General features: G+C 39.5%; 2 protein-coding genes and 1 pseudogene across 4 annotated transcripts; 1 reads left to right on the top strand and 2 right to left on the bottom strand.

The window, feature by feature from the left end:
* Nucleotides 1–13547: 13547 nt before the first annotated feature.
* LOC146655437 (uncharacterized) lies at nucleotides 13548–19430 on the bottom strand. 3 transcript variants are annotated; one of them, XR_014914295.1, is made up of 5 exons: nucleotides 19116–19430; nucleotides 16812–16863; nucleotides 15130–15285; nucleotides 14807–14901; nucleotides 14541–14662 (listed from the first exon to the last, which is right to left on the bottom strand). XR_014914295.1 is itself a non-coding variant. In XM_085427644.1 (4 exons), the coding sequence occupies exons 2-4, from the start codon at nucleotides 16847–16849 to the stop codon at nucleotides 14423–14425; spliced, it is 363 nt and encodes a 120-aa protein (XP_085283770.1). In that variant the 5' UTR covers nucleotides 16850–16863; nucleotides 19116–19430; the 3' UTR covers nucleotides 13548–14422. The 3 variants fall into 3 exon arrangements, 1 of the variants encoding a protein (XP_085283770.1); XR_014914296.1 differs by having other exon boundaries at nucleotides 14628–14662; nucleotides 14817–14901; XM_085427644.1 differs by lacking the exon at nucleotides 15130–15285 and having other exon boundaries at nucleotides 13548–14662; nucleotides 14817–14901.
* Nucleotides 19431–19531: 101 nt separating this feature from the next.
* On the bottom strand, nucleotides 19532–58864 carry oprm1 (opioid receptor, mu 1). Its single transcript, XM_085427460.1, has 5 exons — nucleotides 58370–58864; nucleotides 24230–24582; nucleotides 20959–21134; nucleotides 19949–20127; nucleotides 19532–19739 (listed from the first exon to the last, which is right to left on the bottom strand). The coding sequence occupies exons 1-5, from the start codon at nucleotides 58609–58611 to the stop codon at nucleotides 19532–19534; spliced, it is 1158 nt and encodes a 385-aa protein (XP_085283586.1). The 5' UTR covers nucleotides 58612–58864.
* LOC146655436 (uncharacterized) lies at nucleotides 38025–39768 on the top strand (annotated as a pseudogene).
* Nucleotides 58865–60948: the final 2084 nt, after the last annotated feature.

Here is a 60948-nt window from a genome sequence, read left to right as displayed (position 1 = left end):
TATTTTATTCCTGGGGAATGTTAGTGTTTAGTCACAATGGTATTGGACACTTTAACTTTTTCACCTGACAATAAATGGATACATTTTATGAATACATAACAGGCTGTAATTTATCCCAAGGGCAGTGTGAATGTCATTAGGGTCCCAACTAAAGAAACAGAAAGGAAATAAACGTCGAGACTTCTGGTATCTGTCGCATTCAGATCATTTTCTGGGAGCCATGAAGGTCTTGTAAAAACTATTACTACATCTACTATAACATTTTACTGTCTGGCTGAACATTGTAAAATGCTTCTTTGGGGAAAACAATTTCAATCCAACATTTCTACAGAAACTATGAGCACATGACTCCTCGGCTTCATTAATTTTAATAGTTTTTGTGCATCTCATAGACTGTGTTCATCTCTAAGGCGTGATAACAGAAAGATGTGCGTTGAGGTTACCCGAAGGTAATTTTAATTTTTGCAAACACATTCTCCTGAGAGTTATATTTATTTTTATTACCAAACTTATTTTCAGTCCCAACCCTTTTAAGATAACATACTGCACTTTGGATGATTACCTGAATTTTTCATGTTCTTTATATTTTCAGTTTGGTTGGTTGTTTATAGAGCTGAGTCATCTCTTTATTACTGTTCTGACACTGCCGTGGTCATCTGGGTAGCTGCAAAAATTGGTGTTTGCTGGTTTTACCCAAGAATGTTTCTGCTTTTGATCCCAGGAGCCGTATATGCAGCAATGAGTTGGAATTCGGCAACATTTAGAAATAACTAGAAATCTGGAAGAAATCACTGGAAAAACAGAATAGTGCCATCAAAGTTACATTCCTATGATGTGTCAGATCAGATCAGTATTTAGATACACAAAAGCGTTTTCCATGTTTTAGGACCATTTCATTAAGGTTTATTTTTACATTTGATTAAACTACAGAAGACAACATACCACATTGAATTATGTCCCATGAGGACTGCTCTTCACTATCAACAGTCTAGCTCACTCGTTCTGTAGAAAAATATCTGATGAAAATAACGTTGCATGATGGATTATAGCAATAAAACAGGAAGGTGCATTTATCAAACTGAACCCCAGGGATGATATTCTCTTTTTTTTTTTTTGTCTGTCCTGTTTGGCTCTTTTGCCATCAGAATTATTGTCTAAAGGTGAAGAAAGATGCCCAACGGATTTACTTTACCAAATGGACCGTCCCAGCCTTGCCGTAATGGTCTATTTGATTCACCCTTTATTGTTTATTTTATTTTATTTTTACTTGTTAAATATGGGACAGACTGGGGAAAAGAAAGGGGAGAAAGAAAGAGGGAAAGAAAAACAGCGGGGAAGAGGGATGGGGATAAAGGGCAAAAAACAAAAAAACAACAAAATAAGCAGACAAAAAATACATATATCAATCACCTGGATCACCTGTTGAGAAAGAAAAAAGAGAAAACAAGCAGAAGAAAGAGAAAAAAAAGAGCAACATAATAAACAACATCACGATGATCTATGTGAATATAACAGTAAATACTAAATATTAAACATTATTTTGCAGCACGTAAGATCGACAGCGCACAGTGTGCTTTGAGGTAGGAGCCAAAAAGGGTGTAGTTTGTGTTTGTGAGCACCCGTGTGTACACCTGTGAGCATGAGCGCGCTTGTATTTAAAAGGTTCCTTTATGTAATGATCTGTTAGAGGGTGTAGGGAGCCACAGCCCCGTCCACCAGGGCATGAAGCAGGTATGGAGGAGATCAAGACTCCAGACATCCAGAGGCCCTCAGAACACAAGAGACGAAGGAAGACCAACAGAGGGGCAGCCGCGCCACTGTCCCAGAAAGAGCTGAGGAGAACCCCAGGCTCCAGGCCCCGACAAGCAGCCACCAAGGAGTGAGCCGGTGTGTACCCGGATGCCCATCCCTAGACACAAAGAACCACCAACGCACCGATGTCCGAGGGCGTCTGCCACTGGCAGGGGAAGTGGTGGGGGGAGATAGGCCTCCAGAGAGGTGACATCTGATACCCGACCTGACATATGGACACAGACAAACAGGCACACACAGATACAAACAACCATTCCCACCCTCATGCTCTCATAATTACTCAACACTCACCCAACGTGGAGACAGACATAGAGAGACACTGTACACACAATCACACTCCCCAAGCGTACTCTAAGCCCCAGGTCTAGGTACCCTTGCCCCCGGAGGGGGAAACTGCACCAAGACCCAGGTAGTGTTACCCTTTTCCCTGGGGTGGAGAGAAGCAGACCGCCCCGGCTCGGCAGTAGCAGGGAGGCCCCACATTCCAGACCCCAATCGGACGGCCAACTCCTCCTCCTAGCCCCCCTGCTCCAGCAGGCCGCAGAGAACAGGGGTGAGAGAAGACTCCAAACCTCCCTCCACCCGCTCATTGTAGTGTTGATGCATGTGTGTTCTAAGTGCATTTAAAACCCAGGAGGGCATGGAGCTACCTGCCAGAGAGCAGCAGGTAAGCGCATAGCCCCTCCTGATAGCCCTCAGTGTCTACATGTATTTAAAATTGGGAGGTGGGCAACGATGCCAGGGGTGAGGTTGTACACCCTGATGGTCTTTTGGAGTCCGTGTGGCGTGCCCACCCCCAAGATCCTATAATGAGAGTGTGAGTGATGTGAATGTCTAAGTTGTGAGATAAAATTGAGGCACAGGCAGCTAGAAGGGGACAGAGGGGGGGATGCCTCCCCTGCACCCTGGTGACACACCTTTACCCCAAGGCCCTGCATGTGTGGGTGATTGTGGTGGAGCGGGAAGAGGGAGGCAGCTGGAGATGGGGAGGGAAGGAAGGAAGGGGCAAGTGACCCCTCTCTGGGGCCAGCTCCCCCGCTGAACCCCAGGGATGATATTCTCAACAGCACATCCTGGCAGAAACCACTGGTACGGAAAACAAAGCCGGGTGACACCTTAGCTGTGGTGGAGATGGGATGTTGTTGACATTGCTTGTGGCTTTGCATATAACAGAGAAGCATGCAGAGTTTAGCAAAGCTGAAGGATAAAAACTCTCCAGCCTCTTGAGACTCTAATCCCTCGGTATGAACTGAATGCAAAATAAGTGCAGCGGACTGTTAAAAGGGTTTGGCGACAATGTGAATAAAGGCATGATTATTATGCTCAGTCTTCTGGTGTCCGCTTGAAGGTGCAACAGTGAGATAGAAGGTGTAGAAAAATAGGTGCCGCCAATAAAGCCTGTTAAATTATTCCAGTCTGTAGCACTCTGTTGTTCAGTATTCAACAGTTTTCATAACCTGCACTGCATTTTAAGTGGACAACATACAACTGAATATAATATAATATTTATATAAAAAAAACTTTGTCTGAAAAAAGAGCAGAATTTAACAGAAATAGTAAAGAGGTTTAAGAATTAGGGTTTTTTCAGTTTTTTTTTTTTTTTTAAAGAAATTCCTTGGTAATCTTTGTTGATTGACTGACAGAGTGGTGTAGTGGTTAGCACTGTCACCTCACAATAGCAAGGTCCTGGGTTTAAATCCATTCTGTGGTCTTTCAGTGTGGAGTTTGCATGTTGGAGAAGTGGAAGAAGATAGGTGGATAACAGATCTGTGTTACCAGAGGATAAACTTAGACTGCAATTAGTATGAGAAATAAACAAGCTAAATCTACTAACAATAAACAAGCCTCAAAGCCCAGTGCCATAATTATAATAAACTGGGATCTGAAAAAATGAACTGACAAGCAAAGCAATCATTCATTTGACTTGTCTGATCTTGATGTGTAAGAAAATGCAACAAAGCTTTTTCTAGTCCAAGTCACTCACTTTTATCTCTTCATGTGTGAATTTCAGAAGTGCTGGAATGATTTTTTTGTTGGAGGGTCTGGTTAGAGAGCAAACCTGCGCAATTTATGCAGAATTTTTATGTATCCACCAGGAAGACCTTGATGTTAGAAAGTGTGTCAAGTAGTGTTGAAAGTTTCTTTGTAGCTGGTATTACAACATCTGCTGAAAAGCCCTTAATAAAAGTCCCAAAGTGTGTAACTGTCTTGCAATGTGTGGAAGAAAATGTCATGCAAGTTTTAAATAATGGGTGCTGTAAATATATGAAAAGAAATTATATGAGTACAGACAGATTATATATGTGTTTCCAGTAGTTTTATGGGTTTTTTTGGCTTTCCAATCAAAAACAAAAAATATGTAAATTTTTATCCCACTCTGAGAAAGTTACACCTATGGCAAAATAACAGCTGCTGGGATGTGATAATCAAACTTTGATAGCCAATCTTTTAGTGAGCTGGGACCTGGAAAGTGCAAAGCAAAGCACTAGCGGAGAACAGGGTAATGAAATCAGGTGGATTGATGGGAATATTACCTGACTGGATGGTTCCCGTGCCCCACAGTCTCATTGAGTAACAGCATAGTAAGAAATGGAGTCAGCGATATTTCCATTGATTTAAACCCGGGCTCATTCCCAACCACCGTGCACTGGAGATAGACAGGGAAGCACAAGAAAACTACACCCTGTTGGGTACTCAGAGTCGTGGTTGGTTGGAGGACTGACAAACGGAGGCAACTTATTGGTCAGATGACAAACTGCCCACTTTTTGCTGGATGGCTGGTTTATTGGCAACTAGAGCCATAAGGTGGTGGCAGTTTTGTGGGACTCAGTGGTCTGTCACGCTGATTTGCTTAGATAAGCTCGACCAGCTGGCTGTTTTTTTGCTGGCTTGCTCTGTGTCTTTCCTCCATGACTTTCATTTCCTCGCCACACCTGAGATTCTGACTGTGGCATCTGGCTCTCACCCTCCCTATGTGCTGTGAGCCATTGCAGTAAAATGCTATGTTCCTCTCCATCAAATGAGGAGAGCCAGCTAGCCATTTATCTAAGAGTGTGAAATAGCCTGAGGAAAGCACTGCTCTATGAAAGCGCAGAGGAGCGCAGGGGTATCAAGGCCTGAAGGACTTAAATTGGATTCGACACAGCCCCGAACACACAAACTCACTCCTTTTTGACCCTCCTTGTTTGAGATTTCATAACAGATTTATGTTTTTTTCTGCTATGAAACAAATGAAAAATAAAGTCATTAGTCTTTCTATTTCTTACATGCTTCAATCATGCAGGAGTTTGTTATTAGAAAGCAGCACATGGTTTTCCCAACAGGTAAGCAGGTAAGACTGCATGACTCTGAAACAACTAGAAGCCATATTTAAGTAAGTAAAAAATAGTTTATTTCACTAATGAAGCCAAGACTATTGGAGATGATGCGATGCAAGTCTTTAGTCTAAACAAATTGAAGTTTATTAATGAGACCATAAATCTGTGAAGGCTTATTAAAGAGTAAATGTTTGTTTTGCATTTATTTTGTCTTTCATAAATCTTCTATTTCTCATAATAACAACTCATAAAAATGTCCCCTTGTTTATGTTTCTTGCTCACTATTAATACAAAAGCAACCATTTACATGGGTGGATTACACATGAGACATATTTCTTTTGGATAATCCACAAACATAAACGTTTAGCATTCAAGAGAAAGAGAAAGCTTTCTGTTTGTTTTACTAAATTGAAATGTTCGCGTGCATCACAAATATCTTATCAAATTTGTCCAGTTTTGAAAAAAGATTATCAGAAAGAGTGCATTTGCATACATAACTTATCAGCTCTCCCCTGCATGCACAAGCGCATATTAGGTTTCCAGACTGGAGCATGAAATAGGTCACGGTATTGTGTTTTTGTATTATTTTATACAACACAGACCCTTGATTTTGTCCCCAAGACAAAGGTTTAACCTTTTAAATATCAAGTTATTAAACTTGGATTTTGGGGGATTAGGTTTGTTTTGGTTGATTGGCTTTCCATATGGAAAAGGGCAGATTCACAACATCGGGTCTGGGTGAGGTCTCGGTCTCTGCAGGAAGACGGGACAATCACTGTCACTTCGTAATAATTTCTATGACAGGATAAATCATGCTGCCAAGTCCAATAAGGCAATGTCTGGCTCCTGAGCAGCCGCTTACATGACAAGATGGGGTTTGAAGCATCTATGCAGCAAATACATGCTGTGAATACTTCCATGCACTTCTGAAACCATGATGATGTGTACAACCCTCGTGCACATTGCACAGACATGCTAAGACTGAATGGAGTCTATATTGATAAAAATTATAAGTTTTGAGCATAGCTGTATTTTAGACAAAAAAGTGATGTGGCAATCTGGGACATCTTTCCAATATGTTTGGAAATAGCCTCTCTAAATCATTTCTTTTTCTTTTTTTTATGCAGCTATCCAGACAATCAGTCCCAGAGTGAGCAAAATGAAATGCTGCTGAAACAGTTTTCAGTCCTTTTAAAATGCCCTGTTTTACTTTCCCTTGACACTTGGTAACACATATTACGCCATACTGCACCATATGTCAAGCGTGTGCCCTCTTGCTGAGTGAGAGCACTGCAAACGAAATGCACCTGGCCATAATCAGGCCCAACAGCTGAGAAAACTATCATTTCAAATGTACAAGGGAGACACAATAGATTTTAGATGGTTTTCATTTGCATGTGAATCCTTGAACATTGAATAACATTTAAGAGAATTACAAGCAGAATTGCTAAAAAGAAAAAAAAGATAAAAAAAAACTTTAACAGCACTTTTTATTGTATTGGGGAAAAAAAGAACAAATACATGACCACAACACGTGCTCGCTGAGTGTTATTAATATGTCAAGCTTACAGGGCACTTGTGGTGTTATTACAGCAGACTGAAGGAACATACCAAAGAAAAAAAAATGCACCACATAGTTTTTAGCCACTGCTGCAGTGCACAGGTGCTCATAGGGGACTCATTACCCATTCCTCACATACAGGTACAAATTTGGCAGCGGTTCCAGACTTTTGAAAAAAGATGCCGCATGATGACACCCACGTTTGCTTCCTGACTACATGTGCTTTCCTGACTCATTCACATTTTCTACAACCAGCCAATCCTCTGCCTTCTGCTTCCACTGGCACGTGCATGCCCAGCATCCGCGAGTGGTCCTGGCGTTAGTGTTTTCAGGCATGTTAGTGAATGTAAATTTCTTCTGAATGTGTGGATGTATAGCCTTATGTTGAAATCTTGTCATTTTTAAAAGTTAACATCACTCTGAGGTGATGCAGCACCCAAAGGCTGACATGTGAAATTTCCAAATGTCGCAGCAATATGTTTATAGATTATCTGGTGATAAATTATAGTGGTAGGAGGTAATGCGTGATTAATGGGAGAAAACACTCCAGCTGATGAATGTGAGTTAAAAATGTATTTTGTATAGTTCATTTTTCCTCATGATCTGTTTCTGTTGTCAGTATTTGTATTTGTCTCTGGGTTCACAGACCAGCTGCACTGTGTTTAATTTGAGTGTGGAAAACATTCTTGTTTTTGAATACAAGGAAGACTGGAATGTAGATAATGTTTTATTTAAATGCAAGAATAAAGGTAGTTCAGTTAGATTTAATGACACTTTAATCCATAGACAACAACCAGATAACTGCAATATTACATGTACAGTGTTACAGAGAGCCATCCATAAATCATAAATTCTTGTTTTTAACATTAAATCACAAGACATGTCACTTTAAGACCAGAATACATTTTTTATAATTCTCATAAATAACAAAATAAAGAAGAGAGAGTTTCATGGCAGCACATGTACAGCTCAAGGACGGTAATGACTCAGTTCTAGGTGCACTCGGAGTCAGATGTTGCATCTTGCACATGTTAAATGTACCTTGCTGACCTTCAGGGTGGATAGTGTAATGTTTTTCTTCATTTAAATGGAATTAGAGTATCATCATCTTATTGTAGCTGCACACATGCAGTTAGAAAGCGTAAAGGTGAAAGACGTTTCACCTCGCTATTTTTTGTTTTTCGAGTTGTTCAGGCAAGAGTCAATTTAAAATTGCAGGATAGGTTATTGGTTTTGGCGAATGGTGTGCTCTCCAGAGAGGCTCTCTAGTTATTACTGAATCAATGGATCCTTGATTTTTAGCAGAAGTAGATCAAAGCAGGCTTCTTGTTTGTAGCAGCAACCTTCAGTTTTGTGGACTGAAACCATTTCACCTACAGTTAGCTGGTTAAAGTAAGCTAAAGAATATTGAAAACAGGGTCTTAAATATGAACTTTACTGCTACATATATGATCAAATACTACTGAGCTTCTAGTGCTTGAATTCTGAGACCAGCCTGAGTCTTTTTAGCTCTATAAGTGGGTTGAGGCTTTTAAGTTGGTAGCAGATTACAAATGTTGTGCTATTTTAGGTAATATTAGTTTGGTTTGCTTCCTCTTATGTTTCGTTTTTCCAAGCCTGTTTGTCTTCTTCTGACTGCTCCTGTAAAATGATTTCAACAATTACTTCATACAAACACAAACAAATGCATGAAAGACAACTTTTAAATACAACAATGCCATGCATAAAGCTTCAGCATTGGAGATATTTAAACAGATTGCCTGGCTCGCTGATATTTAATTATTTGCAACACTAGACTAAACCTAAACTTTTCTAGCATGTATGCTTTTTCAGCATAACAAATTTTCTTGTTATACAATATGCAGAAGGACATCATTCACCCTGAGGAGATCATTAATCTACGACACAGTTAACAAATGTGGCAAACTCTCAGCTCTCACACTCAGCTATAGCCACTCTTCAAGTTATCTAAACAGGAATTTCTCTAGACTTCAGGTGGAAACATAGTCTGATTAAAACCCTTCCTCCCTTTGTTTGCTGCTACAACTGTTCATTCCTGGCCTGAAACGCTGCACAAAAGCTGACATTTGACTCCTTTGTTTACATGATGTGTTTTGTGAAATGAAACATAATGTTCTCGTTGCCAAATGAAGAACACATTGCGCATGAGATACAACATTTGACAGCTCATGCACCACAGAGTAAATTTTGCTGCTATTTTGAAGCTTGATGGGCTGCGAAGAATCATCTACAGTTTAGTCTTTCACACTGAAGCAGTATGCACAGTGTGCCATCCTCGTATAGCATTTTTCATCAAAAACAATTTGCAAAGTTAAACTCTCTGTGTACAACAATTTACATACACAGTATTCTGATTTGCACACGTCCCGATTAAAAGCAGATTTAATAAGATATATATATATATATATATATATATATATATATATATATATGTATATGCATATATAGTGTAGGACCACACTGATTTTAATGATTTCACATTCATTAAAAAAAGCGACAGAATACTTACAATATTTTACATGGCAGATTAATACAATCATTTACTTTTACAGATCCTTAGAAAAAAATACCAGTACATTGAATATCGCGTAGAGCTACTATGAAAAAAGGCGCTCAAGTTTGGCATATGGCACAACACGTAGGCACAAGCAATTCTAGTGATTACAACAGATGTTACTGTCCCGCTTGGCTAAACTTTTTCAGAGAAGTGACTCCACTTCAACCCATACCTGTTGTAATGGCTGCTTAACTATACACTGGTAAAAGCATACGTCTGCACTATTTGCTGCAACAGCACACACTGAAGGTTGTGCAGGACAGGCTGATGAAAGCTTTTTGCTGGTTTAGAGCATCCACAAGGATGCACTGTGGTAAACAAATAGACATTCGTACATATGTCAGAGTTTGCAGAGAAAGTACAATACTGTACTACATCTGTGCTTCATGGTGAAATCGTTACTGAGTGCAGTGCAACTCACAACTCATCTTCTTGAAGTGGCCAAAGTTTGAACGGCACTACGTAGATCACTCGACGGAAAATTCTGCTAATCAGGTGTAAAAGTGAAAAGCTGCTGATCTGATATAGAAGCAGTGTGAGGCGCTGTAATTAGCTATGAAAGACATTTTCTCTACGATCATGTCTTCATGCAGTGACAGAGGAAAAGAACCAACGATAAGCAGATCCTGTGCCGCGCAGCAACACGGTGATCTGTTCTTTTTAGACATCTGGAAAAAAAGTGGCAGACTGGTGTGAAGCCATATGAGCTTGACAAATACAATTAACTGATTTATTTTTTACACTATAATGAATTCGTTAATACGAGACTTTGATGAATGGGGCAGCTCTGTACAAAGCAGAAAGAACAAAACAAGACACATATACGTATCGGTGGCTTGTGAAAGTGGCTTTTATAGTTCTGTCAGTATATTTTTATGTTTACCACACATATTGAATCTGCGTAGTCCATACAATACTAATGTAACACAAATAGTTTTACCTCTCAACTTAGTGCAGAAACTTCAATTCAGACACCCTGATGTGGTAATGACGGTTTTCTTTGAGTATAACTTGTATGAGTTGAGTATGACTACACGGTGGAGGTCCCCCCTGCAAATGTTAAAAACAACCGTTCTTCTATATACATTTGTATGTGAGGTATGTGCATTCCTTTTAATCAGATGTGGTGGTGGTGGTGGGGGGGGGGGGGGGGGGGGGGGGGTTGTTTTGTTTTAAAATAACACAGTGAAGGCTCCTGTACTGTCGGCAGTCCACATTAAAACAAAACCTGCTGCCATTTTAGGTTTCCAGCTACCTCGAGGCCACCTGGGCTGTAAGAAGGGGATTCAGCAGTATAGCATTGTTATCTCCTTTGACAAATTTTGTTGCATCTTAGTTGAATATTTTGCAAATCTCCTTTTGGCACAGTGATAGGCTAAAGACGGCTTATTCTCCCATGTGTCTCCTAATCATAGATCCTGAGGTCTATCATTTTTTGGCCCTGCAGGTGTGGAGCTGTTAACAGATTGAATTTAGGGATTGTTTTAGCTTAGACTCACACAGAGCTACATTTGAAACATGTGCATCCAGTAAAAAAAAAACAAACATGCCACAAATCCACTTCACAAACAGTCCGGATGTGCTACCCAATCAATGTAACCAATGTGTAAAAAAGCTTGCACAGCCATGTAGTTAGGTACACTAGCTGGCAGAGTAGTGGCCTGATGCAGTTACGCATTCTGGCTAAAATGTTCTGTGCTGTTGTGTCTTAGCCGTGTCCTGAATGGTTGTGTGAATGTGGCTTATGTGTACGTGGATAATCAGAGCCCCGTGGTGACCTGGGTGACTTCTGAGTTGAGATCGTCATTGGGAACACTGCCACAACAGCGAGAGTCCACTGACGACCCCTCCAAGGCTAGTCATACCTGCAGAGAAAGAAAGGATGTTTATCTTATTACACACTTTGTGAACCCATGGCCATGAGTTCACTAGAAATTCTTGGATAACTTTGAGGTTTGGCGATAAATTCATTATTGCTTTGTTGCTGAGAGTTTGATACTGCTTTTATCTTTGTAAAGCAAACATGACTGTTTCATTTAATGGTAGGTCCGGACATAGACACAAATTAAATGTAAACAAGAAGCACTGCAGTGAAGTGCAAGAAGTGCAGTCAGAGCTCAGCTCGCTAAATATTATGGAGACAAATTTACTTTTGTGGAAATGTTGTACATGCTTTCAAAAAGTGCATTGTACTTTGTTGTTATTAATGTGTTTAATAAAGAACCAAAAAAAAAGAATTATAAGAATTATAACAAATACATTTGAACCGAAAATGGCATATTTTTGAGTAAGGACTTGATCCTAATAGGTCCATCTGATAGGAGGATAAACTGAGATAGAAAGTGTACCCTACCATTGCAATTTCGAGACCCTTCAGTAGTCATATTAGTAGCAGTTATACACGTCAGAGTGGGAGCATAGAGGGCTGGGCTGGGACTGGGTTTAAAAGCCCACCAGTGAGAGGAGCATAATAAGAAACAGGTGAACGCAATCAGACGTTAATGAAGATAGTGAGAGAACAATGGGGGGAAATAAAAGCACCAAACGCCACATGAGAACATATTCTTCAAAATGTCTCACACGAAATGAACAGAAAACACTGAGAGGGGGAACGCAAAAGGCACAGGAATAAAGGAAGGGAAGACATAAAACAAGGAGCTGCAACAGAAACCAGGTATTTTCAAATGTCATTTCCTCTAACTACATAATGCTGTGTTCAATCTGAGACGACACTGTGCTGTTGAAATTCGCCCTGTTATGCAGTCGACATAGTTCACGGTATGAAATGATGCTACAGCCTTAGCTTAAGTTAGCCTAATGCTACAAGCAGGAATAGACATTTTTAACTTGGTTCTGTTCAAAATTAAGACTTGAGCCTCCCCTCATTTTTTACGGAAAAGAGAACTGGGTGAAGCAAATTTGTTGAAAAAAGGTTTAACATATGTGGAAACACAGTATTTAAGGCAAAACAGTGTGTTTAGGAAAAGAAAATGAAGCTATCACCGGTTAGATGCTTTGTGGTTTTACAAAATCTGACAGTACTTTTCTACATTCATAAAACCATCAGTTTGACAAAATCCCCCACTGGATGAAATAAGCCTCAAACCATGGCAGAGCCTTCACCATGTTTATGCTTTGATTTTTCACACTGCAGCCAGTGAGAAATGACTCTTTCCCTCTCTTAAGAAAGCCTTCTCTATTGCCACCCTTGTATAGAGACCTTTACTGATGAGGCTACAGTGAAGGGGCGGACGCATCTCTCAGGTCCTGTGTCACGTCTTTGCTAGATTTTTTTTTTTTTTGTTTCCGAAGAACATGACTTTCACATGTTGTTCATCTCCTTTTGTCCAGTTTCCTCAATTTTTTAAGGACACACCATACATGCAATAGCATTTTGAGAATCACCTTCTTGGTGAAAAACCAGAGCCATTTTCTGACTATCAAACTGTGTCATCTTCCTTTTGAAACTCGCTATTATTATACTATTTAAAAAGTTGTCTATGACTTGTTTTCATGGCACTAGTTTGTCCTTTGAGTTAGGTGTCTTTCTAATGCTCAAGTGGTTCATAGGTCAGTGTTAACAAGCTTACCAAAAAAAACCCACCAACACTAACAAATAAACCACCTTGGAAATTGTCAGGCATAAGAGCTGGACTGAAAAGCAGCACATCCAGAGAAAATCTAAGAAAGACCTTAAAAACAAACAGGAGAACTGTTGTTAATAAAAATGTCAAGAAAGTCTGGCTCCTGGAAGCAAGATATGAAAAAATGAAGGCAGGCTCAAGACTTCTGCACAGTACTGCATGTCAGTTTAGATTGCACATACTTTTTGGGGGGCACAGTGACTTTCATTATCTCTGCTTCTGGCAACAAAAATTATGCAAGCCAAGCTTACCAGCTGTGCCACCAACTGTACACTGAAAAAAATGTTTTGTTCAATTTACTCAATTTTTTTATGACAAGTGGTTGCACGAAATAAATTTGTTTGAATCCAGAAATATTTAAGTACACTGAATTTAATTTAAGCGAGTAAAACCAACATATATTTTTAAGCTACTTTAACTTAACTGTTGTGGATACAACTTAGTCAAATATTATTAGTAATTCCAACTAAGGTCGTGTTAAATGTACCAGAATAATTTGTTTCCTTTACACTTATGTCCCAAACTTATATTCAAATCAATCAAATTGTTAATTTCTCTCTATTTCAATTAAGTTAAAAAATATTGCTTACCCTGATTTGTAGTTTTTAAAAACGTCAATAATGAAAACTACAACATTCTTTCACATCATTTATTAATGCAAAATTTGTTGCAAACAGAATAAGAATCCACATCTCTAAGAAAAATTGCTGCAATTTGTATAATACAAATTACAAAACTTTTGCCTATGAACTAGTAGCTTTAAAAAGCTGTATTCAAACAAAACAGAAACAACAGACAAGGGAAAGGTTAACCAATGTTTCTCTTCCTCTATAAAAAAAACAAAAAACAAAAAAAACCTTCTTACATAAAAGAATAAAATACTGCCAGCAGTATAAAGTATCACAATTAGAAACTGATGCATCCACAAACTAACCAGTTTCAGACTTGCTGTTCTGCGATCCATATTTAGAAATTGCATTTTAATAAGGTAATTAGACTTAAAATTAAACTTGTGTTTTCCTTACTGCTTATTGACCACTGTCTTTCCATTCTAGTCCTTCCTTGAAGATTCTGAATGTTTTACATATTTTCTGACCTAACATACTCGCTTCAAAACAATTAAGTCTTTAAAGTGTTACCAGTGTGCTGCAGTGTGGTAATCATGAATTTTTGTTTTTTTTTTTAATTCGGTTGAGTTAACACTGATTATACGCAGGGCAGCAGCTATAACTGAATAATTACAAAGCTGCTCTTCAAGCTACTCAAATGTACCACACGTGAAACATTCATTATTGAAAGTTAAAATGTTCAATCGAAACATAACACAGAACAAATGATGGTTGTACAAGAGTTTCACTCCTATTCACAAGAGCACCAGTCATTGGTAATTTACATAACAGCATTCTCTTGATGTGTGGTTTTAGAAATCTTCCTATCCAGTAGCAATTTTGTTCTTCAGCCCAAAGACTTTGGGGGAGAGCTTTTCACCATCCAATCCCATCAACACTTTCTAAATGAATTCATAATAGTCCTTCAATTCCTTGGGGAAGGCTAGGTTTATTGCATAGATTACTCCAAGCATCAATGCACAAGCTTGGGCCAGAGATCCAATGTTGTCCATGACTATCTCCCCTTCAACAAATATTCCAATGTCATCATAATGTCCATTTTGTCCGTCCTCCCTGTTGATGACATAAATGCCCATGGTGTGCTTCTTCAGGTCTCTCTGGATATCATCTCCTTCAATGTCCTAAACATTTAATAAAAAGGTAAAAGAAAAAACAATTAACTCTACAATTAAATTCCAATCTAGTCGTGTGTGTGTGTGTATTACACACACACACACACACACAGATGTCTATCTAAAAAGTGTGTGTATAGATGACTTGCTTACAATGACTTACAAAGAACTCCCGAATAAAGCTTCCGTCCTCTTCACCAAGGTAGAGGCAAAGTGCCCTGAGAACTGCTTCCCTTTTCACTTTCAGCCTGTTTAAAGAGAGTTGCTGATTAAACCAATTTGGAAAAAAGAACAATGTCTGAAATTCGCAATAAGTAAATTTTATCATAAGTCAGTTCAAACATAGTAAATAAAATTTATATAAGAAATTTCAAAATTTAGATTGTTTGTCACCTAAAACGGCTTATTGGACTCACCAGTGACCTGCCACTTAAGACAAAAGAAATCCAAATAGAATTTGCAATATTCAGATTTACCTCTTGCATGATCTGCAAGTGGTGGGCAAGTTTCTGCCCAGAAACACCACCCTTCTTCTGGAAAACTGTCATCAACTGAGGTGTAATTCTGTCTAACTGTGCCGCAAAGGTCGTCTCCAGTTGAAGTGTTGTAATACACTGGAATTCAGCATTTACCTGTGTGTGTATATATATCTCTCACTCACTCACTCACTCACTCTCACACACACACACACACACACAGAAAAAAAAAGACTGGTGCTTAATCATTGGTATGATTATTTTGTTATTTCTTCATTAAATGCTACAATGCAATTGCCATCACTTCATAAAGCATGATTATCATATGGGTTAGTATACAGTGCATGAAGGATGTTACTACTGTTAATCAAAGAAGAAATGAATGGCATCAGTCCATTTAACGGGTTTAAAGGGTTTTAAAAAGCAGATATTTGTCTGTTTCAGGTGGTTGGCAACACATTTTCCTGTGCTCTTTGTCCACTGGTGGGAGTGTCTCACCTGTGAGGTCAGCGGGGCAGAACTCTGCCGTCAGCAACAGAGAGCAGAGAAAATTTAGATGTGCAACTAAAAACATGCTTGCCATGTAAGCCCCAAACATCTCTGAAATTGCTCTGCAAACTTCAGAGTACTTGTACTTCAGGAGTCCTGTGGGTACCGTAAAGACTCATGTATGCACACAAACCACATTTTTTTTTGCAATCTGATCCTCTTTCTCTTGGCTGTTTCCTTCAGGGATCACCACAGTGAATGATCCACCTCCATCTAACCCTATGCTCTGCATCCTCTTAACTCACAAGAACTAAATTCCTGTTTTTCATTTCACTTTCGCAAGTTTTTTTTTTCTTTTGTCCTGGATAAAAGAAATTTAATCATATATATTAACCCTCCTGCCATCCTTTAAAAAACTCACACCCATCACCCTAGGGACCATTCTCAGCCACGCCATAAAAAGACCATATATCCATATTTTATTCCACTTTAAATTAGCCAACCTTGTAAAACTACTTCTCCCTGAAATATTCATGTAAAGTTTTAATTATATTTTCGTTGTTTTAACCCTTCAAATCCCAGTGTTATTACATGAGCGCCCTGTGTTATAAATCCCAAAAACCAAAAAACGAAACTAAATATTTCCACAAAAAACCAGTTGAAGTAATATGTGATTGTCATTATAAGTAGGCCTTTAGATGGACCAAAGATTGGCACCAACATACATTTTGACCTGCCATTTTTTTTTTTTGCATTTTTTTTTTTTGCAATTTAAAAATTAAAACTTCAAGGCCCTGAGTCTTCATTGACATCCAAGAAAAGAAGAAAAAATAAAATCATATGATGATAATTTGGGGTTGAAAAATAGCGTTTATAATGGAAGTCAATGGGCAGAAAATGGTCCCCAGGGTGATGGGTGTGGGGATTTCTGCTGCTCAGCCATTTTAGGCTGATTTAAGGAATTCACACTGGAATATTAACATTGACAGGTAAAAACTATCCTGTGGCAAGTTTGGTTATATTCCACTGAACACAGTGGAAATGGCACAAAAAGGCAGGAAGGTTAATTGATATTAATTAATATCAATATTAATAATCACAAGAACCCTTAAGATGAGATAGATAAACTTGTCCCTGCAATACTGTGACAAATACTGTTGTGATAAATATGTAAGGAATTTGCATGTACTTACCAAAATAACACCATCTTCTTGAATAAACAGTAACACATAAGGGGAAGAAAATCTGCCAGAAAAGGAAGACAAATTAAAAAAAAAAAAAAAAAAAAAAAAAAAAAAAAACTTTAGAAAGACAAACAATTACCGTTTCCAAGCCATTAGTGCATTACTTCATGATACTCCCTTGTAACAAAACAAATCTTACTTGTGCCTCTGTGCAAACTACAGATGGCACGATACCACTTTTTTATGTCCGATACCGATATCATAAATTTGATTATCTGCCGATATGAATCCGATATAGTGTATTTTATAATAAATAAAATTGTTTTTATAAATATTTTGCTGCATTTTGTATAAGTTCATACTCAGTTTTAAAAACAAAACATTAAAGCTATTCTGTTATACCTGTATGCAAAAAATACACTGCACCCAAAATATTTTATACTTCAGCAATACTGATCAACCTAAAAAACTTACACCATCCTCCTTATTCAGGTATTCTAAACAGTACATAGAAATATTAAACTAACTAATAGGGCTGCCAACTCCCAGCAAAAATATTAGGAAATCACCCCGCACCCTCCGCCTGATAATGCTTAATTGACGTAATCTACTTTAATGCACAGAAATCAATTATTTTTCTATAATAATTAGATTCAACATTTTTCTTCAATACAGTGGCAGACAGCGCAGATGGTACCTTCCCAAAGGAAAAAGTGCTATATGTACTACTATTACTAGGGCATATATTAGACTTAATATTTACTACATACAATAATGGATCTCTATACATTTAACCAGATCACCACTTTGGTAGTAAGATTTAGAATAATTATTTATTAAAAGCTAGACATTTTAAATGAGAATAAGAAAGAAAATTATGTCTTTGTGTCTCCCTTTCCTTGTTAATGCCCTACCTGGCCCCTGGCAAAACTTTGCTAGACCCGCCCCTGCACAGTTACCAGCTGTCAGCTACCTAAAAAAGGATCCTGGAGTTATTTGTCTCTCAGAAACAGTTCATAACTTCAACTCATTCATGTCACCTAAAATGTAAACCTGTTTCTTCATTACCTGTTCAGCTCTAATGATTCAGTAAAAACTTCTCCTGGTTTCACCTTCATGTTTCCTTCTCACCACATATCCAAACTATCATGACCAGCAGCTATTACGGCTGTGCCTTCAGAAAACACAAGCGGATACTAGAAGTAATATTAAAAAAAATTCTAGCAACAGCTTATCAAGCTTAAACGTGCTGCTGTTGTTTATCTGCCGTTTTCCTCTTTCTAGCGCAAACTGGGTGATTAACAAATGAGAGAGACTAGCGACAGAAAAGCCGATCAGCTGATAATCGATCAGTTTCATGATTGAAGTAGCAACAGGAGAGGGAGGGGGGAGAATGAGGGAAGAAGTTTTAGCTGTTCAGCATGAAGACACCGAATAACTCCAGCTTTGTGTCTTTTTTTCATTCTAGCTGAAGTACGAAACAAATCGCTTCCTTTCCCCCTCAATACAAAACTCCGACAGCCAGTTCAGCTGTGGCTCCATACATCGGTTGTTAAGCTCAACATGAAAATACTATGCAAACATAAAGAGATGAACTTACACACTTGCTTTACTTCTCTGTGTTAGTTTTCTCTGAGATTAAATGCAGCGGTTTGGAAGCACGTAGCGAGGCTTCAAATGCTAAACCAGACCACTGACAGGTCTCGCACTCAGCTCTATCAAGTGAAGCAACTTCTTTTCTGAGTTAATTTTAGTCCTGACAAACCTCACTCTCAGTGCCTTTTGATCTCACATTTTTGGCAACCACTGAATTATTCTCCTCCACAGTTTACAACCATTATTTGTTTCTGCACAAAAGACGTTGTGCAACGCCAATCCTACTTATTTATTTCCTACTGCACCCCTGACTGTGCAGGTGCGTTCAGAAGCCCCCTCCCCCGCCCGACTATTCCTTAATGCCAATGTTGTGGCGGGAGGGACGATTTCTCAACTTAAAACTGCAGGCGACTGTACAGTGAACTTTACAGCTAACTACAACAGAGAAATTGCCTCGTTCCATAATTTGTTAGTACAAAGTGTGCCACCAGAACTAAGCTAAAAACATATGACATTTTAACGCATCAATACAATTACTCTTTTAATAGAGCAGTAGCTAATAGAGCACATAGCTAGCTTAAGTCAAATCACGACAAAGTTCAGAGCTGTACAACTACTTAGACTTCTTTCTCCATGTGCACACGTCTTAAAGAGTCAACATGCTTTGACTGAGGTAAAAAAAACTAAAACAAAAACGACCGTAAAAGGTTTACTTACCGAAGCTAGACCACCTTTATATGAAGTTGTGCGATTAACTTGAGCCCGCTTGCAGCACACAAAGAGTCCGCTTCTTCAGTCCGCGCGCAAAATGGTGGCCTGTCCTAACGCATGCGCAAAATGGCCCAGCAGGATGCTATGAAAAACATACTTAAGCATTTTGAGCTACATTTAATTAACTAAAATTAATTGGATTAAAACGCAGGGAATGTATTCTGGAGTTACTCGAATTATATATGTAGACAGGAATTACTCATTTGAATTGAAAAGATATACCAAAATATAATATGCTATATTTAAAAGGAGACAATATCACTTCTTTCAGTGTACAGATATTTGAAAGCTGTTGATGTTCTCCTCTAACATTGAAACACAGAGTGAAAGACTTCCACTAAATGCTCCTACCTAACTAACATTCAAGTAATACAGACACTGGTGACCTGTTGATTGGACCTTTCTCCTGTGTTTGCGCTGATGTGTTCACGCTGTGGGATCTTGCGGCTACTGGCTCCAGTCCTGGATGAATTCTGTATCTCCAACACTGAAGGACTTGGGGTGCAGAACTCACGGAAACAACGCTTGAAGTTCTCATCCAGGTAGCCATAAAGGATGGGGTTCAGACTACTGCAGGAGACAAAAAACAGGATCAAAGCTTATAACAAGCACAAAAATCAGCCTAAAGCTAAATTCAACTTTACTATATAATGTGGTTTCCTGATAACATTCTCCTATTATCCCGTCCTGCACCATTTTCCTTTTAAATGAATAATTCTAAAAACAATTATCCAGAATTTTGACGAAAAACAAACTGCATATTTTTCTCTGCTAGGCACCTGTTTGTGTAGCCGAGAGCGATGCAGAAATGCCAGGTGATAGTCTGGAAAGTGGAGTTGGGGATGGTGATCAGAGCTGAGATGATGACAAAGATGTGGATAGGAGTCCAGCAGACAATGAAGACGGCAACCACTACGAGGACCATGCGGGTGATTCGACGCAGATTCCTGTCTTTCTCCTGTGTGTGAAAAAGTTAGGCAGATTAGTGATGGGTATAAGACTGGTGAAAAGATGAAAAAGAAAAAAACTGGAGATGGCAGGGAAAGATAAATAATAACGAAAGAATGACAGAGCAGAGAGGCTAGTGTGTGAAAAGGATGGAGATTGGAGAATGTAATCCTGAAAGGGAGGATGAGAGAGTAAGAGGAGAGAATTAAGAGCTATAGGCAGTAACAAATCCTGTGTACAAGAATGTTTACTCTTCCTTTTATTTCTGCTTTAGGATGTTTTCATTATGCAACAACTCAAATACTTAGTGAAAGGTTACTGTCGTGCATTCCAGTGTGGTGTTACCTCACCATTTATCTCCCCCCTTTGAATAAAAAAAGACAACTAGCTTTGAGGCATTTTGGTCATTAGACTCTTGTGTTGAAAAAATTGTGATTTGCCTTTGTATGTTTATGTTTTTCATTAAATCGTTATTCATTCAGAGAAAGCTGATGCTTTTTAAAGCATGGCAGCAGAATTTTCATTCTACCCATATTCATGCTAGTGAGCACTAAGAGGTTAATTAAAACTAAGCCGCAACCTCAGGCTTAAGTTGATTTTCCCTAATTACTTGGACTTGAGAGTGATGAGAGCACCATATTTGCAAGCATGCTCTGGGCAGGTTGCTATTGTGCCTCATTATTCTGAAAAATAAAATCAATTAGGTTTATACCCAAGGTTTAATAATTTTAGAAAATGCACAATTTGCATCTAATTAAATCCCCTTGACAAAATGCAAAAAAAGAGAAAGAAATTATATATGCAATTTTGGGGCTTTTGAAAGAAAATGCATTTTTCCAACCTGGGAGCCCGACAGCATTCGCACGCTCTTTAGCCGCAGGATCATGAGGCCATAGCAGACAGTGATGATGAGGACGGGCATGATGAAGGCAAAGATGAACACACAGATCTTGAGCAGGGTGTCCCAGTACCAGGCGGGGTGGGGGAAATTCAGCTTGCAGTCCACTATGCCTGTGTCTGTGCAGGTTGAGAAGACACAGGATAGAGTCATCATAAACATTCATCATATGCATGTGTATGTATTTAACAAACTCTATTTTTGCTTACTGCCTATTTTTATTTATTTATTTTAAATCATCATTGAAAACTATTTAAAAAATTACTGATTAGAAAATGAACTGTGGAAATTACTTTCATAAGAGTCCAAATTTTCCATTCTTCACTTTATGAGAAGGGGTTGATTATAATCACTTTCAGTTGTAATATTTTATTATTGGACTCTAATGGTTAGATTGCAGTTCAAAATAATACCTATTATACTAAATAAACCCAGGCTGGGTCTTGGTGCAGCTCCACAGTTAATCAGCTGCCTAAAATATGGTATTTTACAACCCCCACCCCCCTCACATTAAGGTAGCTTTCTTCTAATTGGCTTTCTCTTGTAAACAGAAACGTTGAACAGAAGGTGTGCTCGCAGACAGAGCAGCATGCTCGAAACGACCATATAAAGAATCTCCACTTTCACTGACATCATACAGAGCCAAGAGCAGCCTGAGCTTTTGGGCTTGTAGGGCTTACGTATATAACCTGACCTCAGTATTTGAAACTTTGGGTATGTATACTATGAGCTCTATAGTCTCAGCATACACAAACATAAGATAGGATATAAACAGATCTATTTTAACTGCCTCTTTAAAATATGAAAATGCAGAAAAATAATTTTTCAGAGGGCAGTGTGACATCTTCAAATCGTGTTTTTTCTAAAATTAATTATGGAAAGCAAACACAACCAAAGAAGAAGCAATATCCCACATTAGAGAATCCTGTGGCTCATTTAGTGCTATATGTATGTGTGCGTGTGTGTGTGTGTGTGTGTACACAAAGACAGCAATGTCTTCCTGAAGCTGCTTGAGAAAAACCTTTTCACTGAAAACTGTTATGTCAAAGTAAAGCAATCACATCTTAAAGAACCTTGCCCCCACAGCTTTGCAGTAAATCTCCTTTTACTCTCTCTTCTTAAACAGATTGAAAGAATGCTTGAGTTTCATTTTTATTCAGTTACCGTCTTTACCACTGCATTTGCTCCTGTATTTGCTTCTGGATATGCTTCCTTTTTTCCTTGCAAGCAGCTTTTTGGCTGTGAAGACAGCTGTATTTGACAGCAGCCAGAACGAGTTATTTGTGCAGTTACACAATAAATATTGTGATTTCTCTTCATTTACATGTGCTGGAGTGTGTAACTGCTTTTTCAATCAAAAATGAAGAGACTGAACTGAATGAGTTCATTATTGTTTTGTAGTTTTTGTGCCATTGTTAAAATGCTGTTTGTAAAAAGAAAAATTGCATAGGGTGTGTGTACATTTTCCCACACAACATTATTTAATATTTAATTCCAAATTTGGGTAACTCCTAACAATTTGACTAGTTTACTAAATGTATGATGAATTTTGTGGTGTAAAATACAGCGAAAGGGGAAAAAAAATGGCCACATATACTTGCAAGGGTTCATTTTGACTCCCCATTGAAAAACTATAGCTTTGGCTGGTAGCTTACTTACGAGGGATGACCACAGCGTTTTGGCTTTGGAAGATTTTTATGCTGGGTGCCTTTCCTGACACAACACTCAAGGGGTTTGTGTCTCCTCTCAGGATCAAGCCAGGGATAGTTTATTAGGGAAATGTGTAAACCACTACAATACACTTATGGAAATTAATGAGGTAGCATACTTGACAATAACAGTACACTTGATTGCCTCGCGACACATGTTGTTTACACACTTTTTGATGTGAGGACTTCCGTATCATGAGCCAGAGTGAGCTAACAGGCAAACATATGGGGGGCTGGAGTTAGATAAGCGGTGAATAATTATTAGACAGAAGAATGGGGTAGGGGTAGAGTATTGAGCAAAGGTAGAGTGAGACAAAGTAGATGTGTGCAGAAGTGGACAAGTTGATAGCTGTGCAGATCAGTGAAGGAACCTTAATTGAACTGAGCAAAGAATCCAGATTGTGGCAAACTGAGCTGAGCAAGTAACTAGAGAGAGCAAGGGAGCAGCGAATGTAAATTGGACAGGTTTCAGCAGAGCTGAGGAAGTGAAGGGCTGCAGATAGGATGGAGTTTGAAGGGATGAAGGCTGGCTGCAGGTGGAGTAGAAGTGGGTGGTGTGACAAACTTCCACTCTTCTACTTTTAGAATATGAAATTTGCTGCAAAGTGTTCCTTATTTTGTTGTCACTGTGGCCAACTGTGTGGTGAATTTTGGAATTTAGACAAAGGCTGGATCAGTACGCGCTGGCCAGCAATCTGTTCTTTATTTTGGCACACCCAACATCACTTTATTGTCGAAAATTCATTTTTAAATTTGTAATTTAATGTTCTTCTTCTAAAATAAGTGTTTGTTTGTTTTTTTTTGTTGTTGTTGTTGTTGTTGTTGTTGTTGTTGTTGGTTTTTTTTGTTTGTTTGTTTTTTTTATTGGTGGATTCTAGAGTTTTTTTCCCCTTTTGCCAGTTCCAAACATGGATAAATGGGAGGTTTGTACCATCAACTTTGCTAAATCAAATATGCAGATTCATCTGCTGTGGCAACCGCCTGGGAAATAAGGGAGCAGCTGAAAGTAAAGCTAATGCAATAATCTAAGTAATTTGTAAAACTGAATCTCTACCGTTTATTTTGCCACATCTTATTTATAAACATGGATGAAAACAGACAACTTCTTCAAGAAATTGAATGACCTTCGCTATTTGCACGAGGGATCACAAAAACAGTTTTAGGGTCAAGGATGCTTTTAGCGGAGCTTTTTCATTTAACTTTAAAGTTGTCCAAAGCAGCACATCATCATACCTAAGGGGCAGAACAGGCTGATTGCAAATGAATCCAAAAATGACATAATTGTCTGCAGAGAGAACTAGCTGTTTCACTAGATGCTATCATTTCTTGGGCTAATGTTTTACTCACTGTCTATGCAGCAAAACTTTAATCATGAAGATTATTGTGATGAGGTCAGGCTGCTAAAACAATATGTAGTGTATTTACTTCCGTTACAATTTCCCCATTCATGCTAAAATTGAAGTGCTGCAAATCAGGATCAGCATTAGTGGTACATGTGTTCATACTTAAAGTGACAGTAGTGGAGGCCATGAACATGACAGGCAACCCAATTGCAGAGGAAAGAATCCAGTTGCAGACATTGACAATCTTGGCATTGCGTGGCGTCCTGAAGTCCAGTGCTTTGACGGGGTGGCACACAGCGACGTAGCGGTCGATGCTCATGGTGGTGAGTGTGAAGATAGAGGTGAACATGTTGTAGTAGTCGATGGACATCACCATCTTGCACAAGACGTCCCCAAAAGGCCAGGTCCCCATTAGGTAGTTAACACTCTGGAACGGTAGTGTGCTCGTCACCAAGGCGTCAGCCAGAGCAAGGTTGAAGATGTAGATGTTGGTGGCTGTCTTCATTTTGGTGTATCTGCACAGAAGACACATACTGGATATGTAAAAGGTCACACATGTTGCATTATTATGGGTTTTTTTTTGTATTTATTTGATCCCTCTTTAGCTGTTCTGAGTGTCTTTATAGGTTTCTTGTCTTTTTATTTGCAGTAGAGAACATGACCAAGAAGCTCTGATCCACTACTGAGGTTTGACTCTGCAGCACAAACTGGTAACAGTCACTTCAAACAGTGGCTCTAAACCATTAGCTCGGTGACCCTTTGGGCTCAGCAGCTCTGTTCAGTAATTACAACTTGACATTTTAAACACATACTGAGAATTTTTCTCATTTTGTGAAATGAAAACAAAAACATATGTGAAATTCCCAAAACTGACAAAGGCCCTTTTTTTTTTCAGTCTTTACTTAGAAAGAACACTACTTCAACTAGTGTAAGAATAAAGAAAGAAAGCATCAGAAGGATACACATAAATAAAATGCAAAATTTACAGATGGAATCACACAGGCGTGACCATTTGCTAAATATACCCAGCTTGCATTGTTTCCTTGTGACGCAAGAATACTGTATGATCTAGGCAAAGTATCTTGAAATGATTTCTGAATAATTCAGGCCTCTTCTGTGAGCTACTAGCCCATTTTGTGATAGAAAACTTTCAGCTCCATTTATTGAAAAGATTACAAGATATTACAGAATACAAATTAACCATAAAATGTAATCCAAAAATATTTAAAGAAATGTATAATTAAAAAATTCCAGTTTCTTACAGGCAGATAGGAAAAATCGTTTCTTGTATGTTCCATATTATATTCATAGAGTGTAGAAATAATGATAACAGAGGGCCGTTAATAAGGACTCGGTAGAAAGGTCAAGTGAACAATATTGACTAAAAAGACATTGCTGAAATAAACCTTTCCCGTAGGCAGCAGTAGCTTTTCACTGATCTGAATGAAGAGTGATCAAAGCATTTCAAGGATGGTCCTTGTAATAGTATTTCAGAAAAATGTCCCTTCAGCCAGTATAGTGGAAAATGGAGCAGAGAGGGGTAGTTCAAAGAGAATGGAAAATGGTGGAGTGTTTATAGAAAACAGAAGAAAGCGTGGATCCATTTCCACAGAATGAAGAGGCCTGAAAACAAGTGACTGAAATGGCTCCACTGTTTACAGCTCTTGTCAGCAAAGACATATTCTGTGTTTATCGCTTCCTATTGTTGCGATGAGCCGAGGTTAAGGCTGGATCCCATCAAAAAGATCTAAAATCACATATCTAAACTCAGCACGCAAGACCCAAATGAATTATTAAAAACCCTGTTATATTAGTCATCCATGGTAAAATTATAACGAAATTATATAAAATTCATGGGTGAAAATACTGTGAAAAATTCAGCTCCAACCTGCAACTTCAGACCATGTTTAAGGCTTTAAAGAGTGAAGCCTGGCATATTTAATCACGCTGCTTTAGTCTCTCATAATGTTAAACGTTAGAGGGTTCCCTGGTGATGTCGCTATGCCTGCGAGGTATTACAGAGTTCAATAGAGTGGTATTAGACAGTAAAGAGGTAATTGACTCAAATAATGACGCTATAATGAAGCTGTCTAGGAGTTAGATTTTCCCTGTGAAATACACTTTAGTTCTTGTCACTCCTCAATTTTACTATTCCAGCTTATTATTATTATTATCTTAATTTAGATAACAGATGATTCAGATGACGCCTAATGGTGGTTTAATCTATTTTTAATTGTTCATTATTATTCTTATTAGATAAACCAGCAGCATTACCGTAAAGGCTAGACACAGGGGGAAACAGCTTACCCGTTCATGTAATCTGTTTAACAAGAGAATAAAACTAGAGCTCAACTGATATTGGTGCTGTTTAAAAGAATAGTCTTGTTTTATTGTTACAACAAGATTGAGAATCTGCCCGACTCTTCTTATATCAGCTGGTGGTTTTTGCGCCCAGGGAAGCTGCATAGTTTCCTCTGGCGGACAAACTATGGAGCATAATGTTGGCTGAAGCTATACGTTGCTTCTCCCGCTAATATTGGCCAATATACCAGTCCCCTTGATGTATTGGTCAGGCTTTAAAGGTTACCTTGTTTAACCTAAATTATACCAAAACAAGTAAAAATGACAACAATAGTTATGAGTTAGATATGAGGCTTGTGTTTCTTAGGCTCAACAGATGCATTAGATGCACTGCCAGCTGTATCAGCCAGACATGAAGGAGAAATCAATCTTTCATGCCTAATTCTCTTGCCATAAAGGGAGCAAGCACATCTCTAAAAAATGTCTTAATATCCAAAGCACAAGAGGAATTGTGCTGTTCCGACACTATTCCATGTAAAGACTACTTAGACACATCCCTGCTGGGAGGTTATTAAATTAATAAATGAATACACAAAGTGACAATGACACATTGCACCCACCGGTCTTAGCTGTATTAAATCTCAACTGTCACATTAAGCCAAGGTAATTTGCATCGTTTTTGTTCTAGCACTGTCCTCAGTAATCCCAAATCCTCTTAACAACCAGAGATGACAGTTAGTTCATTAAATTCTGATTAACTGTAACTCAGACAGCTTAGTGTGTTTGTTATTTCAGACTTTATTTGCACTGGGACCGACGAGACACCTTGTGATGCAGTAAAAGCTGTCATAGTAGCTCGATAGAGCTCGAGGTAATGTCAGCATCCTTTTATTGAATTGGAGACTCCTCCAGCTAATAGCATTCTCTTCCTGAGCAACCTGACCGTTTGCCACAGTCACTTTGAAATTGACCAAAAATAGCCTCCACAAATCCTCACACATTTGAATTTTTACGTCCACTACTGGCAGAGCTACAGAGCACTTGGCTGCTCTGGAGTTTTACAGGCTAACCAAGTCTGATAGGACTCCATACCTTGATGGCTCCTATCACTGCTGGCTTCCACCATCTGGTTCAGTGATTACAGCCACAACAGGCGTCAACCACCGTGCAGACACAGCTCTTTACAGCTGGTCTGCAGATCTGATGATCAATTATCGATCTGTGCGCTAGGGCATTGGTCCCCAACCCCCGGACCACGGACCGGTCAATGAGTCATTTGGTACCAGGCCGCGAGAGTTGAGGCTCGGGTGTGAAATTTACAGTTTCCAGTGTTTTTATCATTATGTTTTATTGTTTTTATAGTTAACTTGGTTTCCCTGGGTCTTTTCCTGTGTGTTATGAATACATTTTCTCTTTTCTTGGTACCGGTAGGCCTACTGGTTTTATTTTGTTGTATTTATCTGCGACACCTTAAAGGCTGGTCTGTGAAAATATTGTCAAACATTTACCAGTCCGTGGCACAAAAAAAGGGACCACTATGCTAGGGTATCTCGTTGCTGCGCACCTATGAACATCTTTATGCTTGAACATGGTGTTTAGTATGGACAAACTGAGGTGACAGAAACCCACTGGGGTTCTGATCAGGCAGGGATTTCCTCCCAGTTGTACCCCTCTGGATCTCAGAGTAATTGCCCGTGTAAGTCAGAGTAAAACAATGGAGTCGTCACATGGGACACCCTCCATCACCCAGTCACTCCAAGAAGTTGGCACCGAAACAAACACCTTTTGTCCACCGGGGAAAACCCCAATATACAGCATTGAACTGTTGGGGATACCATGATACTCCCTCCAGCTTGTCACCTATCATCAAGGACAATTCTAGATTATAACAGAGTCTAGGGCCTCTCCAATAGACTGTGGGTGGTTAGAAAACATGGGTCCAGGCATATGTTACCTCTTCAGGCTGCATCCAACAGGGTCACATGGATGAAAGCCTCACCACTAAATGCTTTCTAAATTAAGCTCCCTCCCAAGGCCTGGCTCCAGGATGAGGGCTGGGTAACAGTATCCCCAGGAGGGTAGAGTGCTCCTCTGTTCATTTATTCTTCTTATGAGTTACCTGAATCATTCGTCATCTGGCCCCTCAACTAGGACCAGTTTGTCTATCAGTTTGAGAGATCCTAATAGGGGTAAAAGCCCCTGACAACAAAGCTCTGGGATCCATGGGATACACAAACCCCTCCACCATGATAAGATGCTCATTATGGAGGGCACAAATTAGATTGCAGAATATGTTTTCGTGAGTGAAATTGTGTTTACAGTTTGTAAAAAGGTTAAATGAAATCTGTAAATTATGTCTGTCAATAAAACTGCTTAAGGTTTTGCCATGTGTGATTGATTCAGTAAACTGGCACTGACATATATCACAGACTGAAAACTCAGTAAAGCTGAAGTATGTGGTCCCTTCTCACAGCAACAAAATAACTGATCTATAGTTTCTTCAGTGTCCAAAAAAAGCAGACAATTGATCTTATTTTAGTCAAACCTACATTTTTAGGTTTTTTAGTAGGTAGAGTGGTCACCCCATGATTGGAAGGTCGGGGGTTCGAATCCACTGAACAGCTACCCTGAGGTACCCCTGAGCAAGGTACTGTCCCTACTCACTGCTCCCCGGGCGCCTGCTTAGTGGCTGCCCACTGCTTCACTGAGTGAATGGGTCAAATGCAGAGAAAAACAAGTAATTTCCCCACGGGGATCAATAAAGTATACATTATTATTATTATTATTAATCCACCTGACCACAGTTCTTGTATAAGAAAGGGACAAAAATGATAGAGTACTCTACATCTTTTGAAGGGTCAAGACTTACCCATAACTTATTGGTAAGACAAGAATGTAACAGTAAAGTGTAATCTGTGTCCAGGCCGGCAACAGCTACCCAGTGGTCCAATAACAACACTAAATCTTTCCAAGCACCTGCAAAGGCAGTAAATTATTAACACAAAGCTAGAAGCAAAAGACCTGTGCAGCCAGAGTGCATGCTGATACACCCAAGGAGCCAGAGCTTGATGTTCAACAGGTAACAAACACAGAGATGAACGGGCTTGTGAGTTACATATCAATAAAAATGTTCTAGGTTTCTAGAGCAGACTTCAGCCTGTAAACTGCTCCTTTTTCTCTGGTTTTTGTCAACTTGTCAGATTTATTGTAATATTAAAATACTAAAAGAAAGCATGTATATTCTTATGACAAGGTTAGGGATTCACATTGACATGGGCAGATATAACTTAATGTTTGCATCTCAGACCATGCTCTTATAAGGGGTTGGAAGCAATATGTTATGCATCACTTTTGTTTGAAATTCCAAGACTTTTTTTTTTTTTTATTGTACTATCACTTAAGTTTGCGAAAAATCTCTGGTCGACTTTAGCTTTGTGCTTTAATTTTTCCTGCCCTAGGCATAGCATAATGTGGTCGCTGTAAGATCCTTCCATGGCAGTAGTGCCCTGAAGTTATTTAGTATAAATCATACTGTCCATGATAAAACAAGAGGGAGCCAGAGAGAGACATCTGGGAGTTTATTACATCCCATTTCAGCCATGAAGAAAAGGTAATGTGTAGCTGGAGAGCACCAAATCATATTTAGACTTGTTCACATACAGCAATGACTGATTTACCCTACTTTAAGCTACTGCACACACAAGCAAAAGCAAAGGTACCACAAACAAAATTATTGTGATTATGTGTATTGAGCTTGTTACCTTTTGAAATGGTTGCTTCAAAGAAAAGAACCAGGGCTGCAACTACACGCAATCAGTCAATCTTCAAGTGACTTTGGTGCATCGAGACGGTGACAAAAGGGGAATGAGCCAGAGTCATTCTATCATTCTTATCAGTTCTGCATCAACTTGCAATTAAATGAGGTGATTACATATATTTGTTTGTGGTGATACAGTGATTCATTTGGTAAATTAGTGAAAATCACAAATCTGTTGCTACAGTGGGGCAAAAAAGTATTTAGTCAGCCACCGATTGTGCAAGTTCCCCCACCTAAAATGATGACAGAGGTCAGTAATTTGCACCAGAGGTACACTTCAACTGTGAGAGACAGAATGTGAAAAAAAAAATCCATGAATCCACATGGTAGGATTTGTAAAGAATTTATTCGTAAATCAGGGTGGAAAATAAGTATTTGGTCAATAACAAAAATACAACTCAATACTTTGTAACATAACCTTTGTTGGCAATAACAGAGGTCAAACGTTTACTATAGGTCTTTACCAGGTTTGCACACACAGTAGCTGGTATTTTGGCCCATTCCTCCATGCAGATCTTCTCAAGAGCAGTGATGTTTTGGGGCTGTCGCCGAGCAAAACGGACTTTCAACTCCCGCCACAGATTTTCTATGGGGTTGAGGTCTGGAGACTGGCTAGGCCACTCCAGGACTTTCAAATGCTTCTTACGGAGCCACTCCTTTGTTGCCCGGGCGGTGTGTTTTGGATCATTGTCATGTTGGAAGACCCAGCCTCGTTTCATCTTCAAAGTTCTCACTGATGGAAGGAGGTTTTGGCTCAAAATCTCACGATACATGGCCCCATTCATTCTGTCCTTAACACGGATCAGTCGTCCTGTCCCCTTGGCAGAAAAACAGCCCCATAGCATGATGTTTCCACCCCCATGCTTCACAGTAGGTACGGTGTTCTTGGGATGCAACTCAGTATTCTTCTTCCTCCAAACACGACGAGTTGAGTTTATACCAAAAAGTTCTACTTTGGTTTCATCTGACCACATGACATTCTCCCAATCCTCTGCTGTATCATCCATGTGCTCTCTGGCAAACTTCAGACGGGCCTGGACATGCACTGGCTTCAGCAGCGGAACACGTCTGGCACTGCGGGATTTGATTCCCTGCCGTTGTAGTGTGTTACTGATGGTGACCTTTGTTACTTTGGTCCCAGCTCTCTGCAGGTCATTCACCAGATTCACTCTTCCCAGTCTGGTGCAGGTCTACAATACTTTTCCTGGTGTCCTTCGAAAGCTCTTTGGTCTTGGCCATGGCGGAGTTTGGAGTCTGACTGTTTGAGGCTGTGGACAGGTGTCTTTTATACAGATGATGAGTTCAAACAGGTGCCATTCATACAGGTAACGAGTGGGGGACAGAAAAGCTTCTTACAGAAGACGTTACAGGTCTGTGAGAGCCAGAGATTTTCCTTGTTTGAGGTGACCAAATACTTATTTTCCACCCTAATTTACGAATAAATTCTTTACAAATCCTACCATGTGAATTCATGGATTTTTTTCACATTCTGTCTCTCACAGTTGAAGTGTACCTCTGGTGCAAATTACTGACCTCTGTCATCATTTTAGGTGGGGGAATTTGCACAATCGGTGGCTGACTAAATACTTTTTTGCCCCACTGTATCTGCAAATCTGCACGAGCATAAATAGAAATTCACATTAACGACTTACATTCAGAGTCTGACTAAAATTTTATAGATCTGAAGCAGATCAGCCCATTACTCAACCCCAATGGACAATAACAATTGTGTGGATTTTACTTCAATCCTCCCAAATTTTCATCCCGTTCTCACTCCCGAGCTGTAATATAATAATGATTTATCAACTCCCGCGGTGTTGCTGAGGAACGCAAAAGGTGACCTTCCACGTTCTTATGCTACGCACCGGGTTATGGATGAAATCCAGTAGAATGATGCTCCCGCGGTAATACAGCCATGTATTCCAGCCCTAACCCTAACCTTATCCCTAACCCTAACCAGCAATTTAATGATGTTAGATAGTGTTTTCCAAAGTGATTTAAGTAAAACAAACGTACATGTGTAGATTCATTCCAAACGGTTCCTTATGTTTCCTCATTTTTCCGATCTCGTGATCTAGGGACATGTTGGGTGCCTGGAAGCGTAATATATTGACGATTTGTCACCTAGCCTAAAATGTTATGCTTTGGGAATGAGAACGTTTCGCAGAACGTGTTCCAAGTTTTCTAATCTTTACCACTATCCTATCAAACTGTCAAGCTTCTCACCTTGAATGAGTGTAGGTCAAATTTGTTTTACCAAATACACAAATAAACATTCAGCTAAATGCTGCTTACATTACCTTGTGTAAAAATGAAAACACGCTGCACTTAGTCAAACGTAATCTTGAATACTGTTAGTCACGCTTACATTATAGTGGTTGTGTATCAGAAGAAAATGAATTAATCTGCTGTTTCTGTCAGTTTTGCAACCCTTTTTATTAAATTGTCTCATTGCCCCGCAGTAGACTTGCAACCTGTCACAGGTGCGCCCAGCCGTTTGCCCTATGACAGCTAGGATAATGGCTCATGTCTCATTAGCAAGGTTATATTATCAAGTGGCATTACACTTCTTTAAATACATATTTATTTGCAGTTGCAAGTTTATCAGTATTTACAGGCTGGGGGAGGTGTGATACTGAAAATACCAGCAGGTATAATCAAAAATGAAAACCCTTTAGGCTTTGTGCAATGCTTGAATGACTTTTGTGTTATAATAATTGGCAACACAGAGCTACAAATTGGGTATCTACGGAGAAAATTACACACTGTTACTTTCTAAAGTTTAGAATTCATTTTCATGCCAGCAGCAATTTTTTGATAAATATATTTCATAAAGAGGATGCAGATCTCCCACAGAGTTCTCATTTTGGAAGTAAAATTTGACAACTCGCATAAACAGAAGATTAGAACATCATCTTGTTGTATGCCAGTAAACAGACTGCAGATAATGGAATAAATAATCAGTCCGTTATTGACAGAAAGTGACATTAGAGTCACAGAGAAACAAGGCAGAAGTAATCATCGGAAAAGTAAAAACCTTTATTATGCTTCTGGTGTGAATAAACAGCACTCAAAAATAATAATAAAAAAAACCTAACAGAAACTGCTTCATCTAACTGTAAAAAAAAACATTTAAATGGAATTCTCCTGGACCACTAAACCCACGGACATCAGATAGAAAGATAGATGTACAGTAATGGGTCTTAAATCCATCCACAGCAGTTCTATCTGTGAAAAATGTATAATTCATAGCCTTCCATCAAGTCAATAGCTGTGGTTCCCTCCTACGGGGAAGAGACTCTGTCATTCTTGTTTCACATCCATCTTCACCTCTCCTTAAATGAGAAAAATAGATTGTGTAATGATAGCAGATTATCCCTGAAACAATTTTGACATAAATTACATTCTACAAACTCATCACACCTAATATAGTCAAAGCAAAGGAACAAGCTGTCCTTGAGGATTCATTATGTAAACATTCAGATCGTTTGACAAATATGTAGATGTCTTACTGTGCCATTCGTTTGAATAGTTTTCCAGAAAGGCTTCTTAAACGGGTGGCAGCTGAGGATTGGTTGGTTTAATATACACTAATTCAGCAAGTCATTTTAATATGCCAACATTTGAAAAAAATTTATTATGATAAAGCCCTCTTTTTTATTCATACGCTCTGTGACAGCCTAATATAACATAAATTATGTTGGTTGACAGATTAATAAAAAAGAAAATTAGACTAACTTCAAGCTTGGCTTCCTAATTAGTCCCATTTGTTGTTGCAATGTAGGGCAATTATTTATTGTTTGTTTTGGGCTTTTGTGATACGGTAAAGTTAATCTGGTTATACATTTAGACATTCAAGTTTCATGGCACAACATTGAATGGATTAGAGGAAATTGGTGGTAGAGTATACATCAGGAATAATAGCACTGCCTATCCCTTCACCATGGCACCTGTTAGTGGATGGTATATATTGTATATAAATTTTGTCATCAAAGTTGATGTGTCGTACCCAGGAAAAATAAATGTAAGGATTTGAGTGAATTTTACATGGGCTAAATTATGATTGGCATATGACTGGGTCATAGCATCTTCAAACTCTTTTTGGGGTTAGCAACAGTGATGAACAGGATCATGAGTAGACAAGCCAAGGCTGGCCCATGTGGTCTAACAAGGACGAGATACAGTAGCTCTAATTGCTGAAAACTTATTGATTGACTGATTGATTGTTAATTTATTTCAAACATGTAAACAATATACAGGTACATTTAGAAAAGAAAATAAGAGAGAAAAAAAATACTATACAAAAGTCAATACATTTCAATATTGCTACCGTTCTGATTCATTTACATGTTGAAAGGGAGTGGGAAGAAGTAAACACTTGTTTAGTTCTCATAGAAAGAATTCAGAACATACAGTCCTTTGTAGTTTGGCGTATGGAGCCCGGTGTGAAGGTCAGCTGAAAGCACCAGCACATGAGCATCAGACCTGGATCACGGTGGTCTGATGAATCATGTTTTCTTTTACATCATGTGGATGGCAGAGTGTGTGTGTCGCTTACCTGGGAAACACCTGGCACCAGGATGCGCTATGTGACACGTACCAACTACCTAAGCATTGCTGCAGACCTTTCAATCAAACGGTATTCCCTGATGTCTGTGGACTCTTTCTGCAGGATAATGCGCCTTCCCACAAAGCAGAATGAGTTCAGAAATGGTTTAAGGAGATCATCAATGCTCGAGATATATGGGATATGCTCGAGAAGTCTAATCCATGGAGCCCCATATATATATATATAGCATATATATGCTATATCGATACAATATGCATGACTGTGGGATCATTTTTCCTTACCAAAAAGAAAAAAAAATCATCATAAACAAACCTGCTTTAAATCACATCATGAGTCATAATTATTATTAGTAATAATAAAAACCATGCACTGAGAGCACACTCACCGCAAAAAGTAGCCACTGTAATAAAAGTGAGAACGTACGTGTCTTTGATGGCATATAGTGTACAAAGCAGGAGCGACATTGTTTCTATACAGATTGACGAACTCTCCACACACACTCCGAGACAGCTGCGGTAACCAAGTGTGAATCCAGAACATCTACAACACATTTCAATGTGTTTTTGTAATTTTCTACTGTGATTATGTGATTATTGATAGCTGATGATTGACATCTTTTTAGTTCTAAAGTGTCTGGTTAGACCCATACATTACAACCCCCCAAAAAAGGCACAGGGAGAACAGCAGACTCCACACCCTCCACGCCCCAGCTGGCCAGGAAGCTCAAACCCTGATCTTTCTTGCAGGGAGGAAAGAATACTGACCCCTGCACCACTGTGGATAAAATGGGCCTGAAAACTAACGGCATATGCACAAATACAAAAACTCTCCATTGTTGCGAGTAATTTTTTGCATGTGCTGCCTGCGTGATTACACTGAAGCAGTCTAACCCCAGGTGTTCAATAACAAAGGATGAAAATTGGACCATTATTTCAGGCTACCAATAATCTACAAGCCTTCTTTTCCCTCTGGTTCAACAGAAAACTAAACACTGAAACTGTAACAGACGTGAACACATATGAGCTGAACAGGCAGGAGAGAAAAAACATTCTGCCCTCACAGCATGTCCCTATGAAAGTAAACGGCATGGAGCCATTAAAATGTCCCTGAATGTTAATTAGTCAATAACTGTGCATTTTCACATGTGAGGGTCGCTCTTCACCATGGCAACAACTGTGACCAGGGATAAGACATTATTATATCAGGCACGATTAAATTTAACGTACCATGCTGTAACATTCATTTGCTTTAATGTTTCTGTGTGGGTTGAAAAATAGACTGAAAAGAGAAACAATTTACTTGCCAAAAATGGCATTATCTAGAAACTAGAAAACTAATGCAGCATGTATATTGTTCTTCTCATTGCCATTAGCTGAAGATATGTAATGGGTTCGGCACCAGAACATTATCACTCTTGTATAATTCACAGGAAGTAGGAATGATTGAAAATAATTCACTTTAGCTTCATTCATTTAATACCGCAGTAACAACAGAAAAACAGACACTGAAAAAAGCTGTGGAGATTACCTTGTTAAGATACAAAAATACCCCATAAAACAATAATAATCATTCAATATTATCATAAAATTTCTGTTTTGAAAATATAAGAAGGGTTCATTCCAAGAACAAGGTAGCCAAACAAAAGCAAAAGAACATCATGTGTGCTTTGCAGTGCCTCAGATATTTATATACAAGAAACAAAACATCCATTCCACAAATGCATGGGACAAGGAGAGCTACCTCAACAGAACAAGACTCAGCTGTACACTTGCTTTAAAGGAGAAATGACAGTCTTTTGAGGATGCCAGGGTTCACATTTTGGAGGAGAGACGGCTTGAGAAAACAGTAAAGGAGGGCATCTACATCCGCTGTGAATGACCCTTGTTTAACAGAGGTTATGACTTACAGCTATCAGATTCCCTTCCCAAGCATCTCAACCTCAACTCACACCTTTCTTCAAGAGATCGTAATAGCTCACATGATAGCGGGGAGAGAGATTTCACACCTTGGACCAGATGTAAAATCTCCAAGGGGACAACCAGAACTGGGGGTTAAATACTCTGGACTTTCCGACAGTTGTTTTGAAACTGAACAAACCTCTTGGAAGAGAGACACAACATGCACATGAACCTAAAGGAGTCCAGTTGCCTTCTTTTCAAGACAAGCACTCAAGACTACCATGACCTGGATGACTAACAGGCTATATTGACAAAAAGTAAACATTTCCTCAATGTTTTGGTTGCCTGTTATCTTTGATGTGTAAAATGGATAATCTTGGAACGATAACAGATATTAGGAGACTAATAGCTAAGCAGATATTAAATAATTTGGGCACAACTGTAAGCTTTGATTTGGCTGTAGTGAATCAACCGTATTGTCATCGTATTTCAGTAAACGTCAAAGTAAAAAGGCACACACTCAACCGTTTGGAACAGATTCCGATTACTTTTTATGGCTTTTGTTACACAGCAACCTAAACATAATCCATCATTAGCCGACGAAGCTCGAATGCATGTTTGCAGCCCTGTGTAAGATTCATTAGCTGCTCATGGCTACAGATAAACCATTAAGTCCTGGTGGCTGAAACAGAGGCTGCTCATGTGAACAGACATCTGGATGCCTCTGGCTCTGACCAGTAACACAGTCCATGCACAGTGTGAGGAACATGATGGATATGGGTGCACAGGGTGTGACTCTGTGCATGTCTGACTTACAGGCATGTGTTAATGTGGTGAGCAGTAATAGGATGTTGAGACTGGAAGTTAGAAGAAATTGATGGGTTTTTTTTCTATTTAGTATATACCAGGACTGTTACAATATCAGGTTTTCACTATAAGTTACACAACTACTACAGCCACAAGGACTCGCATTAATGACACTGTGATGTCCACCGAATGTATGAAATTTACCTTTGGTTACTGTGTTTTGTTTATTTGTTGTTGCATTCTTTTAAAAAGAAAAAGAAAAAAGAAATGGTTTTGCTATTTTTATAGTGGACGTGATTGCTCTGATTGACAGGTGTCCTACACATAGACCTGAAGCTGAAGTCTGCATGGCCTCCCCTTCGCTAACGGGGTGGCTGTGGCTCAGGTAGTAGAGCTACTATCAGCTACTGATTGGAAGATTGATGATTCGATCCTTGGCTTCCCCAGTCTGCATGCAAAATATCCTTGGGCAAGATACTAACCACACGTAGCTCTTCGATGTATTCATTGGGGTGTGAATGTTGGTTCAAGTATAGAAAGAAGTGCTTGTATGAGTGGGTGTGAATGAGGTATGTTGTATACAGTGCTTTGAGTACTCCGGAAGAGTAGAAAAGTGCTATATAAGAATCAGTCCATTTACCATTTACTAACTGGATTCACTAAACTGGAGCTCCTGATCACGTCTGTTTTTTGGATGCATTCGGGGCAATTTAATGGATGTATCTGACATGTAATGGCTTACTCTGTAGTAAAGCCCATACGAGAGGTTTCTGCTTCAGCTTTGGTGACTTAAATTCTTGTGTTTCATGAGTCCCTTCGCATGTAGATTACATAGTACAGTTTGTGGATGCAACATGCTAACAAAGCTTGCTAGCATTAAGGGGTAACTCAGCATTCCAATGTCTCATTCATATGAGGTAACTCCTGACTTAAACCAACATTGAGGATTCAAAATATCCAAAATTAATGGGTGACATTACAGTATGTGCATGAATCTTTTATACTAAAAAGCTACTTTGAGCTTCTCCCTTTGGACATTTCACTCTGCATATTTGATTTGGCAGCTTTTTACGTTTGATGTCCTTCTTGACACAACCCCAAAGGGATTTGTGTTTCCTTCCAGGGCGGAACCAGGGAGCTCTTACTTGTTAAGCAGCTGTATAAACCACTACATCAGGGAACTATCAAATCCATCTTTCACACTAAGGGAACCAAAGTGTACCAATAACATACCCCACTTCCCCAACACCATTACACCACCAAGACCACTGATGTTGCAGCACAAATTGAGACTCATCCAAAAATGCAGCATTTTTCCAGCCTTATATTGTCCAACTGGTGACTGTGTCTGTGAAGGCTCTCAGTCATCCAGATCATCGTAGTCTAAGGAGCTTGGAAAGAAAAGCGTCTGGACTTCTTTAAGTTGCTTGAAGACGTTTCACCTCTCATCCGAGAAGCTTCTTTCACTCCCATCACCCTCTGGAACACAAACTTGGAGTGATTAGGACCCTACACCACCGGGCAGAACATGTTCCCTCTAAGCCTGAAGGGAAAAAGAAGGAACACACACATGTAAAGGAAGCACTTAAAACATGCGGTTATCCTAATTGGGCGTATATAACGTCAGCAAAGATGCACAGAAAAGAAGATCAGACACCAGCGAGGGAGGATAAGAAAGACAGACGCAACAACATTGTCATCCCCTATGTAGCCGGTGTATCAGAGAAACTCAGGAGGGTTTTCTCCAAGCATGACATCCCGGATCATTTCAGACCCAGCAACACACTCAGACAGAAACTGGTTCACCCGAAAGACAAAACTCCAAAACACAAACTTAACAATGTGGTGTATGCTGTACAGTGCAGCGAGGAAGGCCCAGACCTCTACATTGGAGAGACCAAACAGCCACTTCACAAGCGCATGGCACAACACAGAAGAGCCACCTCCACAGGACAAGACTCAGCAGTCCATCTGCATCTTAAGGATAAAGGACACTCTTTCGAGGATGCCAATGTTCACATTTTGGACAGAGAGGACAGATGGTTTGAAAGAGGAGTGAAAGAAGCCATCTATGTCCACTGTGAGTGACCATCTTTGAACAGGCGGTGGTTTATGACACCAACTCTCTGCCATCTATAATCCAGTTTGGAGATCCCTTCCCAGACGCCTTAACGCCCACTCACATCCTGGGCCATCTGACCTCAAGAAATCACATGATAGGGTGGGGCCAGGTTTCACAATGAGCTCACCCGAAACTCTGGCTGATTGTGACCTACACCCACTTTCACACCTTGGCTCATGTGATTAGGTAGAGGATCATCAGGGGTCCTTTGTCCCTCTTTGGGGGGAAACTCCCACTGGGTTTAAATCCGGGACTCTCCACCATTTGACCTTAGAACTGAAGAAGCTTCTCAGATGAGAGGTGAAACGTCTTCAAGCAACTCAAAGAAGTCCAGACGCTTTTCTTTCCAAGCTCCTTAGACTTTGGTGACTGTGTTTAAATTGTAGCCTCAGTTTCCTGATCTTAACTTATAGGACTAGCATCCAGTATGGTCTTCTGCTACTGTGGCACATCTCCTTCAAGATTCAGAAATGCACATATGCATACCTTGGTTGTAACAAGTGGTTGCTTGAGTTACTGTTGCCTTTCTATCAGCTTCAAGCAGTCTGGCCATTCTCCTATGACCTCTGGCTATTGAGTTACTGCTGTATGATTTACTGATCAGACATTTATGTGAACAAAGAGTTGAAAAAGTACCTAATGTAGCAGCGAGTGAGTGCATATGCAGAGTGAAACTGCATCCAGTAGGTATGCTTAATATAGTTGCCAGCTGCCTGCACGAGAGGGAATTTTCCCTGAAGCTTTTTACTGAAAGCTGCAGGGAACTTGCATTAGTTGCTCTGATATATGCCATGTTGACTCTTTGTTTCTATAGCAGGGGCAGAGAATGCAGTGACGGCTGGATATAATGGCCTAATAACCACATTAATGGGAAATAAATTGGAATTATCCTTTAAATTACTCACAGCACTTCATCACAGCATTTATCAATTACACGTCAGCTCAAATAAGCTTCTGAAATAGCTCAAGTAATTACATTAGCACACTGGTTAGTACTGTTCTTCCCCTCTTTAATACAATACAAACATTTAAAATGTGCCTGTTTGACATAATGGGCAGAGTTTTTGCCATATAAATTCTCCAGAGCTAACATTTCTTCAGGGATCAAGCGTTTAAGTGTTCTTTTTAATTTGGCTTGCAGGAGAATCATGCAAGTTTTATTTAATGTGACTATAAAAAGAAACCAGTGTCATGTAAGGTGTATCATTAAAGATGAAGTTAGTTATGATCTATGAAACACCTGATGTAGTAACCTTGATGAAAAATGTATTAAAACTGCTGAATCCACAGCTTGCACAGAGTTTCACTATGCAATAATTCATCTTCAGAGTCACAAAGCCCAAGGAAGTGTTAAAGATCACCTCAGTGTTAGCCTTATACATTTTTTTTTATGCGTGAGCTGCCTGGAAGATCCCAACAGTAACAGCTATAAGATGTGTATATATAAAAACTGGAACATGGCATTGAAAAAAGAAAAAAATACAGAAATGTATTTTTCCTGCGTCCCTTTAATGAACACTGGCTTTAGCAGCTGCTCCCTTTTCACATTTCATTTTCAAATGCTTTTTGTGTGCATTGAGATGACTGCACAAAAAAGAGAAAATTTGTCTTATTCAGACTGGATAAGTGTGAATGAATGGCTGCAAATAAAGCCAAGGTGATCCAGACTAAAGTTGTGGAGCTACCAGAAGGTAGAGTAGTAGATGTATAGGACAGCTGGTAATCTCACAAGTCAGAGGGAACCATGATAAAGATGTGCAAGTTAGGTTGTGAGAAGCCAACCGGATGGAATACGATCCAAGCCATCAATACATAAATTGTACTGGTTATCAGAAAACAACCTGGAAAAATAAGATGGCCACAAGATGAGACAGATGCCAGTGATGTAAAAACACACAATCTCACAATGGACAGAGGTCTCCATGTAAAGTCCTGCACTCTGAGCATGCATTAGTGGGTGTCAGAGCCACAGTCCAGGATGAAACGCATCCATAAATATATCAGGAACCTGCCAGAGGAAGTGGCTGATGTCAAGAAATCGTCTAGAAAATACCTTAATCATTGAAGCACAAGAACAGGCCTAAAGCACCAGATCCATACAGGCAGGACCCAAGTTGCAAACTGTGCAAAGATGTCCCGAAGACCATCCAAGTAGAGAGATGTAAGATGCAAGCTGGGACAGTGTACACTGAGAAGCACAACCAAGTGGCTGGGATAGTGTATAGGAACGTTTGTGCTGCATATGGACCAGAAGTCTCCGGGTCCTGATGGTTAAGAACAACAGACCTAAGTCTTTGTAGGTTTTCTAGTTCCAGACAGACAAGCAGCTGTTGGCCAACTAACCAGACAAAGTGGTAGCTGAAAACAACCCAGAAGACCGCACTATGATAGATGTAGCGATTTCAGTGATCAGCAACATCAAGAGGAAGGCGCATGAGAAAATAGAGAGGTACCAGGGGCCAAAGAAACAACTGGATCAGAGGTGGAAAGTATAATTCAAAGTATTCCCAGTGGTAACAGGAACATTGGAAGCTAGAAACTAGAATAGTTGCTCCAGCAGATTGCAGACACAGCATCTGAGGTCTCTGTGCAGATACCACACAGAACCCCAGCAGAAGTTAATTGGCAAGCGGTCTCTATAAATTCTATGGCTGCCATTCAAAGATGCATAATACACAAATAAAATACTATAATTTCACTCACCAAAACTGAAGCTGAAACTTCTTAGACACTCTAAGCCAAAATACTGATAATATTCATCACATAATTGTATTAAACATGTTCCAAAAGGCACCAACAACACAAACACAGCTGTTCTGTGACTTTTAATAATTGCCTCCAGAGGAACTGGAGTTTTTGGAACTTCTGCATTGGTTGGCGATTGCATGTTGACAAACAGTCATTTCTGTTTTAGAAATTACACAAAGAAATCAAATACAGAACAGCTAACAGCCTCAAAATGAGAAAATGGTGAAATATGTTATTAAATGTTCAGCGTGCATGACCTTGAAAAACTAGCAGGAGAACAATGATCTTTGACAAATGTAATATGTTTGGTTGTATATACTGAGGATTAGTAATAAGGAAGGAAGCAGCAGTTGTACAGTAGGCAGTAGAAACACAGAGGTAACTGAAAATAAAGGTGTTAGTGGCTGGGAGTGAAACGACAGGGGCCTTTACCAACAAATCAAAAGTACTTGTGGAAAATGGGAATTTAAAAAATCTAAATACCCAAAGCACCTTCTCATTGATCCTTTCCATCTATACAGATTTAATTCATAGCCCAAATATGACACTTGATGATACTAAATAGGAGTCTTGATAAATAGAATAAATATGCATCAACAAATCCTGACAACAGCGTAACCTTGACTAAAAAGGAGAATAAGAAAAGCATGGAATGAAAGCACATAAAGAAATATGAAGCACTCCCAAGGAACCACTTTGAATAGCTGATAACACATTCTCGTCGCAGCCTGAAACAGTGGGATTCAACTAGGGTTGCCAACTCCCTGAAAAATAAATAAGGGACACCTCGTGGCCAGGGCCGGGCGACCCAGTTGTCTTCACCCTTCCCAGTGTGGTGAATTTTCTAGCTCTTTTTTTGTGTGTGAAATTATTTTTTTAACCATTTGACTTGAAGTTGATTTAAGTAGATGCATATTCTATTCTTTGTGATATGAACACATGTGAAACAAATGATCATTTAGCCATTTATTTTTAGCTCAAAATGACAACATTAACACAGTAAAACAGGTCTCTTTCTTAAACAGAAGCCTGTCATGCTTAACTTTTGAGAATATAAGTAAATCTTTCTTTAAAAGCACTCTGTCCTGCTTAACTTAAAATAATAGAAAACAATAGAAAGAAAAATATTCTTGTAACAGTGCACATTTAGTGCATTTAGTACAATTGGCTTCAGTTGAGGTATTATTTCAGCTTTTCTAATGCTAATCAGCTGCTCCTGTTTGTAAACCCGCTTGTTCCCATGATTACGCATCATAACTCATCATCATTATTCATCTATGTATTACTTTTATGTATTAGTCATCTATTTGTTGTAATCATCTATCCTTGCAGTTGTTTATTACACAAAATAAATTATATTATCACACTTCTGGCCACATAGCGCTGATATTCACTGCACATGCCCATATTAACGTTTTCCAGCCAGGTGTTTTCCTTTTCCCATTCTTCCCTTTCTCTGAGGGGAACAAACATTGCTGCTCTAATGCTGGGCTTATGCTGTGCGATTTTTGGCCCATTTTGAGCCGATTTTTGAGTGATCGGACCGATTTTGGCCTTCATCGTGCGTCGTGTAGTATACGTGGGGTAACGAGAAGTGATTAACACCTCACGACCAGCTCCCGATCATCAATCGCTCGTGAGGGTGTCACCACAGGCGCTCACACTGCTCACGCGCAAACACGTAAACGTTGGTGAAAAAGACGGAGCAGCACGGCTGTGCAGCGTGTGATCTGGACACAAGCGATGGAGGCACAACTTGTAGAACTTTGGAAAGCTCATCCGAGCCTTTTCGATGTGGCATCACAAAATTATCACGACCACAACAACCGTGAAAATAGTTGGATTTACACTGCTGCTCAATCACAGCTGCCTGATCAATGTTTTTCATTAGCAATTTAGCAAAGTTGATGGTAGTGGTGTGTGTGTCTGTGTGAGTGAAAGACAGAGAGAGCGAGCGACAGATTTTCTGTTATAACCTTCATGTTATGGAGGCACAGTGTGAGCTCTCAGGTCGCATCAGAGCATCGGGCGGTATAGTGTGAGAGTACATCGTGACCTACCAACGTCTAACCCCTGCGAGTCAATCGTGCAGTTTGAGCAGGAGCTGAATAACGTGACTGAAAAAAATCGCACAGTGTCTGCCCAGCTTTAGGTGTACTGTCATCCGAGACTTGCACCGCAGTGTCGGCGTTTGTTCCCCTGTTGGCCATGCTTCTTGTTGTGGTCATCTGTTGTCTTCCGGTATTTTCTCCGCAAGCGACCTTTCCTCGACCAATGAGATGAGCGGTAATCTGAATTGTCATACTCGAATTGTCATAAGTGTGCTGTCAGCTCATTGGTCACAAAGCAGGAGAGGGGCTGGGAATTATGTTTTCAAACAAAGCGTTAATTCCATAAACATTTATAGACTACTTTTGATTCTCACTGTATTACGGGACAAAGTGCGTCCCTTATTAGCTCAATACGGGACGTGTACTTTTGTTTCTAAATACGGGACGATTCCGTATTTTAAGGGACGGTTGGCAACCCTAGATTCAACACAAACATGCAGTGAGAGATTCATGAATTTTCTGCCATCAAACAGCGCTTTTGTGTCTGAGCCAGCCGCTTAATTAAACACTTTCACCTTTCACCATTAGTCGTCATAGAAACTCCCAATGGGTGATAAATCGATGATAATACTGAAGCGACTATCTGAAATGATTTTACTGGGATTTTGTGTGTGTGTTTATAAGAAAGAAAAATGGCATTTAATCGTTAATAGGTTTATTACACAGGGCTCTATTTTACCAGAGTCATCACAAAGACAAGTAGGGAGTCGTGTCTGAAAGTTCGGTGATGGTGCCAAGTAGCAGTGATATGCACAAAAGGACAGGGTGACGAGAGTAAAATCAGAGGGTGCTGCTCTCACAGCCAAAAATACCAAGACAACAGGTAATAATAATAATAATGGATTGCATTTATATAGCGCTTTTCGGGGCCCTCTACAGTTCGCAACAGGTCCACTGATGATGCCATAGCCCTGACACTACACACTGCCCTGTCACACCTGGAGAAGAGAGACACGTATGTGAGAATGCTGTTTGTAGATTACAGCTCAGCATTCAATACCATCGTTCCCTCGAAGCTGGACAGGAAACTGCAGGATCTAGGACTGAGCAGCTCCCTCTGCAGCTGGATCCTTAGCTTCCTGTCTGACAGACGCCAGGTGGTCAGACTAGGCAGCATCACCTCATCCCCCGTCACACTGAACACTGGTGCTCCACAGGGGTGTGTACTGAGCCCTCTCCTGTACTCACTCTACACCTACGACTGCACAGCCACTAACAACTCCAACATCATTGTGAAGTTTGCGGACGACACTACAGTGGTGGGTCTTATCACCAACGATGATGAGACGGCTTACAGGGAGGAGGTCAGCGCCCTGACCCACTGGTGTCAAGACAACCATCTCACCCTCAACGTCGCAAAGACAAAGGAGTTGATAGTGGACTTCCGGAGGTGCAGAGAAGTACACACCCCCATCACCATCAACGGCGCTGCTGTGGAGAGAGTGAGCAGCTTCTGGTTCCTTGGAGTACACCTGGCTGAGGATCTTACGTGGTCAGTACACATAAACAAAACAGTGACGAAGGCGCAGCAGCGCCTCTTCTTTCTCAGGAGACTGAAAAGATTCGGCATGAACCCCCACATCCTCAGGACCTTCTATCACTGTGCCATTGAGAGCATCCTCACTGGATGCATCACCACCTGGTATGGCAACAGCACCGCCTACAACCGCAAAGCTCTCCAGCGAGTAGTGCGGTGCTCTGAACGAAATAATTGGAGGTGAGCTTCCCTCCCTCCAAGACATCTACAGGAAGCGGTGTCTGAGGAAAGCGGGGAGGATCATCAAGGACTCCAGTCACCCCAGCCATAAACTGTTCAGACTGCTTCCATCAGGAAGGAGGTTCTGCAGCATCCGGTCCCGTACCAGCAGACTGAGAGACAGCTTTTTCCATCAGGCCATCAGACTGCTGAACACGTCATAGACACCTCAGCTTCACTACTGGAACTTCAACATTATGCACTACATACTGTACAGTAACGCCTCTGTTCTGCACATGTCTCAACTCTGTATATTTTTATATATTTTATTTATTGTTGACTCTATTTAATTTGTAAAATATGTGTATACACACACACACACACACACACACGTAGAAAAACATTTAGTATACACATCCAGAAAAATTTTTTTTTGCTTAAACTATTATATATTGTACATATATTTATTAGTTTCAGATTTAGCCATTCGTATATTTTGCCTGTTTACATTATTGTATTTTGCACAACTCTGTTGCTCGTGAAGCTCGCACACAAGAATTTCACTCGCATGTGCTGTACCAATGTACCTGCACATGTGATGTGACAATAAAAGTGATTTGATTTGATTAGAGCCAAAGCGCTTTACAATGCCACTATTCATTCACTCTCACATTCACACACTGGTGGAGGCGAGCTACAGTTGTAGCCACAGCTGTCCTGGGCAGACTGACAGAAGTGAGGCTGCCATATCGCACCATCGGCCCCTCTGGCCAACACCAGTAGGCGGCAGGTGAAGTGTCTTGCCCAAGGACACAACGAGCGAGACTGTCCGAGGGCTCGGACAGTCTCGCTCGTTGTGTCCGAAGAGTTGGCAAGATGAACTGCCAACTCTTTGAGCCACGATCGCCCACAGTATGTTTTAGTATCAGTAAAGTACACACATGGAGCTTAAATGAATTAATGCCCCTTAATCCTGTTCTTCAGCTAAAACTTTCCTATTCCCACTGCATTAAACTTACCAGTGACATGTAAACTTTGAAACTACTGTTAACGCTCATAAACTTTGTGTATGTGTGTGGATTGTTATACAAAATAGAGGCACAGTTCTCCCTGAAATGGACTGAAGAAGCCATGATTTAGCATGAAGATTTCCTGAGCTGTCAAGCAACGTATGCAGGTACTCACGTGTACACAGGGAAACAGATGTGTAAACACAAACATACACACACACACACACACACACACACACACATACACAAAAGTGGCAGACAAATAGAAAAGATGAATAATTACACATTTACTGAGGGAGTAAACAGCTCAGCAAGTGTGCCGTGGTGGTCACACTGTGACAGATGGACATTGTTGTGACAGATGTGCCTCTGCTCAAGCTGAGGGTCAATGCTCACAGGCTGCCAGTGACACATACACATGACAACTCACACAAAACATCTTTCCTATATTCTAAAATGATAACTGCTGCTCCACTTAAGCACTTATGATTTTACAAGCTGCAGGAGTTATGTGCGATTTATTTTTTAATGACTGAAATAATAGAAGTATTCCATTTCTGTGTATTTTCTGCTTTTCCAATTCCACCCCACACAAGCCATTTGAGAAGTCTTTTGCTTTTCATTTTGTAAATATTGCTTAACTGTCTCGCAGCTAAAACCTTCCTCTCAAGAGTGTCGAGAGGAAGGTTTTTATTTTGTTATAATACTGTAAAGCCTGTAAAGTCAAGACTACAAAAGACTACAAAATCAGCATTTTAAATAATATTCAACTAAATTAATGAACTCAGTACCAAGCTGGAGTTTCAGGCTTTTCTACATCAAACACACCACTGTAGGGTGTTAAACATCCCTAGAGATTTTTTTTCCTTCAAAAAGTATAATTCTATATTTTCATATTTAAATGTTCTGGCACATATTTTTATCTTACCACACTGATGGCAACAGTTTCTCTTCTGTACACATGCTCAGTTATGGAAACATTTAATAAAAGCACCTATCAACAGAATGCTTCTGACCTGACTGCAGTGTGATACGAGGAGATCGATATCCATGAACAATCAGAGAAAAATGGTGATGAGGATAGAACTGCTGTGCCTTTTATCTTCTTTTAGACACGCACTCCTTTCCATTAATGTGACGGCATGTGAACATGTGTAGGCTTCATGTCTGAATAAGCACCCTGGTCACTTTTTTTTTTTATGTCACCTTAAGTACGGTTTCAACTGGGCATGTCCCTCCTGCCAGTTGTTCAGTTCAATAAAAAAATATAATTGTTTGGGCGAATGCTTTGAACAGTAATAAGAGACATTATAGCATTTTATCACCTCAACCCCACGACTAATTTGTATAAAGATTAAGACATCCATCTATACTCCATTGTTACTGTTCCCATTATACAGCAGTCTTTCTTGAAGCCAGTGTGCAAAGGATAATGGTATCACATGCACACACACACACACACACAGGGATTTTGCTCTTAGTAATAGCGGTGATTAAGATCAATAAGTTTAATTATATGGTTATTCAAAGCAAGTGTTTTGCACAAAAAGAAAGCTAACAGCAAAGATTAGCAAACAAAGACTATCTCCCTCACTAGAGACATCACTAGACGTCATACTGAAGGACACCTTTCTAATACCGTTTGATACTGAAATCCTGAAACACAAAGGTACTTGTGTTATTCAGTATCCTAGATGAGGTACTGTGTGTGTACTGAGCAGTGTTGGTTAAGTTATTTTAAAAAAGTAATCTATAACTAATTACTGATTATTTCCCCCAAAAAGTAATCCCATTACTTTACTGATTACTTATTTTCAAAAGTAATTAATTACTTAGTTACCTAGTTACTTTTTAAAAACACAATTTTCAACCTGAATAGGTGATAAAGCGATAGATCTTTCAGCCCAATTCTACGTTTTCTGCATAATCCATCATACAAAATGTAATCAAATGGAAAAGTCTCTTTTTAAAACTTGTTTTATTAGTTTTAATCTTTTAACTTTATGCATCACGCAAACATTAAATTATATGTAACATTCTCTGACTGGAAGAAATTTGTTTAACATTTAAACCTATTTTGTGCACATTCCAGCACATAAAATAAAATATTTTTTGTGTTTACACTCAGTTTTTCAAATAAATGTAAGTGAAACACAGCAGAAAATAAATCAAAGACTAGCGGTCCTGTTGCTCTAGTTTCACCTGTAAAGCAGGAGTGGGGTAGGCGGAGGTTTGCCCTGGTGCAGGTGTGCTGCGGCGGTCAGTGGAAGAATCTGCGAGTTTCTCTGTGAATTTCCTATTACGTCGTAGCGCACTTGGTGCTTGCTCGGAAGTTTAGGGATTTTTTGCTGTAAAAAGAAGTTTTCTTCCCAAGCATAAAGTACTTCCACACTTTAAACGCTGCAAGCTCATACTCTCTCTGCACTCGATATATTATCCTTTGTTGATCTGAACACAGCTGTTGTCACGAACGTCGCACTCGCTTACGTCATTGTCATGAGACACTCTCGCAAAAAATCACGGTTTTAGCAACGCAGTAACGCAGCGTGCTTACGGGAGAGTAACAGTAATCTAATTACAGTTTTTGCAATAGTAATCCCTTACTTTACTCGTTATTTGGGGGGGGGGGGGGAGTAATCAGATTACAGTAACGCATTACTTGTAACGCGTTACTGCCCATCTCTGGTACTGAGTCTACAATTCGTCCAGATCTGAGGGAGCTGTATACACCTACAAGTGTTTTAGTCTATGCTTACATGTTGAACAAGAAGAAGAGCTACTAGCACTTGTCTAACTGCTGTGTTCCAAGTGTAAAGTTTGGTGGAGGGGAGATTATGGTGTGGGTTTGCTTTTCAGGAGTCCGACTTGCCCCTCATTTCCAGTGACAGGAGCATATCGATACATTTTGGACAATTTTGTGCTTGCAGCTTTCTGGGAACAGTTTGGGGATTGCTCTTTCTTGTTTCAACATGACTGCACGCCAGAACAAAAAGCAAGTTCGATAAGGATATAGAAGAGGGGGATTGGTGTGGAAGAACTTGAAGAGCCTACACAGAGTCCTGACCTCAACCTGAGAGAACACCTTTGGGATGAATGACTGCAGAAACTGTGTGCCTGTCTGACCTCACAAATGAACTTCTGGAAAGCCATTCCATCCCAGAAGAGCTAAAGCTCCTATAGCTGCAAAGGGTGGGCAAACATCATGTTAAAACCTATGGATTAAGAATGGGATGCCACTCGAGTTCACATGCATGCGAAGGAAGATGAGTGAATACTTTTGGCAATATATATTAGGGCTGCAGCTATTTTAGTAATCGAGTAATCTATTGATTGTTCCATCAATCAATAATTGAATAAGAGATAGTTTTGCTTTCTTAATGAGTAATAACAAATATTCAAAAGAGGAGAACCACTCACTGGTTTCCATTTTAGAACTTGCGGTGTTTTTAAGTTTAACTTCATGCAACAGCTGTCAAAAAACAAACAACTAAACCCTTTGATTGTATGTATGTGCCATATTGAAATGTAATAAAATGCAATGCAAAAGTATATAATTAATCTCAAGGTAACATAAAATAAGATATATGTGCAATCTAAACTAAGTCATAAAACATGTACCTTTTCTCTGTCTTCTTGGAAGGTTTTCTGACATAACAGGAGGCAAGTTTTTGTGCTGCTGAAATAAGATGTTATGCTGGTGTAGACATCAATTCATATTAATGATAATTCACTGTCTAACCTAACAACTCTTAGGTCAATGACTCACTGAAAAGATAAGTAAACGAAAACTATTGTAAAATCATGAACATGTGCAACACTTAGGCTAAAATACTGTAATTAATGTTATACTTTGTATCATTAGCTTGAAATCTGTAAGCACTTCAGTCTTTGTCCTGTCAGCAAAATATAATGTTAACATTTTAAATAATGTGTCACTACCATGTCATTAAAACTACTTTTATTAAATTAGTTTGTTTTTTAAAGCATTGAAGCCAAGAATTTAATTAAACTAATTTAATGCAAGCGCTTAATTAGCCTGTAAAATATGGCATCAGGAATGGAAACTATCCAATATGGGTGCAACAGAAAACGACATAAGTTTATTAGAACAGTTAAAGCTGTTATCAAATTATAGCTGAGCTGAAATTTGGCAGCTCTGACAGGTATTTGCAGACATTAAATTCATGTGTTAGGAAAATATTGTCCATCTTGTGATCAAAACCACAATGAGAACTTGGCCTAGTTGGGTATGCTTGCATTTAGTTTGCAAAACACTTCAGACAATCTCCAAATATGGTTATCTGGACCACAATGACATAAATCACACAAACTGCGTGTATTCAAAAACGTCTGTATTGTGCCCTGCTCATGGTTTTTACCATTTCTATGCACTTCAATGTGAGTCACTCTGGTAATGTGTTTCCATCCTGAGAAATAACAAATATGGAAATAGATAAAATAAAATCCCAAGTCTGTCCTTTAGAAACAACCTTTTAAATGTAAAGCGGACCTTCTGCTTTACGTGAAGTACTTGACCTCTATCAGGAAGTGCGACAGAGCTGTGAAAATATTTGTCAACTGTCAACCTGTGATGAATTTCACTTCAGATGAGGTCATCGCATGCCCTCTTTGCTTTGTTTACTTGCTTATCTTTTTGTGAGTTGTGGCAATAAATGAATTTAAAGGCACGTCATACTTTTTAAAAAGTAAAAAGATAAAGAGCTACAGAAGAACAGATCCTTCCAATCTCATTAAAAAGTCAGCCTTGATGAAAAGAGACGTGTTTTACAGCACCTGTCATAGAGTATAAAGAGCAGAGTTAGGGTAAGAGAGTGAGTCACTTTAGAAATGACAGATGGACAAAAGAGCCAAGAGCTCCCATCAATCATCGAGTACAGAAAGACGCAAAATCAGTCTTTTGTTTCCTCTTAATTAATCATCATTCCTTCATCCTCTCAGTGTTTACAGTAAGAGCCTGTCATTACGTTACTCAACAAAACCCCATTTTGCTTTCTCCACAGTCTGGTGAAGCGCTCGCCGTTGTCGTCTAACTTCTTCGTTTCGTTCGGTCTTTAAATTCAACAGAACACCTGCTCCTGGAAGCAGACTGACAGAGCTCTAATTCTCCAGCAGTGTCCAGTGGTGTTTGGGAACTCATCACTCACAGACACACACACAGGAAGGACAGGCTAATTACTTCTCTGCATGCTCTACCCACAATTGTCTCCTTAGCAAGATATTAGACTCTGTACCACCCTGTTGTGCGCACATACACAAATTTAGCATGACGCAGCAAGCTGAATTTGTGTCTCTCAGAGGTTCATGCTGTGCTGTCAGTCTCCTGCTCACCGATTATAGCAATGATCACTGAGGTTCAGACGGCGTCTCGTAAATGCACGAGTCAAACAATCACTCTTCATTTGCAGCTGATAGTTTTATTGTTGCCAAGGATGAATGTTACTCCATAAATAAATTTGTCTTCACTCATTTTGCTCTAGGTGAGTTTGTACTCAAAGGCAAACAAGGTAATTGCATGCAAGAGGCAATTATCAAGATGTTCCGTTGTCATTGGTTATCAGCAATCAAAGCCATATAACATGATTGCTGCATGTCCAGCTGTTACAAAAAAAGAGGTTGAAACACCATTTCTCAGATGCTGGCTGAAGAAGAGAAGTATGTGCCAAGTACAATCACGGAGGAATACAAATGTGCTGGTAGCTTTGGGAGTTACGAGTGTCTGCTGTTGATTTAGTCAGTTTACGATCTCATGGCTGTACCTGGAAAAATCCATGCACTGCAGAGCAACTCTAGAAGGGGTTGTTTATAGATTTAGAACGGCTCCCATTTGATTCCAAAAAGATTAGCGAAACAAAAACCAAGTCTATAAATATTGTAAGTTGTGCAGCTCTAATCTGTAAATCTTAAATCAGCCTCAACTGACAGCATCTGAATTATGATTTGTTCTTATATAACATCAGCCCAAATATAGCCATAAACTAAAACGAGAAGAAGAAAAAGCCAGGCAACACATACCATTTAGTGGGAGAAAAAATATTTGGTTAGATAAACGAAGCTAAATATCAAGCTCATTAGAGTGTCCCTGAGTACAGTTCACCACAGGCTGGGACGCATATGCAATACCCCTACAGAGATTTTCAGATCAAAGTGCTTAAAATTTTATATGTGGTTTTTGTGCTTAAGTTACAGGAAGATCAAACGTTCTCACAAATCTGTTTTATAAAGAGGCTTTAGAAGTCACATCTATCATGCATGAGGATGCTCAAAAATTCACATGAAAGGTGTCTGCTTCCCAAGCCACCACAACCTACCGACACTCATCAGAGAGAACATTTAAGATCTAGAGAAAAACAAGTCAATCTTGAGGGCTCCTGCAGTTTTTCACCTTTTTCAGTATGCATACCCAGCAACCAACTTGGTATTAATGAGGTACAGGTCATTCTCCTCCTGAACAATCCACTTCCTGCTAATTGTTGGTTACTATCTGTAACACAATGTCAGATTTTTATTCTGCACAAAATGCAGCTGTTTTAAAGGAGCTGCTGTGTCCACAAACATAGTGCATAACATTTATTTGGCCACCATCAGGTGCAATGGTAGCTCTACCAGTATGAACAAGCTCGTTAACAGAAAGGATTTTTAAAAATCTAAAATATCATTATTATAATAAATAATCTCTGAATTTTCAAACTCATAGTTTCACAAAAAAGAACACATAATAAAAATTTCAGTTATTTATTTGCATTCCTGAACAGAAAAATTAGTTGTAGTGGTTGAATGCATTGCTTGACTAACTTCTGACTTCTAAGAAGCTGAAATTTGATGATAAAAATGTAAACTCAGTTTGTTATTCATATAATAAATAAGAATGAAATGATTCGTTTTAAACATGCTTTTCCTAGATTTCTAAAACATTTGTGTTTTCCAGTTTTATGACAGATGGTCTAACAAATTTGTTAAGCACTGTACATATAAAGCTTAATTATCTAACTATTCCACCTCTCCATACTACAGTAGACTTGAAGTAAAGGCCCCCAGGATCTGTTTAGTTCAGATAAAGTCAATATGAAGCTAGTCTTGGTTATACACATCAAGTAGTTCTTTTGAACTGTAGTTGTTTTGGGACCATTACCCTCTTGGCCCTTCCCTACAGTGCTTCTTGCTGAGAGAAGATTAACACAAAGGGGAGTTTTATTACAAAAAACTAGACTTACTTGTCTAAATCATTCTGAAACAGACATTTAATCTCTCTGGAATAACCAAAGTGAAATCTTACATAAGGCCTGCGAGGCCAAAATGCCTTTTACAGACTGAATTTAAAAGGTAATACCATTTAGATTTTGAAAATATGCTTGTTAAGCATATCTTTTTGACCGTTGCTTGCTCAGCAATAAAGCACATACCAAGGTGTGTGTTTCTTATCTTGTTTTAGCTTTTCAGGTAGCTATGAGCAAGCAATTAGTTTTTTATAGATTCTTCATGTTTCATGTCACTGGAGAGAAGCTCTTGTATGAACGGGGATATGCAGAATTTAGAGTGTTAGAGTACCATCAGAATTCTGCCATCTGTTGTGGAGCTATATGCAGTACAGAGGAAGCAGCAGTGGTTGGATGCATGCAGGTCAGCCTGTCAGCCTGCAGATGTTCAATCGATTACAGTTTAGGAAACACTGAAAGCTGATAAATGTGCCCAACTAGGTCTAGCTCCTCGTGAGGATAGATGGGGTTCGGTTTGGTGGTGATGGAGTCACTTTGCACTCATCACGCTCAAAACACCTCCTTGCGTTTCCATGGTAACAGGAAGCACTCAGCGCCGGCAGCACACTCCTTGTGGAGCCCAGCAGTTTCTGTTCATCCGCAATCGATATTCCCGATTGAACGTGCGGATCTCTGTTAATGTCTGTTTGCTTGCGAGAAGTTTGCAGATGTTTGCAGATGTTTGCAGAGTTTTGTGAAGGGCCATAAGAGTCAGCAAGAGGACAGAGAGATAAAGAGTGAAAGAGAGATAAAAAAAATTTGCGTTAAGGTTATCATTATTCAGACTGCAAGCGGGAGAAAATATCCCTCAGCAGCTGATATCTCTTTTTTAATTTCAACAAACTACTTTCAACTACGACTCGATGGGGACAGAGAATTCAAAACTACATTTCTGTTTGCAAGTAAATATCCACAGTGTATCATTAGCTAAATGGCAGTTCACTCTCAATCTGCTGACAGAAAGAAAAGAGCATAAGACATGCAGAGAAGGGGAGAAAGACAAAGAGAATAATGAATGCTAATGACCCTGGTGGACTGTGGTTTTTGTGAAAATTAAACATATTTTCTAGCGTCCTTGCAATTCCCACAAAGTCTCATTTGCTCAAAAAGTTGCAAAAATCCTTAAAACTTTTTCGGTCACAGAAGTGCCTGTGCAGACTCCAGGCTGCCTGTCAGGATTAGGACTTACAGCCTTCTGATTACTATGGAGAGGAGCCAGGGATCATTGGGTGGGTTCCTTTTTATTATGCTTTGGTAAAACAGCCAAGGATGAGAAAGTGATGCCCTTCACCATATACAGTCTGTGTTGATGGCTTTAACACACCAACTGATAAATGCCAGACATCAGAAGACATTTTACAGTTTTGCATTGTTCTTCCTTTGTTTTTCACTCAGGTTTGTTGCTATGGAGGCAGAAGGGAGAAGATTCGCTGCAAGTGATTTGGTGCAGGAAACATCCGGCACAGATGTGGAAAAAAAAGGGAGAGAGGAAAAAACATCCGGCATAGATGTGCGCATTCTTTAGGAAAACAGATGTATTTCAGGAAGCAATTAGACTGCAATTAGTGTGGGGATGATGTGTGCATGAGCGTTCACCTGCCCTTGAATTAGTGGACAAGTGAGGAGAATTATAAGTGTTATATATTCTATTAGCAGTGAAGGGAGTCAACATAGCCAGAGAAGTCACCTCGGCAATCACTTGCATGAAGGCAAATTCTCTGCACTGTCACACTTCAATGACTCTACTGGACCAATTAAGCAGGCAATCACTCCTAACTTTCACCACTGGCTGCCAAGCAGTTTTTGTTCCCTCAGCCCTTAAGGTATTCTTGCTTTTTACATCCTCATCCTGCTCCACCAGTCCAGCTTCTTTTTATTACCTAAACGAGCCTCGTTTGGAATAAGATAGCATTCCAGTGGCTAGTGTTGAGTTGCAAATTTTAAAAGATGGCATCTGACCCATCATTTCATAGGGTCAGTGACCGAATTAAATTTAAACTAATAAGTATTTTCTAACTCTACACAACACCCCCAATTATTGATGTAATATATTTGTCATTACTTTTCCCCAATCAGTTGTCAATTTGCACTTTGTCCCTTCTTTAATCTCCGACACTTGTGTTACACAACTTTCTGGCACTACTCCATAACTTTCTGAGCACTGTTCCCAGCATCTATCATTTTTAATTGGATCCCTTTGACAGTTTTATGGCCAGATCGAATCCAAAAGTCAGCAAAACTACAGATATCAAACTGATTGCAGAGACAAAACAATGAATCCTCCTGACAACTTTGTCAGGTTTGCTGCCTGGGGTTTGCGACTATATACGTTAAGGAAAGGTTTCTCACAACTTTGAGCAACGGAGATGGGCAAAAAGTGTCCCAGGTGCACTCTCAGCCGGGCCAAGTTTGTTTACCATATTGGTTAAAGATGGGCGGTTCACCACCTTCTGGCAACGAAGACAGGCAGAGAGGCTCCCAGGTGCATCTTAGCAGGGCCAAGTTTATTTAACCCTGTTTGGACTTGTCACCGTTGGCCATAAGACAATGAAAGGTTACTTGTTGATCCTAATTACTTCATTTCAGACAGTATTAATCACATATGCTCATACAACAAGTGGCACAAACTTCATTAATATAATTGTGGATAATATTTGACCCAGATGTGTGGGTCTTGTGATTTCAAACATGTAGGTTAAATGCTTATCACAGTGATTCCATTATATAAAAACTCCAGTGCAGGTATATATATAAAATGCATACAAGTATATACAAGTATATATGTGAGTATATGTCTGTATATATATATATATATATATATATATATATATATATATATATATATATATATATATATATATATATATATATATATATATATATATATATATATATATATATGTCAGGGGTTCATGTGTAATTAAAGGCCAGTGAAATCCTGCTTCTGACAGTGAGGTCCACTGAAGTAGGTGGAAGTTTTTTTTAATCAGTGGTGAACCAATGAACACAATGAAACTAAGACTATTTCTATTATTCCAGTTGGTCTACACTGACAATAAAAAGGCAAGTGGCCTCGGATTTTAAGTCTGTAGGACTAAACATGTATGATCACCCTGTGCTTCTTGTACCAAGTGATTGAAATGATAAAAGCTGACCCCGTGAAGGGAAGGCATTTTAGATAGATGTATCAGTGAGACGTGAACATGATATATGAAATTTGGCAAGGAGGTTGGTTATCTATACGTAAGAAGCAACAGAGAACATGCTTGAACATATAGCTTATGTCTGTTTTTAGAAAGCAAATATCCACAAATCTGCTCATCTAATGTGTGGATTCAGAGCCGGGCAACCTGTTTAACTTTTAGCACTTGCAGGCTTTATATTAGCAGGTGTTTGCTTTAACACCATTCCCAACTATTTCTAGAATTTCGTTGAATTTGCTCGAACACAAGACACCGACGCCTTTGCGCACAAGAAGGTAGCAGCATTGAACGGGGAGTGTGCGTTCGCACGAGACTTACATGGCGCGTGCTGTCATCACGTCACAGCATCACATCATTTTTGATCGTGGTTAAAAGCGACAGATGAAGAGATGTCAGCTGCCACTGTTTTAAAGTGAAAAGTAGTGTGTTTTGTGCACACCTCCTCTTCCCTTCACTCTTTCTCTTTCCCTCCTTTCCTTTCGCTCAGCTCGGGTTTTGGCGCTGTAGCAATTTGCTGCGTTGTTGGAGGCATTTTTACGCACGAACGGCAGCTGTGCTCGCAGCGCTGTCAACACCGCAAGCACATGGTTTCCCACAGCTTCATAAAAACACACGACGAAAACACACACCCGTGAATTAATGTTGGAAGTCATTTCTGATTGTGTGCAACAAGTCTGAGAACAAACATCCACTCAAACCAGTGTAAGAGTTTTTTCTTTTCATTCTTTTTTTTTAATCGCCTTACCTGACAATGATATACATGACCAGCACGTTTCCAACCAGCCCCACGACGCACACTATGGAGTAAAGAGCGGTGATGGCAATCGCTATGATAACCGGATTGGCGTCGATTTCCATGTTGTTCCCTCTACTCCCCTCGGCGAAGCTTGTGTTGTCGGTGAAGTTCCCACACAAGCTGCTGCCATTATAAAACGAGCACAGCTGGCTCCTTTGATCCGCTTCTGAGCAGTTGCCGGCGCTGTCCATGGTCCTCGACCGGTACGTACCGCAGGCGCGTTTTTCACCTCCCCTCAGGTGCCTGTCGAGCGCACTCGGTGCCTGTGATGCCCCGCTGGGTGCTTCTCTGTCGTGTGCTCGGGGCAGCTCTGCCTGTAAGGCGCGGGATGGGCCGCCGGTGGCGTTAAACCTCAGCGTGTTGAAGAATGTGCCGTGCGTATTGACGGTTTGAGGGTTAACGGCAGCCTGAACGAGTTTTCTGACGATCTTCGCGCAGCACAGCGAGCCTGCACGGGACAGAAGCGACGACGTGAAAATGAATTAGTTCGCTCGCTTTCTTCTTTCACTCTAGGGTCTTTCCTCTCTCTTTTTCTTACTGCCTCTTTCCTATCCTTTCATTCCCCTTTTTGTTCGCACATGTCTACTCATTCGTTCCTTCCCACCCCTTTTCGCATGCCTTGTTGTGCTTCCTTCAGTCCCCCCTTGCTCCGTCCTTCTTTCCTTTTAGTCTCGTTACTTTCGTTCCTTCCTTCTTTCTTTCTTTCTTTTTTCTCATTTTCCACCTTTAACCCCCCAGTTGTGTTTTCCCTTCTTCCCTTGCTCCATCCGTTCTTCCTTCTTTTCTTTTCCCCTGCTCACTCTTTTGACCATTTTGGGTTTAAAACACATTTTTTTATAATTTCTTAAAATATTTTATATATTTTCTTTCATTTCTTATATACTTTTTGATCACTTCCCCTTCCTTTTAACTTCCCTGCTCCTTTATTTTTTCATTCTACACGTTAACATCTCCTTTCTCTTACCTCACTTCCCCCCCCTCTTCTTTTAGTTCTGTCATTGGGGTTTTTTTGTTGCTCATCTTTGTTCCTTCAGTACTTCAGTATTTTTTCTTTACGTTCCTTTCTTTCTGTTTTCTCTGCATTTTACGCATTACATTTTTCTTTCCCTAATTTTTATTTACTTTCCTTCTTCATTCTCATCCCTCTTCCCTTATTTCTCTTCTTCCTTCCTTTTTTCAGCTCTTCTTGGTTCTTTCTTTCTTTCTTCATTCTGACTGGACTGACCAGCTAAGAAACAGGCTATTGTTACCACCAGAAAATGCTTCAGCTTTGGTATCAGTTTCTATGAGCAGCAATTTGCAGGACATTTACTTTGTCTGTCACCACATTTGTTTTAAAGTGAAGCATTACAGTGATAGTCTTTGCTTCTGTAGTACCTGCAGGATAATACAATGCTCACAGCATTGTCTGAGGACACAAAGAGAACACTCGTGATTATGTGTCAAGTCACCCATGCCTGCACATGTACCGCTTTGATGAGGCTTCTCACTTCTGATTTCCGTTTCTGTGCTTTATTCTAATTATGTGAGCCGAGCAGGGGAATGTAGCATGGCATAATCCAATAGGAATTGATTTTAATCGAGATAATGTCCCCACTTGTCTCATTACAGTTTCACATAGCTTCAAAAATGACAAAAGATCATTGAACAAATGTGCCAAAGGCTCCAGAGTAAAGCTTTTCAACATGATCATTACTGGTACTCAAAGTCACTGCTGTAAAATTGTTACTTGCAAACACTTTAATCAACACAAATTGCACAGTAAGAAGAACTTGAAAGCTTAATTCATCTGTGTGTTAAGTGATTAAAAAAGGGAGTATTAATGCTATTTTTGTGAAAGAACAGTTTTATCACTTTGGCTAAGTCTGACAAGCTCAACCCAGTATCCTTCTGTTATCCTGCTAAAGTGTTTTGTTGATTGTGATTAAAAATTCCATTGATGGCTGAACAGTGGGAATTTCTTGGAAAACTTGTTTTTTTTATAATACAAGTATTTCCGCAGTTTTGATAGAATGAAGTGCCACAGTGATGTTTAGGGTGAATGGTGGACGTAATCACCGTAGTCCATGGTTCAGATGCTGAATCCTGTTCATATATATATTTTTATGTTTAGACAGCAAAAGCACTCTGACTAAGACCAGTTAAAGACTGCTTTGGTTTGTAAGTGTTTAAACATAATCATTAATGCAGTGAATAATTCTGCACTTGATTTAAATTCATATGCATGGGCAGATATGTTTGGTGTATTAGCACATTTGCAAGTTTAAATAAGATAACTAACATCAAGTCCTATTTACATATTTGAAAATCATTTATGATGCTACAAATGTTATAGTTGTATATGAAGACTCTTGATGATGTTACATTTCTTTGGTTCCACACTGTTTGGTTGTGACATTATAAAAACTGTTTCCTTTCAGCTCTGACTTTAATAGTAGAAACAGGTTTACTTCTGTGGCCACAAGGCTTCTGTGAGCTTATGGCTGAGTGCCCTTTTCAAAAAGGTCAGCTTCCTTTCTAAATGTGTT

This window comes from Rhamphochromis longiceps, linkage group LG13, assembly GCF_057381845.1.
Source record: "Rhamphochromis longiceps isolate RC_006_pf linkage group LG13, R_longiceps_female_GT1.1, whole genome shotgun sequence".
NCBI lineage: Eukaryota > Metazoa > Chordata > Actinopteri > Cichliformes > Cichlidae > Rhamphochromis > Rhamphochromis longiceps.
This window is presented reverse-complemented; position numbering and strand designations above follow the sequence as displayed.

Excerpts from the sequence above, each read along its gene's own strand:
- LOC146655437 (XM_085427644.1), bottom strand. The coding sequence starts at position 16,849 with ATGTGTTACTGTTTATTCAAGAAGATGGTGTTATTTTG. Across the intron at positions 14,902-16,811 it reads AAGAAGATGGTGTTATTTTG|GCTGAAAGTGAAAAGGGAAG; the intron begins GTAAGTACATGC and ends CTCTTTAAACAG. Across the intron at positions 14,663-14,816 it reads GCTTTATTCGGGAGTTCTTT|GACATTGAAGGAGATGATAT; the intron begins GTAAGTCATTGT and ends TTAAATGTTTAG.
- oprm1 (XM_085427460.1), bottom strand. The coding sequence starts at position 58,611 with ATGGACAGCGCCGGCAACTGCTCAGAAGCGGATCAAAGGAGCCAGCTG. Across the intron at positions 24,583-58,369 it reads GTCATGTATATCATTGTCAG|ATACACCAAAATGAAGACAG; the intron begins GTAAGGCGATTA and ends TCTTCTGTGCAG. Across the intron at positions 20,128-20,958 it reads GAATGCTGTCGGGCTCCCAG|GAGAAAGACAGGAATCTGCG; the intron begins GTTGGAAAAATG and ends TTTCACACACAG.